Below are 72,089 nucleotides of genomic sequence, written 5' to 3'. Positions count from 1 at the left end.
CAACTAGAACCCTTCTGATTTTTACACGAGATCAAACACAACGACCGGATAAAAGAGTAGCGGAGAGGACACCGATTGTAGTGCCAAGGGGAGAATACAAAGCTAGAGAGACTCTATCAGGAGGACCGAGAGTGGTTAAAATGGTTGCCAAAACTAGACGCATGAGACCATCTCAAGTGGCAAAATGTGTACCCAAACCGGGTGTTGATCAAATGATCAAAGAAGTGATGAGAAGGATGAACCAAGGTAATAGGCCGAACTCGAACACACGACAATAACCCACATAGAAATCTGACACTTATGGAGGAGACCATTTGATTCAATGGTGCAACATGCAGCCAAGACCAGGAGAAAATGTACAGTGTGTATTGAAGTGGTGTGCTATCGAGCAAAAATGGACAAACCATGAAACCCATGAATGTTTCTACAACAGAAACTATGTTAGGAACAGACCATATGGTCCACCTGGAGTGCAACATTTGCTACCACCTCCAAGATACTAAGTAGGACAAAACAACGCAATTCGGGGGCGGGAGGGGGGGGACCTCAACCTGTGTTGGGAAAATAGCCTCCTTTACCCCAGGAAAACAGAGCCATGATGAGAATTTCACAACTATAGAGGCACCTACGGATCAAAGGATGATCCTGATAGTTTTATATTTTGAAGATTTAAACAACACCTATGAGAAAGGGTTAGATGGTAGTGCTTTCGCTCTTGAAGGAGAAATCCCATGGATAGGTTCTAAGGGGATGACAGAACCATCATACATAACACAACCATTATTTCATCGATGAAAATATGCTCATGTTCATGGAAAATTTTTAAAAAACCATTATTTCATCGATGAAAATATGCTCATGTTCATGGAAAATCAGAACTACATACCTAGGGGATACCGTCCTAGAGCAGGCCAGACTATGGGGGACTCCACAAGCTTCCCCACCACCAGTAAGACCATTCTATGAATGTAGAGGTGATCATTGGGCAAGAATGTTGGGAGAAGAGGGGGAGATCGGTTGCTTAACTTATTCAACACATGCTCACAACATCACCATCAACCTGTGCACCTCTTTTCCCAATTTCCAAGCACACGCACACACACACCTAGATTATATCACACACACACACACACATACACACACACACACACACACACACAAAACATAGAATTGACATAGACAAGATTGTAAGAGTGTATAAGAGAATTTTAAGGGATAGAGACTAGATTAGAGAGTACACAACAAATAGAACATAGCATAAGAGAGTAGAGAAGAGAATCTGCAAGAGAAAAGCCTAAATCTAACCCCAAACTCCACTGCACCTCTCTTGTGGAGTTGGTATTTAATATATTATTTGTGAGTTTAAGGTGCCAAAAATTGAGGCCCCTCTTTTTACAGCCACTTCACTTTTGTAAATGAGTGAAGCTCATTAGTTCTTGCATGACCCATAAGAGGAGTTCCCACTATAATTATTTACAGAGCCATAGTGGCTTATTGAAATGAAATTCTAAAATATTGTGCAAATATAAAATGGCCAAGAGTGTGCCCAGTCTCATAACATCCCTCCCACCAGGGATAGCAACTGTCCTCAGTTGCTCAATAGAGAAATCAATTGGACCTGTGAGTGATGGAAACTGTGGATAAGGTCAGGGAAGTTGCAAAAAAACTTTTCAGGCATCCATTTGGCATCCTCTCTAGGGAGGCCCTTGAAAGTCAAAAGGTAACAGTTATAAACCATGCCAGTGCGTGAAGTGGTGGTCTCGTGATCAACTATTTTGACAGGGATGAGTTGCTCTTCTTGGTCTACAAGTGCTGTGTGTGATGGTGGAATTCCAGGTGGCAGATCATGCATGAAACAATCTATAAATTGTGAGAGGAATTCATCGTGTGTAGAGTTACGTGAAGTTTCAGTTTCAGCGGAAATTTGATTTACCAACACTAGATATGTTTTTCCCTGTTTTTGAATTGTTCTTTTGTCTTGAGTGTGAGAGAGGAGTGAAAATTTTTGATGTGCTAGTGTTGCTTGGATGGAGAAATTTTTATAATTATGTGTGAGAGACATAGTACGTGTTTTATAATTAATTAACGGGTCAAATTCATGACGAAATGGCATTCCCAAAATCATATCAAGACCATGCAATGGTGCTACTAGAAATATTCATGCTTGTGTATATTCACCAATGCAAACTTCAATAGTGACTTCGATTTTACAATTAAGATGTTGATTATTGAAAACAATTTTGATTTTGTGAGGTGATGAGATTTCAGAGAGAGATAGTTGTTGTGCCAAGCATGTAGAAATGAAATCATGACTATTACCATCATCTAAGAGAATGGTGACACTTTCACCCTTAACAGTGCCTTGCACTTCAAACAAAGTGCGAGGAGATATAAGAGTACCTGAAGATGGATTGTCATCATTATCATAATCAAGATCATATCCCTCACCGTAATTAGCTTCCACTTCATTGTCGTCGGGATTAGCATCTTTTATGAGGTTAAGAGTATCACCCTTGGGGCGGTTGTTGTTGAAGGGTTTTTGGTTTGGATTTTTGTTAACTCCATTGGAGTGGCCATTCGATTGACCATTTCTCTTAGCAAGACCATGTGGGCACTTATCTGCATAGTGACCATATTGAAAACATTTAAAACACTTCACCTTTTTGTTACCATTAGAATTTGGAGTTGGACGTTGGTTGAAAGAATTTTGGTTGCCTCATTGCTGCATGTTGTTGTTGTTGTTGGTTGTATGAGGTTGAGAAGTTGTAGGAGAATTTTTGAATCTGTGTCTCTTGAAAAAGGTATGGCTTTGATGTTTGTTTTTATCAAAGTTAGTAGAGAAAGGAGGTCTTTTGTTACGGTTAGTGTTAGCAGTTTGATCAGTGTGAGAGGGTTGTCCACCTTTCTTCTTTTCTGCATTGAGAGCCAAATTAATAGCCTTTGACAGAGAATCTGGTTCAAACAATATGCGGAATAAGAGAGTAAAATAAATAACAGAAATGTAATGTACTTAACTTAGAATTTGCGGTGGCGTCCACCAGTCCGGAATGGCGATGTGCTAGGAAATTTCCAAAAAAGTGAGCGGTCCGACGGTGCGTCTGCGAGTCGATCGTATTTAGTAGCGCCAAATCTTCCGTATCCCAAAAAAAAATGGTAATCGGGAAAATAATTTAGCTTTCACTGTAAATTCGGTTCATAGAGTCGGCTATCTTTGGTTAAAGTTCTGGAAACTATAATGACGAAGAGTGAACGACCAAAGGTTGTCAGAGATGATCGGCAAGAAATGGGCGGCCAATTTTTCCTTTGAACACAGCAAGAGAGATTTTTTTTGGAGATTGTGCGGCCAAGGGAGTCGGTGGCTTGATTTCTTTACTGGTTGGGTTGGTGGAGACCGACCAAGGGAGTTAGAGAAGGGGTGTATGGGTTCTTAATAATGGGGCGGGGGGGGGGGGGGGGGCAATTTGTCTTGAGTTAGGTGGGCGCCCCATAATTTTAACTAAAGCCACACCTTTTGCAAAAGGTGTGTAGCCATTGTATGGCGTGCAAAAAATGACCGACAGCGCGAGTAGAGAGGGGGAGATCGACAGGGCCGTGCAGAAGCAGATTCAGTCCTCGGGGTCGTAGAAGAAAAGCATCCTCATGCCAAGGTGCTCTGTCCCATGCCGGCCTTGCAAAGTTTCAGCAGAGTCGGAGGTGTTGTTCTCTTGCTTGCAAGAGGTGTTTCCCATGGTAGTCCTTAATTAACTGAGTATCTAGATGGTGTAGTTGATAATTTTAATGGCATATTTCTTCGCAACTTCAACTTGGAGTGCTGAACCAACTAAAATTCTTCTAGTGAGTTCAAAAGTCATCAGCTGCACCTCCGAACCAACTCAAAATTCAATTCTTCAAAGAAGGATCCTTGAAAGCTCTCACACAAGCCATCTTCTCAATCAAACCTTGAAATTTGTCCTCAACGGCTTGCTCAAGCTCAAGCCACTTCTTGATTTTCTCTTTATGTATGCTAGGTTTGCCCTTCAAAGTCTCTTTCAAGGTGTCCCAATGCCAAATTTCTTAGTTATTACTTCTCTAATATCTTGGAAACCTCTTGTTTCTCCGATTATCACCCTTCCACCATTGCAAGCAACAACTTTCAACAATTTTCTTTGAATCAAGTGCAGAACATACCGAGTTTTGATTGTCGATGAGTGGAAATAATTAGCCAATCTGCCAATTAGTCATCAGGTAAGCCTTGATATTACAACTCGATGCTACAATTTAGTAATTTGCTCCTTAAAATTGGAAATCCGGTGCCGATTTTCCTCGAAGCTAAAGCTCTCATACCACTATTGGGAGAAGAGGGGGAGATCGGTTGCTTAACTTATTCAACACATGCTCACAACATCACCATCAACCTATCCACCTCTTTTCCCAATTTCCAAGCACACACACACACACACCTAGACTATAACACACACACTCACAAAACATAGAATTGACATAGACAAGCTTGTAAGAGTGTGTAAGAGAATTGTAAGGGATAGAGACTAGATTAGAGAGTACACAGCAAGTGAAACATAGCCTATGAGAGTAGAAAAGAGAATCTGCAAGAGAAAGGACTAAATCTATCTCCAAACTCCACGGCACCTCTCTTGTGGAGTTGGTATTTATTATATTATTTGTGAGTTTAAGGTGCCAAAAATTGAGGGCCCTCTTTTTACAACTCACTTCACTTTTGTAAATGAGTGACGCTCATTAGTTCTTACATGAGCCATAAGGGGAGTTCAAACTACAATTATTTACAGAACCATAGTGCCTTATTGAAATGAAATTATAAAATACTATGCGAATATAAAATGGCCAAGAGTAATTGCCGGCGCCTCTTCATCAACTCCCCGCATTCCACTCTACAAAATCATCATCATTAACTCAATTACAAAATAAATAGACAGCACCTAATTAACCATTACACCAACTATCCCAATTGCAACTAACCACTGCAACAGGAGGGTGCCCACTCTTGTAACAAAGACGTTGTCCACACAAAGGAGAGCGCATCAAAATCTTTGTGTACTGTGAGGGATGTACAAATGACCATCTAATTCCACATTGTCCAAAAAATCCTGATAACAAGGGAAAAGCTACCATAAACAAAATCAAAGATGTATCAAGCTCAAGTGGATGAGAAACAAAACCAATGGTTCCAATAAATGATGTAACAAGAGCACAAGCCCTGTAAGCTACAAGGAATATGCCTATGAGAGACAAAAACACCCCACCCAATCAAACTGACATAGAGAGTTTGTCAATTAGGACCCCCATAGAATCTTGGAAATGAAAAACGGACAAGATGAAAGCCAAGATGATAAAGAAAAATTGGCATTAAAAACCAAATTGCAATAAACCAAAGAACAATTGAGATTAGAACAGGACCATAAGGAAAAAACTGTTGTAGCAAAACCTTCAAATATACCATCAAGAGGTTTGGTCTTAGTGGACAAAGTCTTCGAGTCTTTAGATGAAATTTTGAAGGCTTATAAGGATAGGCTAAAGCCCAATCAAACCCAAGAGCATAGATGGTTAGCTTATCCTCATCCAGGGTATGAGAAGAGAGGCTACAAATGTGCAAGGAGCTCATCCAAGAAGCCCAAGCTCTTCTGGAACCACATGTCCCGGATGCTCCAAAAACTGAGGTGTTCATCCGCAAAAGAATCCAAGAAATGGAGAACCGAGGCTTTGAAAACACAGACCAAAAAGAGCACAAAATTGAGGCACCTTTAGATACGAGGGAAGTAGCCAATACCATAGACGGGGTGGGCTCACAAGAAGTGATGCCAATTCCGGAAGTAGAAGAACCATGGCCACAAGATTTGTGGGAGGATATCAAAAACAAAAAGGATGCAAGTGCAACTCTTGAGTCAGCCCCTATCCTTGAGATCAATCTAGACCATGAGTTCTACCTCAGTGATATCCGATCACTATACTGTGATGGAGGAATAGAGATATTGGAAGACAGTGATCCTCAAACTTTAAAAACTTTACCTTCGTTCATTGGTGGCGACCATGAAACCATACCAAAAATTAAGAAAGTACCATCTCAATGGAAATGTGATCCTAAGATGATGGACACTAAGACTCTTCATGAGTTGATGTCATCTCCTATCCATTGTACGCTACCTCTATCCAATTTACTGCAGATTAGCTCTCATCTTTGGGAAGAAATAGAAAAAAAATTGGAAAAAATAGGATTGATGGTTCTGCAACAGATCATTCCTTTAAAAACATCAGACAATCAAACACCCACCCGAACAAACTAAAGCAGAACATGTGTCATTAAATAAAGTAGGAGACTACTGTGAGGGAGAGAAGGAAACACTACCTTACCTGTGGAATACAAAGGAGTAAAGACAATTGCGATATTAGATAGTGGGGATGGAATTTCCATAGCAACGAAAGGGATGTGGGAAAAATAAGGAAAGCCTGCTCTAAGGAAAACCCGAATGAAACTGCAATTAGTGGATGGATACATGGAGAGATCGATCGGCATATTAGAAAAAATCATTGTATCCTCTTGTGGAATTGCGTATGAACACACCTTTGCTATAATGAATTTTGACAAGAGCAGCAATTTTGATATCATATTGGGTAGACCATTCATGTGTCAACTCAAAATGGTACAGGACTTGGGCTATGACTATATCTACTTAAGACACAAGGAGGTCACTACGAAGATCAATGTCAAAGATCATAGTTATAGGGATGTTGAGCGAACCCTTGAGGAAGAGTTAAACTCCAAAATTGAACAAGAAGGGGAGACATCTGCATGGCTACAAAGAAAAGTGCATATTTGGATGTGCGGAGCTTCGGAGTGTGGAAGTATGAGAAAAGAAGATTTCTTTCTCGACCAACTAGTAAGGGATGAGGCATATGTACTAGAGCCTTTTCTGGAAGAGATGCTTAAACCATTTGGGTGGCAGCAAATAATGGCCACCCTTGATGTGTGTGTGAATGAGGTGACACTAACCAAATTCTATGATGAGGAAGGATATGATATAATTCCATTCTAGATGACGAGCGTTCTCTTGAATTTGGAATCGAGATTAGAAGAACTCAACATGGATGGAATTACAGAGTGCAGACGCATAGTGGATGAGTCTCTATAAGAAACCTTAGCAAAAATGATGAGGAAGTATTCCAAGACTCCCAAGACAGTCCTTTGGAGGAAGACATGGAGGACGAGCGCTCTAGTATCTCCAATAAGGACATTGAACTGAAGGATCAACAAGCTATTTTTTTACGATTTTCCCAACCAAAGACCACAAAGACAATGGAGATACCATGAAAGACGTGTGAACAAACAAAATCAAAGGAGAAAAGAACCCATACCCCTCTTAAAAAACAAAACACAATGTGTAAGTCTAGTTGAAGCAATTGATTTCCTTAAGGACAAGATCTTGAGAAGGTTCATGTAACCTATCTCAACAGAAAGAAAGAATTCAAAAGAGAGAAGCAAACCAAAATTAGAACTTGAGAACGCCTTTAAAAAATCAACGAAATTGTCAAAAATAGAGTGCAAGTAAAGATACAAAGAATTGAAACGAACTTTGGAAGAAGTGTGGACAACGGAGCTAGAGATTGAGGAAGAATCTGACAATGATAGGTTTGATGCACCTTCCCACTACAAAAGATACACTATCCAAGATAGAAAATTTGTAGTTCAAAAGCTAAAACAAAACCCCAATGAACCTGGAACCTCATACGATGGGTCAAAAAAGGCCAAGTGTATAGATCTAGCAAAACCAAGAGAGGAACCAAAGTCAGCATACATTGTCACTCTCACAGAAGAAGAAGAGCAGCTATTGATAGCGACGCTCCAACAATATAAAGATGTGTTTGCATGGTCGTACAAGGATCTTAAGGGAATAGATCCAGAAATTTGTCAACACACAATGCCCCTTAAGAGTGATGCCAAACCTTACATACAACGTTGGAGAGGGGGACCATCCCATGATCTTCCTAGCTGCTCCATCCCTTTGCCATGCTTGTATTTTCCTGCACTAATATGTCCATGCCACCTTCTAGAGCCGACACACTTTGGTTGCACCAACGTCCCTACACATACAATGAGACATTTGTCAGAAAGATTAAGGAAGAGATAGATAAACTTAAGGAAGTGGAGTTTTATCTATGAGATTGAACACATCGATTGAATGTCTCCAATTGTGATAGTGCCCAAGAAAAATGATAAATTACGAGTCTGTGTAAATCTCAAACACGTAAATGTTGGTACCATCAGAGACAACTATCCCCTACCGATAACAGATCATGTGATCGAGAGAGTTGCAGGGAAAGAAGCTTATAGTTTTTTAGATGGGTTCTTAGGCTACAACCAGTTGACCATAAAACTAGATGTTATGGAATTAGCCTTTTAACTTGAAAGGGAACGGAAAGTGAATAACATATTGAGCATTTCCTTGAGCATTCCTTTGTGTGTAGATGTAGATTGAAAAAGAAAGTGCTTGGATGGAGAGAGCAACACTAACACATTACTTCATTAACATGGCATGATCAATATAATACTTGTAAGAGAGAGTGAGAGTTTAGATAAATTGACACCATTAGAGGACCGGATTAGTTGGAGCCGGTCCCCCCTCCAATAGGCATTTGTATTATAGATTCTTCCATGATGAAAGACTTGTTTACAATACAATGGATTGTGTTCCTTGAGACCTTCTTGATGAGGTGAAGATGGCAAGCTTCACTCACCAAGTATAACAACAATAAACATGATTAGCATGAACTTGGAAAATGCCCAACCTCAATCCCAAGACCTCAAACACCATGAAAGGTGAGGAGAGCTGGCAGGGATTGAGGAAGAAGAGAGAAGTAGAAGTAGCTCTACGAGAAAGCAATAACCCCTTGCACATATTCACTAATAGCTCTTGTAGCATGGTGATAATGGAGATTAGAGAGATTGATAAGCAAGCATAAGCATTCTCTTGTGTGAATTTGCATCCATAGCCAAGGCTTGTGGTAGTAGGCACTCAACTTCTTAAGCTTGGAGAAGGAGATGGAGTTCTTGCTTCACAAGAGTGTGTGACGGGAAGAATGAGAGTGAGAGAGCTCGTGGGATGCTCAAATGAGAGAGAGAGAGAGAGAGAGAGAGAGAGAGAGAGAGATAGCTAGGTCGACCCCCTTTCCAAGGCTTCTCATGAGGCTCATTGGGCCATGTATCCCTCTAGCCGATGAGAGCTTGGCTCCCTTTGGGGCAAGATGTGTAGTCTCTTGACAAGTGTCCTTATTTCCCTCTTGTGAGGTTAAGCTAGCACCCCCCTTGCTTAAGCACATCCCTTGACTCCTTGAGAAATGTGCCTCTACACTTGACATGTGGCCCCTTTCCTTTCATAAGAGTATGGGTCCTTGGTGAGATGCATACTTACTACACACATCCCTCCTTTGTAGGGCTCGCCCCCCTCTTTGTAGCAAGATATTTGATCTTGGTAAGCATGCAGGGCCCTTGCTTAAGCACAGCCCTAGCTTAAGCAAGTTGCCCCCTTGCCTGCTTGGACCTTAATTGACTAAAGAGTAAAAATTAAAGACTATCTCTTAAGGCTTTTAACACTTACCTTTGGAGGCTTTAACGAAGACAACCCTAAGGTCCTTTGCTCCATTGGTTAACCTTGCTCTTTAATAGACCACTGATCAAGAGCTAGAAGCAATACCATCACATATCTTCATCGAGAAGTTCCATGCGACTGATGGAATGATAGTCAAGACCACCATATTCCCCAAGGAATTATGGACGATACACCAAAAAGCTAAAGTACTAGAAGGGGCCAGATGCTTACATTTGGATAGCTTCTTCATATTACCACCATGGGGAACAAATTTTTGAAGATTCCATGAATTGATCAGCCCCATTCAATACAATGGAGAAACAACACTAACAGACAAAGCTGGGGCTACAGTCACACTAAAGATCACCCCGAAAATCATAAATAAAACTCTTTACTTGTAGCAAGGAACCCACAACCTATTGTGCAAAACCAAGGCAATAGATAGTGACAAGGCCTTCCTGATGCAAAGGGGCCACAAGTTGACCTATCAAGATCTAATCTACTCCGAGACGGAGCTGCCTTTGCAATTAATATCCCAACACTTCCTACATCCTTGAAAATTTTGTGGAAGCAAACATCAAGGGGAGTGATAAAAGCAAAACATACATCAATGATGGACTAGTGCTAATCAGAATTTCCTATCAAGCATTAGATATGATTGATGAACTACCACTTTTAGAAACACAATTGGAATTAATTCATAAACCTAAAAGAGTGATGAAGCCGGTAGTGGGACCATCTATAGTACAACCCTCAAAGAGAAAACAAATTGGACAAAGCTCAAAAAAACCTAAGTTTGACTGTGAAGAGACCGAATTAGATGTGCCGCCTGGTGAGATGAATTTTAAATGAAAGGACATAGATACTCCCTCAAATTATCAATCTTTTGAGGAGGAAGAGGAGGAGGAATATACACACAAATGAACATGACTAAAGGTACGGTCCCAATAGGACTACCAAAACAATACCCATTACACAAACACAAAGATCTATGGAAGAGACTCAAGCCCAAAGAGAAAACTCCATCAGTAGATAAATGGGGAAAAGAGAAACCTTGGAACTAAAGTAGACAATGAAAGAGAAGATCAGGAGAACCGGCCACTATAACACTGGAAGGCTAAAGCTCTTAAAAAGCTCAAACATCACAAAAGAAAGGAAGCATCAAAAACTCTAAATATTGCCAGCGACATACGGCAACAAATTCAAAACGAGCTCAAATGCAAGGCGGAACAAATGGAAAGAGAAGAAGCCAATCGTCAACGCATTGATGATCTTGAATCATTTGAAGAGTCTATTAAAGTAGAGGGGGCATAAAAAGTTGACATGGCAGGAGGAAATACAAAGGAAGAAGTTGGCATAGAGAATTTTGAAATTCACACAAAATATACACCATCAACAATAGATGCAACCGCACCTCCTCCTACTCAAGAATTAGCTAACCAAGAAGCTAAGAATGAACAAGAAGAGCACACAATGGATGTGCCCAAGCAAACAAAAGATAAAGTGTTGCCAACAATAAATGCAACTCAAAAGGAGAAAACTGAAGATCTCAAGATCAAATGAACTCCAACTGATCTTGAAGACAACATGATAGAGGTAAGATAGCAGAAGAAAAAAACACAACAAAAGTTGGCACCTCTGACCAACCTCAAGAAACACAAAAAAGGCCCAGGTCACCTTGCTCACAGGCAGTGGTAGATGAAGGAACACAATTGATCAAGTCCTTTGACATTGACGCACATTTGGAACAAATCAAGTTACAGTTTCAATGTCAAAGAGCACTCTACAACCTACACGACTTACAGCTGGAGGATACCAAGAGAGAAGCCGCTAAAACAATAAAGGAGAGTCTAGAATTGCAACAAAAGATCAAAGGATTGCAAACAGTGCAAACTCAACTCTAGTTGGAAATGCAGAAAACAAGAAAATGCTGCTTATTACTACAAGGAAGTTCAGGCTTTCAATGAGATAGAGTTAACCAGAGAAAAAAAAAAAAGCCAAGCTTGGAGAATCATATGCAGTTGTAAGCAAAACACTAACACATCTTCTAGCCATGCAAGAGACACCAACACCGACAAATACGTCAGCACCACCACCTTCATTGACATGATAGCTAAATGATCTAAATGTTTCCCTAGCTCAAGAGAAATATGACAGGCAAATCCTAATAGCAGGGCATAGAGAAATATAGAAAGCAAAAGATGAAGAGATTGAACAGCTCCAAGCACAACTAGCCAAAGCAAAGGACACGCTAGCTGCTCAAGGAGTAGCACATCAGGCGGCATTACAATAGAAAGATATGGCCCTTAAGGCCATGCAAGCCTAGCCAGTTCCTGTAGAAGTCTCTCAAACAACAAGACAAGGACAGATAGTGTAGGATTTTCCAGATACCAAGATGCCCAACACTAGCACAGAAACAACATTGCCCGACTTTGGAGATCCAGTTGATATGCAAGTTCCAAAAACTACCAGAGAAGAAATTCAATGGTGGATCTCTAAAGTGCATGATCCTTCACACAAAAAGTCTTACCATACATCGAGCAAAATTTACCGAGCGAATGGCAAAACCGAGCAAGACCCACATAAAAGAATGCAATTCAACACTATTTTCATACAAAATATCCTGATTGCAGCACATTGAATGCCTGATTTAATTAGATAAGTTCTGTTCGAACTCTACCATATGAGTTGACAATAGATCACTCTAAATGAAGTATGTAAATCCTACTAGCCCAAACATAGGCATACCACTTACTACCACTCCCTCTTCTTGATTTTTCATAGAGCCGCAACAATCAAACATCACATACATTCCCTACGACCCTCCTCCAAGGCTACTAGGGTCATAGTATTGGCCCCTGCTATGTACTATAGCGTTTTGAAAAATTAATATTTAAGATATTATCACTAGCTTAAAATCTAAATTTCAAGAAGAAAACTAGCTTTAAAAATGGATGAAATTAAAATTACACTCTTTTTCTTGAGAACTAAAAGTAGTTACACTAGATGGTTGTGTGCCAACCCAATGAGGCTTCTCTCTCTCTCTCTCTCTCTCTCTCTCTCTCTCTCTCTCTCTCTCTCTCCCCAAGGCATCACAAAAACGCTTACCTTTAGTGTATTATTTAGAAATCTATTTCAAATTTCAAGCTTGTCTTGACAAAAGAACGTAAAGTACAACAAAGTGGTTATCCATCATTTTTCACAAAGTGGACAACATGAAGACAAAGGAGACATTGTATACATTGTGTAGACATGCCTATGTACATGACAATGAAAGAGATGTTGTAAGAACATGAAAATGAAAGAGAAATACACTCAAAAAACAAAGTCACTCTATTGTGGAGAAATCCTGGTATACATGAGAGATAGACATGAGTAGGAACCAAATAATATATGTGAGACTTACTTGGAGATAGAGATGCTAATAAAACATTACTAAACCCCACTCTAGATCATTAGTCAAAACCACATTATATTATTGTTCAAAGTTACATACAAATTATTAACTTGAAGCATACTCATCATCTATGAAGAGATGCCTTCTTCGAGGCCTATCTTTTGGACGACCATAGTAACGTGGGTCCAATGTCATGCATCTCGCCTCCACCTCGATGTATTCAGGTAATGCACTTCAACAAAACAAAATACACACAAAATTTTATTTCAGCAAAACAACCATGGCCCATAAATTCATATGCAAAAAAACCTACAAGTGGTAATACAAATGTTTATCCATGAATCATACAATGTGTTTGAAAGACAACAAAAACATAATCAATCATAAATGTCTGCTAACATAACCCAAACAAAACAAAAACACTTTGAATGTCTTGTGGTAAGTCGAGAATGGGAATCTCACAAATAATCAAAACTTAAAAGGGTTCCCACCCACAGGTTGGTCTCCGTCGTCCACCACATCTATCGATGTGGTCGCGTCCTCTCTCCCTCGCTTCTTTGGTCAAAGCAAGGGCTGCAAATAAGCAAAAACAAGTGCCTCATCAAAATCCAGAGATGCACATGCACGACCAAAGGCCAAGAAACCTGTCAAAATAGGAGCCGCAGTCCCACATCCAAACTCAAGGCATAACCCCCTAGGATGACACAACAACTCAATAAAACATGCCACAAAGGTATGGCTCTTCTGTATAGACCCTCTCCATGGCGACCCGTTGTCCATAAGGGTTTGACCTGAATCCGAAAAATAGTGTCGCAGAGTGCTATCCATGGCACTCATCCCTAGTGCATGAAACAAATAAGAACTCTCTGCAATGTAAAGTGGTGGGGGTGGTCCGTGTCTGTGGACCAAGTACATGATAGAAGTGTTGCATTACAAGAAAACAAAAAGTAAATTTTAAAAATTGCACATTCATGCTTGCTTACCATGAAATTATAAATAGAGAGATCACCTCATGTCGCTCGTTGGATGACTCTACATATCCATAAGGTGCATGATGCAAAACTACCATATGTCGATAAATGATCAACTGAGATGCTCTGCAAAATCTCTCAACCCAAAATATTGTGTCTCATACAAAGAAAAAAGACATCAATGATTAAATTTGAACATATTAATGACAATATCAATATCTAGGACCAATTTTTTCACATGCAAGAGGCGCCATCACAAGAAGCCACCCCGAGCCTGCCAAGGTACTATGTCTCAAATGAATAGCTGATCATGCGTGATCCTCTGTACATGTATCCCATGAAGGTTGAGGTGCTGGTGAGTGTACAAAGCCTCCAAAAGGCAAGTCAACAAAGATAAAGTCAGTAGCCCATGACACTAATCTACCACTCCTCAGATATGTAATCTCTGTAGATCGAGCTCTAATTATATGCTCCTGCACAGAAATCCATGATCTAGACTGCACACCACTATGAAAATCCCTAGCAATCACAACATAGTCACCAAGCAAAGCAACACACCTAGTATCACTGCAACCAAATTGCACAATAAGCTGAAGAGGCAATGGTTTATAGACAGACTGTAGTGCACGTTGCAATCTCTGTGTTCCCCCACTCTCTACTGGAACAAACACATATTCTATATAAATATGAGTAATATTATTGATCTATAACAATAAGACTCCAACAAAAAAACAATATTATACCCAAGACAGACGGCAAATCATCAATCACATGGTCTGTAGTAGTAGTTGCATTTTGATCCTTATCCAAAAAATTTGTTGCTTAAATATAGAAAAAAACGTCAAAATAGTTAAAAATTATAAAATTATCAAAGTCCAGGATACATAGAAAGTGATAATGACCTCAACTTACAAGTCCGAGCACGTGAACAAGATGGTAGAGGATGAGAGGATGGATCCGCAACATTTGTGGTTTTGGGTGGTGGAAGATCTATGGATGCGGCTCCTCTAAACTATACATTATGCAATTTTCTCTCTCTAGCAAGGGCATGGCCTCGATCCACCAAGGCAATGCTCAAGCTCCCATTGTGAGATTTGATGCAGGATCGGTGGATACATGCATCCCTCACCACTCTCAATGTGAGTCCAAGAACGTGCAAGCACAATTATCGCAGCAAGAGGTGAGCAAAGTATCTACAAAAGCCAACAAATAATTTTTGTAAACTCAAACAAGAATCCATACGCAACATTAGTAGAAGCAAATATTATTATACAAATATAGTCAACCCATTATCTACCTTTAAACTAGTCGCTGAGAAGCCATGCAATAATAGTCAATCCTCTTTAAAGCTTGCAACTCTACGTCCTTTGTTTTGTTTTCCAAAGCCACCTCTAGAGGGAATAAAAATTTCCTTCCCTCAACCACAATCTTGGTGTAGTACATATCCATGGTGCACGAGGGAGGAATATCAATCCCTCCAAACACATCCACATAGTCCACAAGAAGCTTCTTAGATTTATCTAAGATCCTTTGCAAAGCTCCCTCTCGTTTTAGCCACCTTTCACACCAAGCACACAGAAATAATCAAACGAATAACTCAAACATTTACAAGTTCTTTGATAAACCATTTTCATTAAGATACTCACCCTTGAAACTTGTGGTCTCCTTTCACCGTGCAATAAGCAGCATGAGTGATCTTGCTTGCCTTTAGTAAGGACACCCCCATAAGTTTTTATTTTCTATGGAATCATCATGTAGAGAAATCAAGTTAAGTTTTGTTGGGGTATAGGCGTCTGTGCCTTGCCCGGCTGCCCAGAGTCTGGGCGCCCACTGACTTGTATACCTTATACATAGCATAAGTGTATAGGGGGCTGCTCACTCTTTGGAGTCTCCCCACGCACATCGTGTTGTGTGTCTCCTTCTCTCTTGCTCACTCTCCGTCTGTGGTGCTCCCCGATCCCCTTCAATTGGTATCAGAGCGTAGGTGAGGAGGGAGCGTGTGTGTGCACAGTCACGACGACAGTGGAGAGCCAGTTTCATTCCCAAAATCGCATCCGCGCGCGTGCGCACTTTCAAGAGTGCAAACAGAGTTTCGACTTCGGCATCGGCAAATTCAGCTTTTCGAGAGCGTTTCCATCAGGTGTCCTGAAATTCTACCCCCCTTTCGAAGTCATTCGAGCCCTCAGAAACCCCATTTGAGCTACGGTTGAGGAGCTGCATTTTCAGTCCTCTTTTGGCAGTTTATGCTGCATTTTTGGGTCGAAACGGAGGTTTTTTGGCATAGCTTTCACACCCGGACTCGGATACATGTGATCCAGGAGTCTACCTTGGGGTTTTGGCACGCTCCGGACGCGCTCGTCATATCAGAATTTTAAAATTCTAAACGCTGAATTTTCTGCAGCAGCAGTTGTTTATTGTGTGTCGAGGATTCCACACATGGTTTGCTCTCAGATGTGAGTGATATTTGTTGCAAGTTTCCTCACAGGTGGGAGGATACGATGTATGCCTTATGTGGTTTGATGCTCAGGGAGACTAATGTGATTGCATTTTGAGCTCGGCAATGTATGCCTCGAGCATGTTTTTTGGCAGTCACAGGTAGAGAAGATATTTGTGTACTAGATTTGCAGGTGTTTGCAATGATGTATGCAAAGTGTGGAGATTTGGTGCATGCATTTGGAGTACAGTTTGATGCGCTTTGGTTGCTCATGGTTTTGAGCGTGCAGTCAGTTTGGTTACTGGTTTTGTGGCCGTTTTACTGACGAAACTCTGGCGAAATTTTCCCAGGAGTTTTATGCGTATCATTTATGCGATCTAGGTAGAGATTGCGGGTTGCACTTAGCATTTGCGTGCGGTGTTCTCTGCAGGTGGGATATTTGTGCGTGTGTATGCATCGATACCGCACAATGTGGACTTAGTGATTAGCTCACAGATGTATGCTTTATGACGGCGTGTGTGCAAGTGATCTTCAAACCGAACAAGTCATAACTTCTTGGAGAAGTTTTGGGCTGATTCTTTATGCGCTACGGTTGGTAGTGTGGTGCTGAATTACGGACTGTTTTTGGCCATGCAAGAGGGCTGAGAATTTTGTAATTTTGGGCTGAATTTCAGGGCTGATTCGGTGAAGATTATGCACAAGGTTATGGTCGTCATGAATGCGTCTTGTAAGTAGTGCGCTTGATTGCAGTGTGATACTAGAGCAGGCGAGGCTTGTATTGACATTGCGGGAGCTCTATTTTGGAGTGTGTCTCACAGGTTTTACATTGTGTTTCTGGTCATATTGGTAGACAGTTTCCAGGTGTTGTTGGTGAGGTGGTTTTGCTATCTAGCTTGCTACTTGTGCTCATGGCAGAGACAGGTGATCGATCAGATTGTGACCTCTCACAGATGCGCGTGTTTGATGGGTCAGACTTTGCGGCATGGAGAGAGTGTATGCTTGACGCATTGACACAGCGAGGGTTGCATGGACCATTGAGTGGTGATGCAGGTAGACCTTCAAACATGTATGACGATCAGTGGCAGGAGCTAGAGGAGATGGCACTATCTACACTCTCTTTGCACCTTGCAGAATCTGTATATGCTCTTGTTATGTATGAGACTACTACGATAGCACTTTGGCGCAGATTACATGATATGTATGATAGATCTGAGTCATCACGGACTTGTGTGAGACATGTACATTCACGAGCACGCCGACAAGTGACATGTTGGTATTGTGGTCATTCTGGACACGTTAGACGGCGTTGTTTTCGTCATATGCGACATCGTAGGAGACATGACAGTCTCAGAGATGTATGTAGTGATGCCATGGACTCAGTTGCTTTGACAATTGAGACAGATGTAGTGTCGGAGTATACTAGTGACGGGGATGTCACTTTTACCTCGAGCTATGCACGAGATGCTATACATGTGGATAGTGCACTCCCTTCGCAGTGGTTGCTAGATGCAGATGCTATGTTTCATGTCACGCCGCATCGTGAATGGTTTTGTAGCTATTCTAGCGGGATGCTTGGCAGTGTACGTTTGACCGATGGATCGGTGCATGCGATAGCAGGTGCAGGAGATGTGAGACTGTCATTATCGAGTGGTGCATCTTACTTGTTACGACATGTGCGCTATGTACCAGATTTGACGGTGAGTTTGATCTCGATTGGTCAGCTTAGAGATTGTGGATGTAAGATTTCGCTACGAGAGCGAGATTTTGTGATGCATTTGGGTTCGCTAGTGATTGCGAGAGGTGCCAGGAGTGGTACAGGTTACCCATTGCATGTGGATCACGTGAGAGACGTTGTTGTCTCTGTGATCATGCAGCCAGGTAGACAGTGAGAGAGCAGGCGAGGATCTTTTGCTTGTGGGTTGCAGGATGCTTTGCATGGAGTGCAGAGCAGTGACCTTGTTGCGCAGGTTGCGTCTACGGATGCACAGGTAGAGCGGGACAGTACTAGTGAGTCACAACAAGATGAGTCATCAGAGGTGATGACAGAGATGACTCACATGGATGCTGAGATGTCGGCTATTGTGGAGTCATTTCTTGATATGCTTATGCCAGAGCTTGATGCAGATTCAGGACACATGGATACTCTTGGTACACATGTGATATGTGGTGGGCACGAGGAGTCACTCCAGAGCTCGGAGTCAGAGTGCCATGGTCTCTATGATAGGGGACAGGATTGCCATGAGTTGAGTTCTGAGTTGGAGGTGGCAGAGGTTGCCAGGGTTGCATCAACGTTCGGTGTCCTCATGTATGAGATGCTGATCTCGAAGCCCGACATAGCAGTTGTAGTGGGAGAATTTGCAGTTGGGGTTGTCAGTCGTTTGCTGACTGATGATGGCATAGTGCACGAGGGAGATATGCAGGTATTGTGTACATACTTGCAGTATGTGTGCTTACGTCTGGTGGTGTATGGACTTACACCGGAGCTCCACAGACGGATGCACACGATCACAACCAGCCAGTGGACATAGGTTGAGAGTGGTTTTCTCTCACCTTTTGTAGTCTTTAGACTAGGTTCTCTTGCTTAAAGTCACAGTCGCCTTTAAGTGGGAGGTTGTTGGGGTATAGGCGTTTGTGCCTTGCCCGGCTGCCCAGAGTCTGGGCGCCCACTGACTTGTATACCTTATACATAGCATAAGTGTATAGGGGGCTGCTCACTCTTTGGAGTCTCTCCACGCACATCGTGTTGTGTGTCTCCTTCTCTCTCGCTCACTCTCCGTCTGTGGTGCTCCCCGATCGCCTTCAAGTTTCTCTAGAGTGGCCCAACTATCTTCCCCCCATTGAAGGCTCATCACATGATCAAACCAATCCTTCCCTAACCATGGGTCAACAGTGTTGAGAATATACCAAACAAGAACATTAATAAATTAAAATCCTTTCTTTACTATATATCAAAGAAAACACCAAAAGATGGTTTTATACCTTCCCTACAGGATCAAAATATTTATAATAAAGATCATTCATGATCTTAGTCTCTTCTTTTTTCAAGTCCTCTTTAGAAAGCAATGATTTCTTGCTCTTTAGCTTTGTTTGTAGTTCTTTTGACATTTGAACCTTCAAAATAAACTAATACTTTTCAAAACAAAAAGCTTCAAATAAAACATACAAAAAAGAGATCCAATGTCAAGCACACTTACAAAAAAAAAAAAAAGCCTAGCTAGATATCTTCGTGTAACAGGATGCCATGGCTCCTCTTCCTTTGTGGTTCTCTTGCGCAAACTGTCGATCAATTTTTGGTCATTCTCTGGTAATGCATGAAGGTAATTGTTTGTGGGTCGCCGCAACGGACGTCCATAGCATAGCTCTCAAGCATCAACATAAAATTATCTATACAGGGGAAGCGACTCGGATGAGGCATGGAAACTCACTAGGGTGTCAATCCTAATGAAGTGAACTCGAAGAGATGCAACTACTAACTCTACAAGCAAATCGATCGCACTAAAGCCAAGTAATTTGCCTATGTCCTTCTACACAGCTCTACAGGCATCACGCCCGTTCACCATGCAAATCATATCGGAATCGCACGAAACTTGAAGGGAAGCTACAGGGGACTATCAGGAACATATCCTATTACTGTCACAGCATTCTGGAGAGGTACAACAATCGCGATCGTTCATCCCACAGTACGCAAAAACAGTAAACGAATGATCTTAAAGGGTCGTTTTTAGGTCCCTAAAGCCTCTCCTAGGGTCAAAACAACATAAAATACGCATATAAACACTCAAAACAGCGATTTAAGGCCTAAACGGACGCGTTTGAAACCTTCACCGAATCTTGAATGCTTACACTTGAATGAAAGAGCAGAGTAAGAGGAACACAATGCAAGAAACAATACTGAATTTGGGTTACCGTAGCCACAGAAGCGATGATTACAAGTTGGAGCAAAGAGGTAGCTCTCTGTACGTAACGCAGTAGTCCCTTATCTTCAAAAAATAATCTCCCCTTTCCCACTAACCTTAGTGTATTATATACCTAGGGCTTTCTAAAGTGGCTGGCGGCCAACTTCTCATGGACCTTTACATACATCATTGGAAAAATTACATCTTTGACTCAGACTTGACATAGGCGATTGTCATTAGACTTTTTACAGGGTTTGATGTATTAAACATCGGAAAAATAATGTGACCACATCAAAACTTTGGCCGGCTGACCCAACGGGCACCTTGGCTAGGTGGGCACTTGTATGTTGTTATCACCTCCAAACAGTAATCCTCATGATCCGAAGAGCAAATGTTTGAACAATTTGCCAACTCATCTTGTAGATGAGATGAAACTAAAGCATGGGTGTTCATATTGATGACAATATTAGTAAGTTAATTAACCTTCAATCATGTAAAGTTTATCTGCTACAAACAAGAATATAGTCTCACTCACAAATTCATGCGTTGCAAGCTCATCATTAATGCTATTTTGGAAACCTTTGTAGGGTCTATGATCGTACACAAGACCCTTCAATGTTTCCCCTTGCTATTGGAAACATTTCTCTACCTACTGCTTGCCATGCTACTATTCTGTGATTGCCTTCCCACACGTAGAACATTCTACCAAGCAGTGACTCTAGTTGTGGCTGCAATGCTAACTCCTCTTCATACTCCTTATTTATGTCTTTTAAAAGTGGATCCCATGTGTCAACAATATCATCCATTTTCAAAAATAAATGAGACTCCAAAAAATCATTAAACAATCTAAAGCAAAAGTAATATTTTCAATCCACAAAATTACTTTGAAAAAACAATGATTACATGTCACCAATGTCTGTTCCTTGTGACATGTTTGCAGTGAAACTATAAAGGCACCTTTTTCCTTTATGTAACCTTCTATAGCAAAAGCAACTTTCAAACCAGAAACATTTGATCTAAGGCCACCCCGGGGGATTCACTGTGTTTTTCCATACGGTACCACGTGAGTGTACAAAAGGGGGGGTTTTGGATTTTGTACATAATCGTATACAATAGGGGTAGCCCGTCATTATTTCATACTCATACCATACACATAAAGGAGGGAGGGAGGGAGGGAGGGCAGGGGAGGGGAGGGGGGTTACATTGAGGTACATTCAACTACTTGAGCCACCTTAAATACATTAGTAAGCCTCTCTCTCTCTCTCTCTCTCTCTCTCTCTCTCTCTCTCTCTCTCTCTCTCTCTGCATCGATGAATACTTTCACGACATGGTGAAAGTAAGGGCAAACTTGAAATTCTTTCGTTTTTTTGGTCAAAATGAGAAGCTTTGTCGGTAATTCCTAAAACTTATGTAGATTTCCTCATTTTCTTAAATCAAGCTCAAACACTCTAATTTGTCAAAATTCCCAAAGTACCCATGTATCTATTTTGGTCGGATTGATCAAGCTTTTCTAATCTTTATTCCTTTTTTACAATTGAGATGCATTTTTTGAGTGGTTAGTATCTAATTTGTCATATATTACCTCACAAAACAGGCGATTATGTCCAAAAATAATGAAGCGATTCATCTCCAAAGCCTACATAACCAATTCCTATTCTAGATTTAGCATCTTGTATTGATAGACAATCACTCTCTTATGAAAAGCAAAATACTTTTTATCTTTAGAGAAATCTAATCTCACGACCAGGGGTATTTTGGGAATTTTTGGAAAATTTAAAGGGCATTTTGGGAATTGATGACAAAATATTGGGGGTATTTAGGGAATTTTTAAAATTTGAGGGTGTATTTTGGGTATTAAAACTAGAATTTGAGTTGGTTACGTTTTCTCGCTCAAGACTCAAACTCCAGAGCCTCCCACTCATCTCACTTTCCCCTGCTCTCGAGTCTCTGTTGTTTACTGTTGTTTGGAGGTGATAACAACATACAAGTGCCCACCTAGCCAAGGTGCCCGTTGGGTCAGCCGACCAAAGTTTTGATGTGGTCACATTATTTTTCCGATGTTTAATACATCAAACCCTGTAAAAGCCTAATGTCAATCGTCTATGTCAAGTCTAAGTCAAAGATGTAATTTTTCCAATGATGTATGTAAACGTCCATGAGAAGTTGGCCGCCGGCCACTTTAGAAAGCCCTAGGTATATAATACACTAAGGTTAGTGTGAAGGGGGGATTATTTTTTGAAGATAAGTGACTATTACGTTACGCACAGAGAGCTGCCTCTTTGCTCAAACTTGTAATCATCGCTTCTGTGGCTACGGTAATCCAAATTTAGTTTTGTTTCTTGCATTGTGTTCCTCTTACTCTGGTCTTTCATTCAAGTGTAAGCATTCAAGATCGGTGAAGGTTTCAAACGCATCCGTTTAGGCCTTAAATCGATGTTTTGAGTGTTTATATGCGTATTTGATGTTGTTTTGACCCTAGGAGAGGCTTTAGGGACCCAAAAACGACCCTTTAGGATCATCCGTTTACTGTTTTTGCGTACTGTGGAACGAACGATCGCGATATTTGTACCTCTCCCGAATGTTGTGACAGTGATAGGATATGTTCCTGATAGTCCCCTGTAGCTTCCCTTCAAGTTTCGTGCGATTCCGATATGATTTGCATGGTGAACGGACGTGATGACTGTAGAGCTGTGTAGAAGGACATAAACATCCTAATGAGTTTCCATGCCTCATCTGAGTCGCTTCCCCTGTATCGATAATTTTATGTTGATGCTTGAGAGCTATTCTATGGACGTCCGTCGTAAACATTGGCGCCATTGCCGGGGAATGAATCTTAGGTGATGAGTGACCGAGTGCGTATTCAGAGTTTTCTTATTGTTCCAAAAGATAATTTCCATTCCATTTACATTTCAGTGAAGCATCTAAACCAGGGTTTAGTGCTTAGTGGAGTCTAGGGTCGGTGGACTGGCTAGAGATATAGGGAGTTGTGAGTGAGGTTGCTTTAAGCATGTTTGCTCTTCAAATTTCTTTGTATTGATTGAGTACTGATCCATCATCCATTTTTTATCCGATTTGTTTTGTTTGATTCATTTTCTTATGTTCTTTCATTTCTGTACTTAGGAGTAGGATATGTAAATCACATTCCAGTCAGATTTGGGACAAAAGATAGAGTCAAAAACACCAGAAAACCATAACTTTGGCAAAAGGGCCATAAGACTCTGAAATTAGAAAATCTGACCAAACAGAGCTGAAAGTGATTCAAATCACAAAGTGGTAGCACCAAACACTGGGAAATACTTGTCATAGAGAGCCAGTAAAATTTCATCAGAATTGGCCCAGCTACTACGATCGCGATCGGTGTACCTCTGTGCCATAATTGTACAAGATTTGACATGTGCCTTCCTGATAAGATTCTAAACAAGTTTGTCTATAGCAACCACACCCAAAAACATCAAAAATCAAGGAAATTAGGCCACTTGGATAAAAGTAGCTTGACAGACCCAGAAACTGTAATATCTTGACTTTTGGTGATCCAAATGCAAAAAGACTTGGGGGATAGCCTTAAAACATCAGTGTCTACAAGCATGCCAAATTTAACCTAATTTGGGCTCCAAACTACGATCGCGATCGGTGTACCTAAGTGCCAGATTTTGACCAGATTTCATCTGTGGGATCCTCAAGTGTATACAAACATAAAAGTCTAAAGTACCTAGAGCCCAAAAACTCAAAATACGTGTCAAACCATCTGAATACAGATCCAAGTCAAAAACTGCTAAACTGGCATAGAAATTGACTTTCAGTAGACCAAAACACATCAAAACTGGGAAGAAACCATGCAGAGGGATAGCATGTGCATAGGACAAGCCTAGGTATCTCCATATCCCAAATCAAACATCAAAATTAATCAAACCAGATAAAATTGGAAAATCAAGCACTTCAGACCAAGAAACTGTAAATTCTTGACTTTTTTGAGTCCAAAAACAAAAGTGTCTGGCAGGTAGTCTTAAAATAGCCTAGTGAACAAGCTGGTGAAGTTTCATCCAATTTGGGCTCCAAACTACGATCGCGATCGGTGTACCTTAGTGCCAAATTTTGACCAGACTTTACCCACACATACACCTAGGTTATATAAGATACCAGGAGTTTTCAAAATTTTAAAAAAAGTGACCAAAATAGCCAAAAATAGCAGACAGTCAGAAAACCACTGCAGCAGACCAAGATCTGGTAAAAACTTGACTTTTTCTTGTCCAAATTCAAAAAGATTTGGGGAGTAGATTGTACACATCATTGTCTACCATATCCACAAGTTTCATCCAATTTGGGCTCCAAAGTACGATCGCGATCGTATACCATAGTGTCATTTTGAGTTGAGACTTGGTGAGTAGGTAGCTGATAACTAGACAAACAACTTTCTCAAAAGAACCAGGGTCAAAAAACCAAAAGACAATTGTCAAATAGAGCAAACATTGATCATTGATCCTTCAGACCAAAATTTAGAGAAAATTCAAGTTTTTGTGATCCAAATGCAAAGTGGGTTTGGGAATAGACTAATCATACCTATGTCTATCAACTCCTAAAATTTCATGCAAAAAGGAGATGGAACTACGATCGCGATCGGTGTACCCCAGTGACATTTTGGATTGAAAATTTATGAGTAGGTAGCTGACATCTAGTGCAACATATTTTCCAAAAGGAGCAAGGTCAAAAAAGCAAAAGAAAGAGGTCAAAAGTCCCAGTTACACAATCAAGCCAATAACCACAAAACCACCTGGGATTTGGGTTTTCATTGATCAAAACATCTCCAAATTCAAAAATACAAAGACACTTGGTATCAAGACATCAAGGGCTAGCTACTGTGCAAAAATCTTCCAAATCTGTGACATGGGGTCAACGATCGCGATCGGTGTACCTCTACATAGTGTGGGTATCTGACTTCATAAGTTTGTAGACCTACTTGAGTACATCCCAAATCTCAAGTTTGAGTGAAAAATACCCTCTCGAAGCCAAGATACAAGCACAAAATCTCTTTGTGTCTTGATCTTGAAACTGTTTTGAGTGTTGTTTCAGGAGCAGTTCACCAAAATTGCTCTAACTTTTGATAGACAACTCCAAATTGAGTCAGGTATAGCTAGAAAGAAAGCTTGTTTTAGAGTTGAATTTTTCTAGGTTTCCTAAATCCAAACTTTTAGGGTACCCCATAACCAATTTTCAGAGACCAAGAAAGTCACAAATTCTTGACTTTTTAGAGACTTGACCAGGGGCAAAAAGGGATTGTGTGCACTAAGCCAAAGTGTTCTTATCAAGGACCATCTTGAGGGTATTGAGTGAGGCTTAAACATGACAACTCATCCATCATTAGGGTTTCCCACTCAACTCAGAGCTATGCCACCTACACAAACAGCCAAAAATACTGCAACACCTATAACAAGAGGGTTGAGACGAGACCATGAGGCTTATCAATCATATCAAGCCAAACCTCAAGGCATGGCTCATGGATATTTGTCAAGTGATCATGTAGCTCACTAGAAGCCAAACCAATCACCTAAAATGCAGGAGTTTGAAAGAGAAAAAGTGGAAATTGCTGGAGACTTAGAGGAGAAGCATCCTCTAATCAACAAACCCAATGTGAGGTTCATCAAAACCAATGAAGCCACGAGAGTTCTAACGGATTACACTTATGATGGCCTTTATAGGTTACCTATTGGGGATCAAAACAAATTCTATAGATGTTTAAATTCCATCATTGAAGAGTTGACAGACTACAAGAACCTCTATGTCTTCACATACACAAATGACCAGGGAGTGCAAGTTCTAATGGTAGATAAGTATGGACGAGAGTACAAACTTATCAACCCAATTGAGCTAGAAAGATATACATACATGGGTACTCCAATCTCTGCTTACTACTTTCAACCGAGTGTAAGCGTACCAGGGTTTTTTGAGACTGATTTGCAAGAAGCTAACATTGAAACTATGGAATCAAATGGACCTCAAACATCCAAAATAGCTATTTACGGGAGTGTAGCTCCTACCTCATTGAGTGGAATCAAGAGACCACCAATTAGACTTACAAATCCATCAACATTTCCAAAACATGTCTCAAAGGGGATTCCACCAAGATTTGCTCTAAGACGAGAAGAAGGAACGAGGGATGCCTTTGTGAGAGACCCCAACACGCTAAGATACATGGTTGAACTAGAACCAATGAGACCATATCAATTGGCCAAATGTGTCAAGAATAAGTATGACGGATTAAGGGATCCATACGTACATGCATACTTGTTCAAACAAGCATTAAGAGCCGAACAAGTATTTTATTTTCATACACAGTATGAGGGATTTGGCTTAACCTTGGAAGGGATAGCATTGCATTGGTTCCAACCGTTGGACAAAAATGCCTTCTCAAACGTTGAACAACTGTTGCAAGAATTTGTTGTGGAGTTCTCTATAAGGGGAATCAAGCATAACACAGTGTCCCAAATCTATGCATTCAAGCAACAAGAAGATGAGAGAGTGAAGGAAGCATCGCTACGCTTCAAACAATATATAGAGAGATGTCCGGAACGCGAGTTACCACAGGATGAAAGATTATCAATTCTCTTCATAGAGGGTTTGAAAAATGAAACTCTCAAGAAAGATTTGCACTTAAAAGGATGTACTCCCTTTGAACAAGTCACGATAGAAGCGTTATACCTAGTTGACAATTGTAAAGCCTATGGCGAGGAAATTGGTGATACAAAGATCACTATGGATAATGCTCCTTTAGCATCTAGTGAAACCAACACAAGGCAAGTGGTTATGTCTCAATCAATGACCGACCTAGATGAGCTAGCAGTGCAAGTAGCACAACGAATAAAATGATGTGCCATTGAGCAAAAATGGACCAATCATGAGATGAGTGAGTGCTACTATAATCAAACCTACACGAGGGGGATACTATTTGGACATCAAATAGAAAAAAAAAACACCATTACCAAATCATCCCTTATTTAAAAATAGGGTTGTATCAAGGGCTTTACAAAGAGCTGAGGTATCACAACCTAGGCTAGGGAAAGAACCTATGAGAAAACTCTATTCATTGAATGAGGACACTCTGATGTTCATATCCAATCAAGATCATAGACCAGAGACCATTCTGGCTAAGCAAGAACAACCATCAATTGTGCCACCAGTGACTCAACAAGATGAACCATGCTACAAGTGTGGAGGTAATCATTGGGCCAAGAATTGTTCTCTTGTAGAGATAATTGGATATTGTTTGGAGTGTGCCATTACACATGTTGTTCCTAATTGTCCAAAACACCCAAACAAATAGGGGAAAACAACAATGAATGTTGTGGGAGTGTTACCTTCTCCAAGTGGATCAGAGGCAGAACCCAAAATTCCTGTGAAGGTAGTGACTAGAGCCCAAGGAAAAGAAAATGCTGAGGACCAAGCTAATGAGGAGAAATATCAACAACCCAAACAAGGGGAGACAACTAGTGTGTCAGTGAGGACTAGGACAAAATCTTGGAAAGCCAAAAGAGACAGAATTAAAGCAAAAACAATTACAAATCAAACTGCACTACAAATAGAATTACAAGAGACAAAGGAGCAGTTAAAACAAGAACGGGAAAACAAAACGGTGGTGAGCGATAAGAAACCAAGGAAGGCATCTTCCAGAGGATCTGTGTTGGTAGACAAAGTCCTAGAGCCATTAGATGCTGCACTGGAAGCATATGAGGCTAGATTGAAACCCAACCAAACCCTAGAGCAACGAGGGATGAAATATCCATGCTGAGGTAGAGACTGAGAGGTTGAAAATGTGTAAGGAATTGGTAAAAACTGCATAGGCAATGATGGAGCCTGAAGCACCGATTTCACCTCCAGAAACAAAACCAAAAAGTGTTGGATTTGAAATGCCTAAGGCAAAGGTTGTCGAAACATTAACTCAAAGAAACATTGAGCTAGAATCACAAAAGGATGTGCAAGCAAAGACTGCAACACAAGAAACCAACAACCTAGAAATTCAACTAGATGATCAAGTAGTGGCCAACACCACTAATGATGCAAGGTCAAGATCACAATTTATGGCACCTATCCCAGAGATATATAAGACATGGTCAAATGAATTGTGGGAAGCAATTAGAAGTGCAAAATATGGAAGTGCAACTTTTCAATCTGCACCCATAACTGAGGTCAATACAGGGCATGAAGTCTATCAGGGAGACATTCAATCTCTAAATGGAGATGTAGGGATGGAAGTTTCAATTGAAAGCAAACCAGAGTCCATGAAGACCTTACCCTCATACATAGAAGAACATGAGGCAGACTTAGAGACTAGAGTGGTGCCATCTCAGAGGAAAGCCATATCCAAGATGATGGATACAAAGAGTATGCAAGAGTTGATGTCAGATCCAATCCAGTGCACCATTACTCTATCTGAACTGCTTAACATTAGACCACATGTATGGGATGAAGTAACAATTTGGGGATGATGGGATTAAAGATACCTCTTCAAGATCTACCCTCAAATGAACAATCAAACAAAACTCAACAAGAAAGTGCAAACGCTAAACTTTGTGCCAATAAACAAGGTGGGGGAATATTCGAAGGAGAAGAAGGAAACACCACCTTACCTGTGGAATACAAAGGAGTTAAAACATTGGCTATACTTGATAGTAGGGCTGGAGTAGCCATAGCCACAAAAGAAATTTGGGAAAAATGGGGTAGACCAGCGCTTAGGAAAACTAGAATGAAGCTGCAACTTGCAGATGGATACACGGAAAAACCTATGGGTATCCTAGAGCAAATTATTGTGACTTCTTGTGGAATTGAATATGAACATGCATTTGCAATAGTAGATTTTGGAAAAGGAAACACTTTTGATATCATTTTAGGAAGACCTTTCATGCGTCAACTTAAGATGGTTCAAGATTGGGGCTATGACTATATCTACTTGAGACATAAAAAGATCACCACAAAAATAAGCATAAAAGACCATAGCTATAGAGATGTGAATAGAACTCCTATAGAAGAAATTGACTCTACTATAGTCAATGGAAAAGAGATACCTGTGTGGCTACAAACCAAACAAGAACTTTGGATGTGTGGTGCTTCGAAGTGTGGAAGCTTAGTGAAGGAGGATTGCATCCTAGAAAGATCAATGGACGATGAAGCTTACATACTGGAACCCTTTCCAGAGCAATTATTTGAGCCATTTGGATGGACTCAAATATTGGCAACCTTGGATGTGTGTGTAAATGAGCTAACTCCAACCAAGTTTTGTAATGAAGAAGGCTACGACCTAGTTTCATGTTTTATGTTGAAAGTGCTGAGAAATGCTAATGAGATTTGTGAGAATGAAAATAGAGGGACAAATAGCCATGTCATGGAGGATTCTGCACAAACACAAACTAGGAGAGCAATACAACCATGTGGAGATGTCATCATTCACATACTGGAAGAGTCAACAATATCTACTCCAAAGAAACTAACTCCAAATGATGCACAGTTGAAGGTACAGGAAGAATCAGATGTGCAAAGCTTCACGTCAACAGATGTTCTACAAACTCAAGGTCAAAGGAAGAATTAGGAAGAATCCAAAGATGAAAAATATTCCACATTGATCAAATTCAATTTATGCGAACAAACAGGGCTCAAGGTTACATTTTCAGCCGCAATAGATCCTTACGCTACCAAGAATATGACATATAATGTCATATGGCACTTGGATAATGATGGGAAAGCCGACAATTAAAGAAGTGGAGGAAAGAGTATACACCAGTGCCAAAACACCAATCCCAAGCTTTGGCACGGAGGAAATACTCAAGTTGAGTCATGGGGAGTTCAAAGACAACTTCAACATAGTTGACTCACATCACATCAAAGAAAGTCTAGTCCTAACAAAGAGTTGGAAGAATATCTTCTTCGGGCAACAAAAAAAAGCATCAACAACAACAACAAAGACGGTCCAAGAGACATCAACAAAAAATACACAACCATCTGTAGCATAAAAAGCTAAGGCCAAACTAAACATTGAAGAAGATCATCCTCGCAAGTCAGTTTTACCTTTGACAAGCCCACGTCAAAGCTCAAGCGAAGCCTCTACGTCAAGAGCCACTCCATCAACAATGCAATGGAAACCAAAGCAAAAAGTCTATCAACCAAAGTTTCCATCATAAAAAAGCATCCGAAAGAAGCCGAAGAATTTCAACCAAGTGTTGGTATCCAAAGAGCACATCCAAGTCAAAGACCCAGTTTGGATACATAAAACACGGGTTCAACCACAACAACAAAAGGTGATAGGGTGGGTAGCATCAAATGAGTCAATCATTGCTCAAGGCTACTTCGAAGGAAACATTAATATTTGGGCCAAAAAGCCTAAAGTGACAGCCTGGATGTAAGAAAGAAGTTCTGCAATGAGCGAGCTAAGCAATGAACGAAATAAAAACAACTCAAGCAGAAGAAAGAACAACAAAAACAACTCAAGCAGAAGAAAGAACAACAAAAAAGGACAGAAGAAAAGACCTTCCAAGAAAGCAACACAACAAGTATGGGTACCAAAGTCAAACTTCAACGAAGCTACCCAACACAAACAGATGCAGCAGCAGATGGTTCCCATCAAGCTACTTGAAGCACAAGGATTCTATGAAGGTAACACCCAAATATGGTTACCCAAAGTAGTTGCTGAACCTAGAGCCACTAAGACCAACCAAGTAGCAAAGGACCCCACACAAAGACAATCAACAACAACAAGGAGCCAATGGAGACTAAGCACAACCATGGGAGAAACAACCTCAAAATGGATCCCTCATCTTCTACGAATAAGGCAAGGCTTTTACAATGGTAATAGCCAAGTATGGATACAAAAGCCTAGTGTCCATCAAGTCAAGGGAGCAACTCATGAAGCAAGAACAAAGTGGGTCCAAAAACCACTGTTGAAAACTCAGGCTCCTCACAAAGAAGAAAACGTAAAGGTACAACAATGCGGCCTCCTTACGGAACATCCCATGCAACAAAAGAAACTAGAGGAGTCAAAGTATGCCAACTTACTCGACAAGATGGTGGCATCCAAAGACCAAAGCAATGATAGAGGCCTTAATCTCAAGAACTTATGGCATTGGGTTTCAGGCCATGAACGGGTAAGTCCAAGTCGCCATTAAAAATACATGGCATAAAAGTCAAGAGTCGGGCAGCTGAGCCACAAAATGAGCAAGGCATTAGTCCCAAAGCTTCAAGTAATATTATCTGTGGTCTAAGAGTCTTAGCTATTCTATATACTGCTCAAGGTGGAGGAGTTGAGCATATTTATGTTGTGTCACTCATGTTGGTATAGGTGAGCATAAAAGTCCAAGTCTATGTATTTTAAGTTTGGTAAAGTAAAGAAGAGAGTCCAAAAGACACTTACACACTATGCATAGTGTGTAATGAGTGGAGAAGCTTCAACATCAAAAACCCTTCTTGGAAATGTGGAAGCTATTGAGATGTCCTTGGATATCACATGTGCTACATTTGTTTCTTGAAGCACCCAACAACTCATTTTTCACACCGCATGATTTTCTTGAAAGAACTCTTGTGTGCATATAGAGTGTCCCATAATTGGCGCTTGCATTACGCACTCTTACTTTATTTCGCCTAAGCACTCACCTTGCATGAACAGGTACTCAACTTCCAAGTGTTCAACCCCAATAAGAGCGTATACCAAAGGCATTTTTTCCCACTGGGTTTTTCCCTTTGGTCATTCAGGTTCTACACCCTAATTTAGAAACACCCATCACTACTCTATTGTATAAATTCCTTCCATCAAATGAAACCAATAAAGAATTTGTGACACGATCTTCAAAGAGATAAAGTGGGGCCACATTGTTCTCAACTACGCTTCGACAAGAGCAGCTCTTATCTTCAAAGATACCAACAAAGCTCTATTGACAAAGTGGCAAAGAAAATCAAATTGGAGATGCCAGTGCACACACGTCAAAGTCTCAAACATTTTGAGATACGAGCTCCAATAAAAATTCAACTCCAACAGGAGGCAAAGTATCCAAAGAATCAGGTATCATCGACCAACTGCACAAATGGAAAGGTAAAGCAGGATGTGCAACAACATGCACAAATGCCTCGTCCACAACATCCAAATCACAAAGAACACATGTTCGTCAATCAAAGGCAAATGGGCACACCATTTGAACAAGCAAAACATGCCAGATATAACTCAATCAAAGAAGGGGGGAGTCTCATCAACAAGAAGACCAGACTACAAATAGTCATGTCAAGGGACGACACTAGCTAGAAAGGGGGGAGTGTTTGGAGCTGATAACAACATACAAGTGCCCACCGAGCCAAGGCGCCCGCTTGGTCAGCCGACCAAATTTTTGATGTGGTCACATTATTTTTCTGATGTTTAATATATCAAACCCTGTAAAAGCCTAATGTCAATCGTCTATGTCAAGTCTAAGTCAAAGATGTAATTTTTCCAATGATGTATGTAAAGGTCCATGAGAAGTTGGCCGCCGGCCACTTTAGAAAGCCCTAGGTATATAATACAATAAGGTTAGTGTGAAGGGGGGATTATTTTTTGAAGATAAGTGACTATTACGTTACGCACAAAGAGCTGCCTCTTTGCTCAAACTTGTAATCATCGCTTCTGTGGCTACGGTAATGCAAATTCAGTTTTGTTTCTTGCATTGTGTTCCTCTTACTCTGCTCTTTCATTCAAGTGTAAGCATTCAAGATCGGTGAAGGTTTCAAAAGCATCCGGTTAGGCCTTAAATCGTTGTTTTGAGTGTTTATATGCGTATTTTATGTTGTTTTGACCCTAGGAGAGGCTTTAGGGACCCAAAAACGACCCTTTAGGATCATCCGTTTACTGTTTTTGCGTATTTTGGGACGAACGATCGTGATCTTTGTACCTCTCCAGAATGCTGTGACAGAGATAAGATATGTTCCTGATAGTCCCTTGTAGCTTCTCTTCAAGTTTCGTACGATTCCGATATGATTTGCATGGTGAACGGGCATGATGACTGTAGAGCTGTGTAGAAGGACACAGGCAATTTACTTGGCTTTGGTGCAATTGATTTGCTTGTAGAGTTAATAGTTGCATCTCTTCGAGTTTACTTCATTAGGGTTGACATCCTAATGAGTTTCCATGCCTCATCTGAGTCGCTTACCCTGTATCGATAATTTTATGTTGATGCTTGAGAGCTATGCTATGGACGTCCGTCGCGGCGACCCACAAACAACTGTGTCCAGACTCCATACTGGAGGTCGCCGACCTGAGAGAGCTGCGCTTGAAGGGATCTAATAGAAGTTGCCCTTCAGGAAGATAATTTATCTGATCCATCATTAGAAGGGTTGGCCATCGAATTGCCCTTCAAAATCTGATGTCAAAATGAATTATAGAATTGGGGATATTTTGGGAATTTTTGAAATTTGAGGGGTATTTTGCTTATGAGATTCAACCTTTGAAGTTTGAAGTATGGGAGCTAGGTTTGTCCAAACTCCATGACCATGTGAGGTAACAAGTTTGAACGCATACAAGTTAGGCTGGTTACACATCAATGGGCAAGCGCTGGCCCGAGTTTGGGGATGGGCGGGTGTACTTTACACACCAACCAACCCAGCTTTTTTTCTAATAAAAATTAAATAGCCCACCAGCTTTTCAGCAAAGGTCACGCAGCCTATTGGTTGTGTCAACTGACTGAGGACGTCACGACAAAGGATCCACCCCCGCCCAATGATGGACACGGGGTTTTGGCCGACCTTGTTTTTGGGTATTGGCTTTTTGGCTCAACCAATCAACGTTCACCGGTTGGAATCCATGCGAGTGCGCCCGTTGTTGTCCATGCACTGTGTAACCACCCTTAGAACCCCTAAAGACTAAAGGGCCAACAATATCATTTTCCCAAGTTGTGAGTTCTCACTGCTCAACTAAGTTTTCGCCCTTCCTCAGTGCTCCCAACTCCGGAGCCCTATGTGCATCTCTTTTGCATGCTCAGTTCTCTAAGCTCTTCTCTATGGAGACGACCTGCTGGCGTTGAGTCACTAACGTGCTTCGTCCGGTGTTGAGCCAGTTGTGCTACACCCTACCATGAGAGCTCCCTCAGGACCTGCTACTCGGTGCTGTGTCTTGGAAGTTGGATGCTTGGAGCTTGATACGCGTGCTACAGCCAAAGAATTAAGAGTTCAATTTTCAAGCTCTGTCCGTCGCAGCCCGCCAACCTGCCAGTGAAAAAAGAATTGTGAGTATTTAAATAGACCCAGACTCCATAATACTCCATTGCTCTTAAAGCCATGCCTTGCCGTTTAGTTTTCGTTCAGATGTATCCTCTAAAGAACCTTGCTTGTTTGTTGTTATGATCTAGTGGGAGTGAAGTTTGTTGCCATTGCTGAGATCCTTTTGCTGGGTAAAAATGAGTAGAGTTTGTTTTCGATTCCACCCAAAAAACAAGCAGCATCTCCACACCATTCTCTGTTTGGCATGTTAAAGTTTGCCTTAAAGAACAAGGAGAAAGGTGTAGAATATTTTGAATTCAAGTTTTTAATTTATAATGCATCTCTTCATAGGAAAATTTCACGATTTTCTTTTTGGCTTTTTGTTTTCAAAAGAGAAATTTTGTTTTATATTAGGACAACAATTAAGTTATAATGAAATCCATGCATGCTCCAACCGAGCCTTGGCATCCAACCATAGACCATACATTGGCTAGCAAAGGGAACCACCCTGAGACCATAAGCAACAACAAAAAGCCAAGACTGTCTTGACTCTTGGGGTTTCCACCAAGGATAAAGCCCTTATGAGCCATATTGTTAAGGGTAAGGATAACAAGACCAGCACCAACTGGCTTAAGCAGAAAAACATTCTAGTTTGTTAATAGTCCCTTCATTTAGGAGGAGGACTTGCACACAAGGAATATTCTCTTTAAACTAGGATATGTGAGTATTGACTATCACAACACTTGGAATACACTTGCAAATAGAGAATATTCGCTTTAAACTCACATATGTGAGTATTGACTATGAATTTTTACCTTCAGTTCTTCTAGCTATCCATAGAGCTTTTTTTTCTATGTAGTTACCAATTTTATAGTCTCAATTTCCCACATGGTCATATGGCTTGACTGGGTGTGTTATCTTGAGCTACAGTTTCTTGCCAAGACACTTCTAGCATAGCTTGGGTCTGTGTGTCATACATACATAGTGTCTTTATTTGTATATAATTACAAATATAGTCTCAATTTGTCACATGGTCATATGGCTTGACAGGGTGTGCCATCTTGAGCTATCAATTTTTACCTTCAGTTCTTTTACCTTTCAAAGTGATATATGGGTCACATTAGGTTAACGTAGGACACTTGAGTTCTTCTAGCTATCCATAAAGCTTTCTTTTCTATACAAATTCTATAGTCTCAATTTCCCACATGGTCATATGGCTTGACCAGGTGTGTTATCTTGAGCTATAGCTTCTTGCCAAGACATGTCTAGCATACCTTGGGCCTATGTGTCACACATACACAATGTCTTTATTTTGTATATAATTACAAATATAGACACATCTAGCATACCTTGGGTCTATGTGTCACACATACATAATGTCTTTATTTTCTGTATAATTACAAATATAGTCTCAATTTGTCACATGGTCATATGGCTTGACCTGGGGTGTGCCATCTTGAGCTATCGATTTTTACCTTCAGTTCTTCTGGCTATCCATATGCTTGACTGGGTCTCTTGAGCTATCCATTCTTACCAATTGTGTAGTTGTGCCTCTTTTTACGATAAAAACATTAAAATTTCTAAGACTATTAGCTTTTTTCCCATGTAGTTACAAATTCTATAGTCTCAATTTCCCACATGGTCATATGGCTTGATTGGGTGTTTTATCTTGAGCTATAGTTTCTTGCCAAGACACGTGTAGCATACCTTGGGTCTATGTGTCACACATACACAATGTCTTTATTTTGTATATAATTACAAATATAGTCTCAATTTGTCACATGGTCATATGGCTTGACCAGGGTGCCATCTTGAGCTATCGATTTTCACCTTCAGTTCTTCTAGCTTTCAAAGTGAAATATGGTATACCAATGTGTCACATTAGATTAATGTGGGAGCCTTGATGTGATAGTTTGAAATAGAATCAAAAATATCTATATATATGTAGTTTGACTTGAATGCTTCTTCTTTTTTATAGGATATCTATATAGTCATTATGGTAGAGGGTAAGAAGAAGGCACTTCTTCAGTCTCTAAGGTCAACTCTCTGCAAGGTGATTAGTGAATTATCAAAGAAGCAAGTGCAAATAATCGTTGAAAATGAGAGGCTCATAGACAAAATGCTTGAAAAAGCAATTGTAAGTGCGGTCTCCAAGGAAACCTTTCTTATAAGCAAAGACAAAGCTCGCAAATCTACTTATAGTATCATTGATAACATGAAAAACTGTGCCCATGATTTATATAAATCTCTTCCCGAAGGTGTTCAGTTGATAAAGCTCAATACTTGGGATTTGGCTTGAAGTGCAGAAAGAGAGAAGAGTAAGCATGCCAAAGATATAGATACACAATATGTGTTATCTAAAAAGCTACAAAGGGAGCAAGTCAACCATGCCCAAGAAAAGACGGTGTCAGAGATAGAATGCCATGGACATCCAATTGAAAACTCTCTACAAAGGTCTGTGAGAAACTCGGAGTGTACTTTGACACTTGGCATACCACATGATACTATCACCTATTTACAGAACTTGGGTGCCAGCTCCTTTGGTACATGCTTCCAAGTAAGAATTGATGGTATTTCGTATCTTTTAAGTGAAAATACATATGCAGCGAAGAAGTATCGAGGAATGCTTGGACAGAAATTGAAGTCCTTCAAGGATGAGGTCAGCTTTGATCTTCGACACAGGGGATTGTGCGTAGTAATGCACATATATGCAATGAGCCTTTGATAGCCATTTTTCTTTACTTCAATGGAGGAAGCATTGGGAAAATGATGCACAGTCTACCTTTTGAGAAAGGTACCTTTAGTCAAATTGTGAAGAAAGAAGAGAAAGATGGCACAAATTCAAGTAAAGGTAAGGTAACTAAGCTAAATCAAGGAAAATTAACTCGATTCATGGCCTTTGAGAACAATCTACCAAATATCATAGTTGCCTTAGCACACACAATGGCCTATACCCATCAATTGGGCATTGTGTGTGCATTGTGACCTGCATCCTTTCAATGTTATATTGGATTTTACTAGGGATTCAGATCTTTGAGTCGCCATCATTGATTGGGGATTCGCCATGAGGCCTGCATCAAAGAGGTGACAGTCACTCAATTGTCGTCAAAGCAAAGCCCATAAGCCTAAACTAAATTGCTCCAGAGCTATTGAAGGACACACATAATGACCATGTGTATACCAGAGAGGTTGATGTCTACGCATTAGCATGGCTTATTGATCAAATGGTCAAGTTTTGTAGGGAGTTGTCTATGGAATACAATACCAATTGTTTAGCATCTCGTTTAGCAAGTGAAGCATACCATATTCAAGAGATTGTAAAAGCTAAGTATCTTCTACAAGAAAAGAATAGAAAATCATTTGAACAATTGTATGCAGACTTAACCCACATGCACTTGGATGGGAATAAATTTCAACGGTCATTGGTAAAAATGATACTAGCCTTTTATTCAATTAAACTCTTTTGCCTTGTAGCACAATGTTAGCCATCAAAAGTGTAACTTTCTTTTGGACTAGATGTTGGTCATCAAAGATGTATTTCTTTTGTCAGTGTTGGGCACATTTCTGACACCCTGTTTTTTGTAAATTTTTACATATGTCATGATGCCCGATGTCAAAAGTGTGTGTGGGCTTTCTTTTTGTGGGGTTTTTGCAAGCACATGTACATGCACTGCAAGTCGCTAGTCTAGTGACAGGTGTCGGGCTACTGTAAGTGCCCGTGAGTGAGCTTTTTGAAGTGAGACTTGTATATAACTTAAACTCATGTATAAACTTAAAAAAGTTCAGCCAAAGTTCAGAATTTTGCACGTTTGAGCTTGTTCTAACTTCTTAATGCCTTTGGATGCAATTTTTTGCCCTCGACTAGCTCTCTCTACACCTAGTCTTCCTGCTACAGCATCCAGTTCGCGTTGATTTTGCACATAGTTGTGAATGGGTTCAATTTGAAGGATTTTGGCACTTTTGTTGCACAGTTTGTAGAGATTTTTTGAAGACTGAAATCATGTCTTTTGGAGTTGGGGTTTTGGAGTTATGGTCTGTTCTCTACAGCCTATAGTGTATGGCACGCAAAACTATGTAGGTTGAGTTGTGGAAACTCATACGTCTTGTAGGTGATGTATGATTTGAAGAAGAAATTTTAAAGTGGTTATTGATGAAGTGGAAAGCTTTGTTTTCAAGAGCATTGGTAGCTGACATCCGTAATTTCGTGCCTAAACAGGTTTCTTCCTTCTTTGTGACATAGTCTCTTGGGTAGGTGACGGCCAGTAAATTCCAAAGGGGACTACTCTTGTTGGACTTGTGGTGTTTCAAAGGGGTTTCTCAAAGCTTGTTTTGTTCTTATAGTGCTCTTTCAACACTCTTGGGTGATATCTCTATAGAGGTGTTCCAGTTTGTTTGTTTCCCAACAATGTTTTGGTGCCCGCCACCGAGGAATCACTTCAAGTTACCTTCAGTTTACAGGTTTTGGAAGACCTGGCGTTTAGTTTTCCAGAGTTTAGTGGGAAATCAAATGAAAGTTCCAAAGGTTTCATTGAGAGAATGGAGTTTGCTTGCCTTCTTGCTGACAAGCAAGACCCAGCGTTGGTGCTAAGAATCTTCTACTTTTGTTTCAAGAGAGATGCTAGGGAATGGTTGGAAGGCTACTAAAAGGAGCTACAATCAGCCCAACCTCCTCAAGTTATGACTTATGAAATGCTAAGGCATGCTTTTCTTACACACTTTCAACAGGTGGAAGACCCACAAAATGTATGGCAGTCTATTCAAGGCTTAGTACAGGGTGAAGGCCAAACCACAGAAGACTTTGTGAAGGCATTCAATGTGTTATGGGAAAAGTGGTGTACATCTTTGGGGGCTGAAATTCCTCTAGCAATGTTGAAAAAGGATAGGTTTCTTGCAAGTTTGAGGAGTAACCTACGCTTGGAGGTAGAGCTTAAGCAGCCAAGGACAATTGAGGAGGCAATTAAAATTGCAAAGAATAAAGAGTGGAAAGTAGAGCGTCTTCATCAACTTGGAATCAATGTCGAACCAAAGGTTGAAGTGAAAGCGGTAGAGCAACCAAGGGTCCTCATTAGGGAGCCAGGTTATGATCAACAAGCTTCTCATGATGTGAATGCTTTTTGCAAGGAGATGCAAGAGGTTGTAAGTCTCATGAAGAATCTTAGTGTGCATATGATGGGAGGTGGAAGAGGTCAAAGATATGGATATGGACGTGGGTATGGAATCAATGAGGGGTATACAAGTGGTAGAGGAAGAGGCATGGCTGGAAGAGGGGATATGTTTCAATGTTACAATTATGGTGAATGGGGTCATAAAAGCCCTCAATGTGACAAGCCAAAGAGAATGGGTGGTGACATGTTTCCTCTTCCTCCAAAAATTCCTTCTCGAGCTCAAGATTATGGTATTCAGATTAAAGGGGAAGCGGGGCCAAGCAGTTTGACAGCTAAGAGAAGGGGGGGAAAAAAAGTGGTAAGCATAATCCGTTTGGAGAAGAAAGAGGATGATTTGGGAGCTATGTTCGTGCCTGTAGGTAAGAGGGTTACAAGGAATCATGACATAAGTGATGCAAGTCCCAGCCATTAAAGAGTGAAACAGGTTGAAACAGGTACAGGTGAAGAGAAGAAGAAGAGAAAACCCAAGAAACATTACAATGCATCTGTGAACCCTCACGGCTCACGGACACCCTATCACCTACGACGGACGTTGTATTATTTACTTGGTAGAGTTAGATACCAGGCTTGTCGGTCCAATAGGAAAAGGGTAAGAGTGATCACCAATGAGAGGGGCACTCTAACTGGAACATTTAACGGATTAATTGGCTAAACATGGGCGCCCAAGTGTGAATGGGGCGAGCTCATATAAAAGTCAACTAAACCTAAAATTCACTCATTCTCTCATTTGTGCAATTGAAGAGTGCTCTTGCTCCATCTCCATCTTCTTCTTCTTCATCTCCTTGTGTGTGTGTGTGTGTGTATGTGTGTGTATGCGTTAGAGAGAGAGAGAGAGAGTGTGTGTGCAATCGAGCATTGCGTCAGCACGACGGCGGTGAAGCGGTTGAGTGCGGCGTAGCAGCGTCTCCTTCTTCTTCGTGGCGAGGAATCCTCCATGACAACAAGTGTAGAGCGGTGAGTGACACACCATCGCCATCTTTGAGCTTACTAGTTTAGGCTAGTTGCGTGCTTGGAGCCATTTGTGGCTCGCACACAGTGTATTGGCAAGTTCCTTGCATTGACACGTGCGACATACGCGCACATTTTTGGCACCTTTGCCGGGGAATGCCATACACTAAGCTTGAATGGCACTCTCTGCTTCTTTTGTGGTGCAATTTCAATTGTAGGAAAGGTACGGAAGGAGGGTGTGTGTGTTAAGAAGAAGGATTTTGTGTTGCTACTGTGTATTTTTTTGTTAATGGAGTTTTCAAAGGTACTGTGTTTTTTCTCTGTGTAAGGTGTTAGTATTAAGGTTGTTAGTTCTGTGTAATACAAAGTACAGTAAGTAGGAAGTAGATATGTGAGATCTAATGAAGTGTGTTAGTGTGTAACAGTAGGTGTATTAGTTGTAATTAGGTAGGTAGAGTGTGTGCGTGCTCGCGCACACGCTGCGGCGACCTTATCCCCCAAAAAAAAAAGGTAGGACCGGGATCGGAAATATCTCCTAGACCCAAGCCCAAGCTCACGCTCAGGATTAGGCATCTATCGCCCTTTAAAATTACGAAATTTAGCTTCACACGTATCTAAAATCGACTTTTTTGAGGACCAACGGAGCTTCAGGTGACCGAATGTTGTGTTGTAAAGCACACCGCGACCCTCTGAGTGATACGCTTGTTTTAAGCTATCACACATTTTAATCAAAAAAACCAATCATTAAAAAACATTAAAAAAAAACAAGTGAAAACAGACGCCTAAAAAAAGTAAGCGGTTAACCTTCGAGGTTATTCGCCGATGCTTGTAGGGTGCCAAAGGCACATGCATCTGCGCTCTGGTCGTGTGCTAGAGACGTAGCAACTAGAGAGAATTTTGACTTACGCGAGTTCTCCATATCCACCTACTTTAGGTTCCGGGCCCTCGGTGGGGACCCAAGGTAGTAGAAACCAAGACCTGAACATAGCGGCTAGTGACTCTTCCTCTAACTACGACGTCATGGAGGGTTTCCCAATGCCTAATCATGATAGCTCAAGCCAAGACATGCATGCCATGGGTCCACGGTCCGGACCGAGCGTGCTTAGCCTCTTGAAGGAAACCTTTAATAGAGCCACTTGCTCCGAACATGGAGCTAATGATGTAAATGAGGGGGGTGGGGAAGTAAATTCTCCATTCATGACCTACGTAGAGCCTATGCTCTTAGAGAATGTGCACGTGAATACTTCATTCACTACACCTCCTGACTCTTCAGAGTTATTTCCCTCCGAGGTCATATTACCTGATGGTAGAAGCCTTGCCGAAGTGCAAGAGGTTGAGCGTTATATCCTTGCGGCTAGGGAAAAGGAAGTCGAGAGCTTACGCAAGGTGGAGCAACGAAGAGAGTTAAAATCAAAAGGTTCTATGTCAATATCTTTGCTAGGAGAGCAATCGAGTGCTCCTAACTTAGCAGCCGCTAAGGGCCAACCCCTAGAAAGCAACATTGCATCTAGCTCAAAGGACACCCCTAGCACCTCAATCCTAGATGGAACGTTCTTAAATGAGAACTGGGAGTACAAACTACAAACGGAAACTCTAACCGAACTATACACAGGTCACACCTATCACGTGGGTTGGTTAGATGTCCTACAATCCACAATGGGTGCTACTAGTGTGGAGGATCAACAACAAAGAGTTTGTGAGGTCATCCATAGGGTCATTGAGTTAGAGAGACAGAACAAGGGGATCAACCTGCCTTCAACAGGTCTCATGAGATTCTTGGATACAGGGAAGGCTAAACAACTGACCTTATCGCAAATGGAGACTCCCTCGGTAAGTCCGATGAATCCTCCATATGTTGTTTCTCCAGGGGTCTCAGTGCAATCTGAGCCCACAAGTGATAGCTTCACCTTTCCAAGCCTAGCTCATCTTTCCCTTGATGACACCACGGCTACCATGCCTACCCCAATGATGGGCATGCCAAGAAACATGCCATGGACCTCATTTGTTAGTAAAGCACCACTACATGGTAGCTCAAATGCCTGCAACAATACCTACAAGTGTGTACCAATCATATACACCCATGGATCCTTGTACTCATGTAGTCCTACTCCTCCCATTGTTTCAACAACCTATGCTCCACAACCACAACACCCAAGTTCTTATTTCCATGGGACTATACCGGCTAGCATTAGCATGTCACATTCGACGATTGCTATGCCTAGGGCCACACATATGAACTTTGGGCCGCCACATGGCACAACATTGTACCAAACGTGGAACCCAAGGGCTTCATATGCGCCAAGCCCAATGCCAATACCTACTCCACATGTAGTCTCTGGAGAACACAATGACCTACATAAGAGCAACGCTTTAAGCCTTGTTGGAATTAGGGTTTTAGAGAAACGCACACAGCTTGGAGAAGACAAAGGAAGCTCAAGGCACACAATAGAGAGTGTATTACTGAGTGTGCAATGGAAAGATCAATAGCCCTAGAGTGATGGACGTTTATACAATGCTCGGGGAAAAAAACCTCCTAAAGAGGGAAAAAATGCCCCCGCGGTCCTAGTGTGTTCACACACATCACTACCACATGTATATGGTAACAAATCCTCCCTGGAGTGATGCGGTGAACGAGAGCTGGCACATGAGTAAAGAGAAGTGCCATGCCCTGAGGACATGATTAGTCCACAAAGGGGAGTAAGCCCAAAGCTTTGCGGAAAGCTTCAAGCTTCTCACAAGACAATGCCTTTGTGAAAAGATCTGCAAGGTTGTCCTACGTTGGCACATAAGCCAAGCTGATCTCTACTGCTGAGAGCCTCTCCCTGACATAGTGGTAATGCACCTCAATGTGTTTTGTGCGAGCATGAAAAACTGGGTTCCTCGCAACTGCCAATGCGCTCTGACTGTCAGTGTAGATAGTGTTAGCAGTGTCCTGTCCAACACCCAAATCAGCCATAAGGCGTATGAGCCATACACACTCAACCGTAGCTGTGAAGACTGTCCTGTATTTAGCCTCACAACTCGAAGTGGCCACAGTAGGTTGCTTCTTGCTCAACCATGATATACATGAATTGCCAAGCATGAAACAAAAACCACTTGTGGACACTCGCGTGTCAAAACAACCAGCCCAATCTGAGTCCTTAAAAGCATGTAAGTCTGGCGGCAATGATCCCCCCTTGGGATAAAACAAGCCAAGATGTAAAGCCCCACTAAGGTAGCGGAAAATCCTCTTGACAGCCTGCCAATGCTTAGACACTGGGCTATGCATAAATCTGCTGACCTGTGAGACTGCAAAGTGAATATCCGGCCTCGTGTTGCATACATAAATGAGGCAACCAACAGCAGTTTGATAAAGAGTGACATCAACAGGATCGCCAGCATCATGTAGACTCAACTTCAAATCTGTTTCCATGGGAGTGGCAATAGGCTTGCAATCCTCAAGTCCAAAATTACATAGCAATGTCTCTATGGAACTTTTCTGACACAAGGCAATACCACCATCACACTGCTTAAACTGTATACCCAAGTAATGATGCAACAGTCCCAAATCTTTCATCTTGAAAGTAGCATTCAAATCAGCCTTAAATTCAGCAATATGTCTCTCATTTGGTCCAGTGATCAACAAATCATCAACATAAAGAACCACAATGAGAAGTACATCAACCTCATGCTTTACATACAATGTGCTTTCTGTTGGACTTTTACGAAAGCCTTGTTTGACCAAATGAGTGTCAGCTTTCTCATACCAAGCACGAGGAGACTGCTTCAACCCATACAAAGCCTTGTTACATGTGCACACTTTGTCCTCTTGTCCTTTTATGTCGACCTGCGAACGCTCGCCAAGGCTGGGGATTGGTATAGAACCCTAAGGGTGGAAGAAAAGACGATTTACCCTACTCTTAGGAGACTGTTCTTGAAAGAATACATACGAGAGGGAGTGCTTTGTGTAGCCTCTCAGCTCCAGAAAGCCCAACGAGAGGAAGAGAGTCGGTGAGAGACTTTATTAGTCGATTGAAGCATTTGAATTCTCGTTGTAATCCAAATGAGCGCTTCAATAATAATCAATTGCTTAATAGATTCATTAAGCGATTACAACATGAGGATATCTACAATGGCCTAGTCATTAGAGGTATCACCACTTGGGAAGCAGTCACCACCAATGCAACCCAATTGGAGGATAATTTAATGATTCAAGGAGAAAGAGTGTCTGTTGAGCCTAAATCTATTAGCTCGCAAGCATCTAGGCATCGGCCAATGACCCTAAAGCTTATTGCTAAGGAGCCAAAGATATATGAGATGACTTTAGCAGATCTCACCAAGGCTATTCAAGAGAGTCTTAGAGACAATCGTGCTCCGCAAAACAATCATATGTATCCAAGAAGGGAGCAACAATGGTGCTCAGTATGCTATGGACCGCATAGTACCAATGAATGCCCTACTTTTAGAGTAAAATTCAATGGGAATTGCAATGCCTGTTGGGAGGTATGGTCATCAAGCTAAGGATTGCGTAGTATTTAAGCGCGCGATGGCCAATAGACCAACCTTAGCATGGACAGACACACCTCGAGTGCTTGCATTGATGCCGGCCCCACCTCTTGAACAAACATTACAACACATGGTCCCTAGGGCCCAAAATGTTGTTCAAACAATACCCTTACCACCTCCAGTGCTAGGACCGCAACCATCACATCCAAGAATCACTTCTATGAATCAAGTGGGTTGTGAGCCATCTATTGCTTGTTTGGAAGGTTGTGAGGAAGATATGGACCCTAATATTGCCTATGGGATGGATGTGCTTGAAGAAAGTCCACAATACTACACGGAGGACTATTGGGGACAAGTCAAACCTGTCTATCAAGTAGCTGCTCTTGCTGCAAGAGGCCAAAATATCAATTACACTGCTAAGAGACACCTCTTCAATGCTATGAGTGTGGAGGTCCACATCATGTAGCCGAGTGTCCTATTAGGCTACAAAAGAACACCACACTAATGCAAAACAATCAAGCAAGAACGTCTACAATGCCGATACTCATGTGTAATTGATGTGGCATAGATCATTTGATTGCCCAACGCCCAAATAATCCAAATGCACCGAAGATCACGCCATTAAACTTGATTGAAGTTACCAAGGGGCCATCACAAAGTACACCTGTGGTACCAGTAAACATACTCACACGATCAATGCTCCAAAAAGAAAATTATATTCTTGAGGAAAGAGACACAGCATCAATTGCCCAATCTCAAAAAAAGAAGAAAACACGAAGAAAGAGATCGCAAAAAGCAACGAAGTCAGACCCCAGTTCAAAGACCAACATAGGGACTGGTGAAGACCCCGTACATATGAAGAAAGAGATCGCAAAAAGCAGCGAAGTCAGACCCCAGTTCAAAGACCAACATAGGGACTGGTGACGACCCCGTAAATATGAACGACGCTGAAGAGGATTCTGATTCAGGTGAAACCATGGAGACCAAAACGACCACTAAGATAGAAACCAACAACAAAGACCTTCATGAGCCACAATGGCCAGGATCCAAGAAGAAAGTTCCCTACACAACAACAACCTCACCAAGTCCATAGACCCTTAGCTATACCTAGTGTCTCCAAGAAGAAAGTGACTTAAAGTCATGGGAAAGTGGACGTACTTACTTCTTGATGGAAAGAATGTTTACAGAGGGACTACCTGATCCTATCAAAAAAATGGAGATCCCATCTTCCCCACGTCAAGGGACTAAAGTCCAAAAGGTGCCGTTAAACATTGTCAAATTGATGGATTTCATGTCTTCAGAAGTTAGAACCACCATCATGTCCAAACTATATAAAGACTTTGAGCTAGTCTCAGCTCTTCGAGCCTTCCTCAGTGGAGAACTAAAGTTTGGGCTGCCACAATTTGCCCAGATGAATGGAGGTGGGGAGATGCCAATAGAGGAGGAACACTTAGATCCACAACCCAACCTAGATGAGAACCTTGTTATAGAAATACCTGTTAACAAGTTGGGACAATATTTTGAGGGTGATGAATCCAATGCGACCATACCAATCACTACTAAGGGATTAACTGTGAAGGGAATCCTTGTTAGCATTGTGACTAAAAATTGCTGGGAAACTATGGGAAGACCTCACCTTGCGACCACAACCATAGTAGTGAAGATGGCCAATGGGTCTATTGTTAAACCTATTGGGATGCTAGAAGATCTCAAGATCAAGGTCTTTGGACATAAAATATGGATTACCTTCACTGTTATGGATTTCTCCAAACACGCTATGGCATCGGAGATGATCTTAGGACGTCCTTTCATGAGGGAAGAAAAAATGGTGCATGACTGGTCTAAAAACCATGTCTACTTGCAGTTCCAAGATTCTGTCATTCGAGTGGATCTTGTGATGGGTCGAGCACATCCTCTAGGAAACAGGTTTATAATTGATCATAGATCTGACACCACAGTTCACTCGGCCCCATTGCAGTATTGTTAGACGTGTAAAGCGGACACTGATGTTGGGGAAGATTCTCCTTATATGGATGTACTACCTGGGATGACTGAGTCGGACAATGTGGATTGGGTCCACCTAGCAAAAATTATAGACACTTGGGAAAATAGGGGGACGACCTGGGTAACACCTGAGGGGGATGAAATGCACGTACCCTTAAATATTCTACAAGCAATGCATATAGCTTCTGACAAGACTCATCCTAATAAAAAGAAGAAAATATACAAGTGGGTCCCTAAAGCTTCTTTAGTGACCATAGCTAGTGCTAAAAAACAGAAGCCTTGTAAGAAACGTCCCACTCGCTCCAAGAAACATAAGAAAACATGGCAGTGGATTCCTAAACGACTATTGGAAGCCCAAGGATACTATCAAGGAAATGATCAAATCTCGGTGCCAAAACGTAGATTGTGTTCTTACCTGTCACCTGACCCATGTGAGCCCAATCTTGTAGCTCCAAAACGAATTGACGATTGTGGAAAGAAAAAAATCACAGAATACTATACACCCACTTTAGAGCTAGTTTGGGTACCGAAGAAAGAACGATTTGTTCCGCCTAGCTCAAGAAGGGGGGAGTCTCGTGAAGCTTCTAGCTCCTCATGTAATGCACCCATAGAGGTAAAAGCTTCTCCACAGCCTCCACCTACAATAGTGGAACTCCATGAAGCTACAAAGGAATCCACACCTCCCAGTGTTCAAGAATCACCTGATGAACCACTTCAAGTTCGATCCTCGGAGAGCACCTTACCACCCTTGCAACTCGAAGAGGCACCTAAGGTAATAGAAAACTACTGGCAAAAATCCTCACCTATTACCAACTGGAACAATTGGTTCCAAAGGGTGACGAGCACATTTCAAACGGTATGATCTACCCAAGGAAGGGGGAAGTTTTTGCTGACTGTCATCATTCACTCACTCCCCTCTGAACCTTCTTTCCATGACCTCTCAATCTCCCAATCTTAGGGAATGTATATATAAAGCCTTATACTCACAAAAAACAAAAATTATAAAGAGCAAGAGCAATTAGCAAACGAGTATGCACAATAAAAGTCAAAACTTTGACCCAGACCCACACATTCACATCCAGTACACTGAAACAAAAACCTATGTCATAAAACACCTTTGATCCTCATCAGTCGAGTGATGGAGGGTAGGTAGAATTAGTACGATAGGAGTGTTTCTGTTTTAGATTTGATTGATTAGCAAAGTTCTTTTTTCCCACTAATGTGCCTCCTAGAGGTATTCTTGTGTTTCATAGTGTGTACAGGAACGTGTTGCTGGTGTTAGGATTTGGACCTTCATGGAATCTTTCTCTCATCCACTTTTCAAATCAAGCACGATCATCAACACAAACAGGTGTTTCTTGTCCATTAGCATTGCCCCTTATCTTTTTTGCATCCATGTTTGTCTGCTTTAATTGTGATTGGTAGCATAATATCCAGCACATCTGCTTAGCATCGAATATTTAATTCAATGTAATTTTTTGTCATAATCACTTGTCTAGGTTTAAAAATCAAGCAGTCCGACTAAGCTAGTTTGACCAAGCTAGGTGTTATAGATTTTCTCTTAATACCATGGGAAATGCTTTCCTAATAATCAATGGTTACTTTAGGTTCTTAATCCGATTTATGCAGCATTGTGTGAAATGTACTAGGGCTTTCTAGTGGGCTTAGTCCCTATTGACCTTTAGCTTAAGTATTATAAAGGGAGTTTACTAGTGTGATGAGCCTGGGGAGAGTAACAGTGTTATACGACTCCCCAAAGTTACAAAATTAAAATGTTGAACACGAACAAACAAAAAATCAAAGTGCCATAATATAAAATCTTAAGTTGGAAGAGAAATCTCAGCTTGATTTGGTACTTCACTCACATGTGTCGCCTATGGTACTAGAGCCCTAGAGGTTCCCAGTGTGGGCGTTTTTCCTTGAAAAGCAAAAAACCCAAGGGATACAAAATAAGCACACATCAAAATTGAATCACTGTGAAAAGTCTTTGGGAGGTCAAAGAAAAAGTAATCAGTCAGGCGATGATTTCATGAGAAATTTCTTTTATCGTAGCTTAACTACAAGGTCTTCTAGTATAGCCTCTAGTCAGACCTCCTACATGAAATACTTGGCTCTCGCAATTAAACAACTTAATTGACCGGAGAAAATTGAGAAGCTTACCCATGGTATTAATAGTTGATCTTTAGTGCCTTTTGATCGTCGTTAAATTAGCGACCCCAGACTTGTTTAATTTTTTACCTTTACAATTGTTTATGCGTTTGATTATATTACAATTTGATGTTTATTGCTGACAAATGGTTTAAAATTCGGTTACCAATCAATTTGTCTGCCTAAAACTCGATATGCTTTTTAATTACTTATGAGAATGCAATTAGTGCCAATGTTGTTTGATTTTGCAGTGACTGAAGAAGGCTAAGGACATTCATCTCAAATGCTCTTCCACCTCGACGAACGAGGTGCAACTCAATAGCTTCCAAGGACAGAATCTACATCAGGAAGGGGGGCATGTTAACCCTCATGGCTCACGGACACCCTATCACCTACGACGGATGTTGTATTATTTACTTGGTAGAGTCAGGTACCGGGCTTGTCGGTCCAATAGGAAAAGAGTAAGAGATATCGCCAATGAGAGGCGCACTCTAACTGGATCATTCAAGGGATTAGTTGGCTAAGCATAGGTGCCCAAGTGTGAATGGGGCGAGCTCATATAAAAGTCAACTAAACCTAAAATTCACTCATTCTCTCATTTGTGCAATTGAAGAGTGCTCTTGCTCCATCTCCATCTTCTTCTTCTTCATCTCCTTGTGTGTGTGTGTGTGTATGCATTAGAGAGAGAGAGAGAGTGCAATCGAGCATTGCGACGACGGCACGGCGGGGTGAAGCGGTTGAGCGTGGCGTACCGGCGTCTCCTTCTTCTTCGCGACGAGGAATCCTCCATGACAGCAAGCGTAGAGCGATGAGTGACACACCATCGCCATCTTTGAGCTTACTATTTTAGGCTAGTTGCATGCTCGGAGCCATTTGTGGCTCGCACACAGTGTATCGGCAAGTTCCTTGCATTGACACGTGCGACATACGCACACAGCGTCCGACTTTTCTTTGGGAGAAGGACAACTAAATTATAGCTTAAGGACTGATTTGGTGGATAGAAAGACTGACGTTACCTTTGGGACAACTCATGGAGATGTGTCCTAAGTTAAAGAGGCAGTGGAAGCATGTAGTCAACCCCATGAAGAAGGAGCCTACAAAGGGGTCAATGAGAGTCTTGTCTTTGAATGAGCTACCTGATATATGCCCTACCATGGATGCATGGCATAAGAGGAAGTTCATTGGAGAGGCTTATATTGATGGAGGTGCACAGGTATGTGTTATTACTCAAGCTTGTGTATCAAAGTTGGGACTCAACATGGTGAAGAATTCAGGTTTTTGCATAAAGCTTACCAACCAATCAAGGGTGAGGTGCTTGGGAGTTATAAGGACTTGGAGGTGGATGTATTTAATGTTAAAGTGCTGGTCAATTGCCATGTTATGACCGCGGATATTGGTGCTTTCCCTCTCATCCTTGGAAGACCATGGTTACAGGCAACCAAAGCTGTACAGGATTCGGGACATGGTACCATCACTCTCTACAAAAGAAGGGGTGATAAGAAGAGGTTTGATATGTCTAGCAAGCAATCTTCGGATGCTTATTTTGATGAGAAAAGTGATGAAGAAGAGTACTTAAGTGAAGAAGAAGACAATGGCAATGATGACAGGAAGTGGAAGATAGCAGCGATAGCGATCTAGATGTTTCCTCCTTGTTTCTTGAAGAAGAGCATGATGAGAAACAAAGATTTCTTGGCCTTATGGAGAATGAGGATATCTCTGGTCTTTATGAGAAAATTGAAGAGTTGATGCAACCCAAAGTTCAACCTAATGTCAAACAGGAGTTGATTCAAGGTATGTTGTCTCCCTACTTGACTGGTCATGAGAAGGGTGAGTACCTACATTATGATACAACAATCTCCCCATTTATTCATCATTTCTTATGAGGAAACTAGAGGCTTTAAGGGAGAGTAAATTCACATTACAATCAAGGAAGGAGCTCAGTCTGTACGCCAAAAGCTAAGGAGAATGGGACATGTACAACTTAATGCTTTAAAGGAAGAAGTAGACAAGCTTCTTGAAGCAGTTTTCATATGTCCTGTGAGTACTGCATAATGGGTGAGTCATGTTGTTGTCACACCCAGAAGGATGGAAAGTGGAGGATATGTATTGATTTTAAGCCTTTAAATGCAGCTATGAAGAGGGATTCATACCCTCTTCCTTTCATAGATGACATACTTGATTCTATTGCAGGGCACGAGAGGTATAGTGTATGTGATGGATTCTGTGGATATTTTCAGCTAACCTTGGCTTTAGAAGATCAAAATAAGACCACATTTATCACACCATGGGGATGCTTTTGTTATTGTGTGCTTCCTTTTGGTGCTATGAATGGTTGTGCGTGGTATCAAAAGCGCGTCAATAAGGTGTTCTCTCCCTTTCTTGTTGGCAAGTTTGTGAAGGATCTTACTGATGACTTTTGTGTTTATAGCTCTAGAAAGGATCATTGTGTAAATCTTGGAATGGCATTGAAGCAATATGATGAAAGTGAGGTCAACTCAGCCCAAAGAAGTGTCATCTTGCTCAACCAAGAGTGAAGTTTTTGGGGCATATGATCTCAGAGAATGGGATTGAAGTAGATCCTGACAAAGTGAGGGCTTTGGTGCTCCTGCCATCACCTAAAGATACAGAGAAACTTCCTACTTTCATTCTGGCAAGGTTCATTCCTTTGTCCTCTCAACTTCTTTATCCTCTACAACAAATAGCAAGGTTGGATCCTCTACAATGGAAAAATGAATGTGAAGAGGTGTTTCAAGGTATCAAGGAGATTCTTGGTTCTCTTCCTACTATGCAAGATCCTAATTGGTATAAGGAGTTTTATGTGAATCCATCTATAGGTGAGGATGTTATTGGAGCTATGTTTCTTCAATGAGGTAACAATTCCCACTATATGAAGCTATCTATTGTGCTAGCAAGGTGAAGCTAGAGGTGGAAAGAGGCTATACTGAGGTGGAAGCTCATCATGGTGAGTGTGCTTTATGCATGTAGAAGGTTTAGGCACTACCTTCTTCCTAAACCATTCACATTCCTCACTAGCTACACTCTTCTATCTCAATTGGTGAATAGCCCTACTTTATCAAAGAGGCTCATGAGGTGGATTGTGGAGCTACAAGAATTCCAATTCTCTTTGCTTGTTGAGGAGAGTACAAGGGCTACATTGGCTGATTTGATTACTTATAAGGAAATCCCTCTTCTTCTTAAGGAGAACGCGGTGTAGAAGCAACACATGGAAGCTCTTGACATAGACAATGCCTATCTATTGTTTTTTGATGACTCTTACAGGAAAGCTCATGGTGAAGCTTCCAAAGGTGTTGTTATTTATGATACTCAAGGTGCTTTGGCAACTAAAAGGAGTTTGAATCTTACAGCACAAAGCGACAATGAAGCTGAGTATGCTACTTTGGAAAAAGGTCCCAACCTTTGCCTTAAGCTTGGCATCCTTCGTGTGAGGGTAAGAGGTGAGGCTCTTTTGGTGGTTAAGCAAGTACTTGGGGTGTGCAAAGTAAGAATCCAAGGCTGAAAAATATGTGTTTTCAAGTGAAGAATGTGCTTAAGCATTTTGAAGCTTGGAGTTTAAGGCATGTGGACAGGTATCAAAATGAAGAAGCACATGGTGCAACGCAAGCCTCAATTGGGCAATTGTATGTGATAAGGGCTGATTTTCCTCTTTATTTGGGAAGGGAAGCTTTAGAGAGGGAGGAAGAGTTCCTGCAAACAAGTATGCTTCCATCAGAGTTGGAGAAGTCAAAAAAATATTCTTTCCTATGCCGTGCCAAAAGGTATGTGCTGCTTGGTGATGCCTTATATATGAAGGGGGTTGATCTTGTGATGAGAAAAGTTATTTGGAAAGAGGAAATTTACAAAATTTTAGAGGAGAATCATGAGGGTTCTTGTGGGTCACTTTGCTTCAAAGATCACTTTGCATAAAGTCTTGCAGGAGGGGTAGGTGTGGCCAAGCATTCAACGTGATGTTCACCATTGGTGCAAGTCTTGTAAAGAGTGTTAAAGCATGGCAAATAGGGTTCTCAAATCAAAATTAGAGGCACCATTGTGTCTTATGATGTGTTTGAGAAGTGGGGTATTGATGCAATAGGTCCTCTACCTACGACAGCTAGAGGCAAATGTTACATACTTTCTACTATTGACTATCTATCCAGGTGGGCCAAAGCCAAATCTGTTAAGCACATCACAAGTAAATATGTTTCATTATTTATATATGAATATATTTGTTGCAAATTTGACATGCCATTGGAGTTACTTTCTGACAAGGGTCCAGGTTTCATGGGAGAGCTGGTGGATTATCTATGTGAGAAGCTTCATGTTCATCGCAGGTTTACTACTCCATATTATCCCCAATGCAATGGCATGAATGAAAGGTTTAATGGAGAGCATAAGGATGCTTACAAATATGACAAGAAACAATGTAAAGACTTGGGATTTAGAGCTACCTTGTGCTCTATGGGCTTACAGGACTGCTATCAAATCAGGTACTGGTTTCACTCCCTTCCATCTAGTTTTTGGCAAAGAGACTTTACTTCCTATTGAAGTGGAGATACTAGCTTTGAAGGTGAGGCTAAAGCTTGAAGAAGAGCCCAATGATGCATTCAAGGATTATCTTCTATATTTGCAATGTGTACAACTGGATAGGTTGCTAGCTTTTGAGCATTATGACCAGGTCTTGAAGAACAATCAAGCAAAGGCAAATGAGCAGGTGAAGGACAAGGACATCAAGAAGGGTAACATGGTTCTTCGTTATTACAATAGTAATCTTGATAGCACTTTTCAAAAGAAATTTCAAATCAAGTGGCAAGGTCCTTTCTTGGTCTTAAACAGGTTTCCAAATAGCACATATCAGCTTGCTGACTTGGATGGTACCCCACATAAAGCATGTGTGAATGGCTACAGGTTGAAGAAGTATATTGCAAGGTTGATGACTGTAACTGAGGATGAGCCTTCTTTTGAATAATTTTTTGATCATGTGGCTAAGGATGAAGATGAAGTGAAAACTCCCTCATGTGGTTTACAGGATCTCTTTTGTGATGCTGATCATGAATGATCTAGCAGGCTGGGCTGTGGCAAACAATGTTGGGCGCATTTTTGACACCCCGTTTTTTGTAAATTTGTACATACCAACATGACTCCCGATGTCAAAAGCATGTGTGGGCTTTCTTTTTGTGGGATTTTTAGCTTGCTTTAGCAAGAACATGTACATGCACTGCAAGTCGCTAGTCTAGTGACAGCTGTCGGGCTCTTGTAAGTGCCCATGAGTGAGTTTTTTGAAGTGAGACTTGTATATTATAACCTAAAGTCATGTACAAACTAAAAAACTTTCAGCCAAAGTTCAGAATTTTTCAGGTTTGAGCTCGTTCTGGCTTCTTGATGCCTTTGGATGCAGTTTTTTGCCCTTGACTAGCTCTCGGTACACCTAGTCTTCCTGCTACATCATCCTGTTCGCGTTGATTTTGCACATAGTTGTGCATGGGTATGATTTGAAGGATTTCAGCACTTTTGTTGCAGAGTTTGCAAAGATTTTTTGAATTTTGAAATCGTGTCTTTTGGAGTTGGGATTTTGGAGTTATGGTCTGTTCTCTGCAGCCTACATTGTATGGCAGCTTTGGGGTAAACTATGTAGGTTGAGTTGTGGAAACCCATACCTCTTGTAGGTGATGTATGCTTTGAAGGGGGACTTTTGAAGTGGTTTTTGATGAAGGGAAAAGCTTTGTTTTCAAAATCATTGGTAGGAAACATCCGTAATTTCGTGCCTAAACAGGTTTCTTCCTTCTTTGTGACATAGTCTCTTGGGTGGGTGACGGCTAGTAAATTCCCAAGGGGACTACTCTTGTTGGACTTGTGGTGTTTCAAACGGGTTTCCCAAAGCTTGTGGTGTTCTTGTAGTGCTCTTTCAATGATCTTGGGTGACATCGCTATAGAGGTGTTCCAGTTTGTTTGTTTCCCAACATCGTTAATTACACTAAATCTTTGTCGATTCTTTTTCAAGGCAAGCTCAAAATCTAGCTAAGATTTTGCAAGAGCATTGGCTTAGTGATAGTCTCTAGAAATTTGAAAAACACCCTCTATTGGAGCTTGTAAACTTTTTGCTTTATATGCTTAAAAGTGTTTTATATGCTCGAGTCTCAGAGAGTTTTATATGCTTCAATCTTTTGTTTTGGGTCATACTCAAAATTTTGAGTTGTAGTACTGTATTAACTCAATAACAAATGTACATTAAGTCTTAAGCTGGGTGTGGGATACCGTAGGTTTTCTTTTAAAGACTCAAAGATTCCTTTCTTTTCAAGTTTTTTTGAAGTAGCAGAGATGGACATTGTGAGTGCGATATAGTTACAAATTATGTAGTTGTTTGCAAGTATTCTTGTTTATGAATAGGGCTTGTCTTTATAGATAAGCAGACTCGGGTATGGCCATCAAAGAGATTGTGATTAACCTCAATGAAGGGACCGGGCAAACAAACACACTTGGTTTTGTTTATTGGGAGAGAGGGAGCTACATTTAGGGAGCTTAGAGAAGAGATTGACTCTGGTGCTTTAGCATCAGATGACTATAGATTTCTGGGAAGCTCATGCATGTTATCAATAAGTGAAAAACAAGAGGAGATATGGAAGGTGAGTAGTGATAGGTGACAATAGAGTACAAAATTGGTGTTGCATCCCCTGCAAAGCACCCTAGGGTAGATTCTAGCGGTGCATCCAATGAGGTGGATGGGAGATCCTCAACGTATCAGGCAGCAACAAGTGAGACATGTCCCTTTAGTTCTTCTGTCAATGCTTCTGTGGAAGAGAGAGAAGGAGAAGTTCGTATGAAGAGCATTCTTGCTACATGCTCCCAAGTCAAGAAGTGGGAACAAGATGTGAAGACTGCCAAAGAGAAGTTGCGATTCAAAGGGCACTCTGATAGGTTTACTCTAATGTCAAAGGATAAAGATGGGAGGGCTCTGTTTCAAATCTGGTGCAAAGAATGTGAGATCGCATATGGGCAGAGAGGTCCAGATACCATATAAAATTTTATGAATTCACACTTAAAGACCATAAATCACATGCGGTCCATGGGGCTCCATGAAGAAAAAGGTTCAGACTCCCACATTGCAAGCCTAGAGGATCATATTATTGCTAGAAACAAAGAGAAGGTGGTTGAGGTAATGGAGGAGGTCAATGCATTTGCAGAAGAAAGGAAATTAGAATTTGAATTGGTGCTTGAGACAATTGATGACTATAAGTCTACCTCTAAAGTCTTTATAAAGTGCAATGTTGATGGAAAATGGATCCCCCTATTTCCAAAGACAGGGTCTATCAAACAATGCATGATAGAGCACACAAAGTCAAAGGTGCATATTGAGGCTAGTGCTCCAAGTTTGCACAAAGGGACAAAGAAGGTTGGTCCTCCAAGTAAGTTCTCGGTACCTAATGAGCATGAGAAGGAGTTGACTGGATTTTTCAAACCAATCTCAGGTAAATTGCATTATTGACACTTTTATTAGTCTCGTAGATCTTTTGTTGACAAGCTTGATGAATGTGTGTTGTCCTTGCTAGTATGTTCCAAGAAGTCATCGAGTGCACCAGAAAGAAATGAAGGTGAAGGTATGCCATTCTAAGTACCTCTTTGTCTTTTCCTTGTACCACTTCTGAAGCATTTTTTGATTAAAAAAAACTTTTGTTGTTCTTTGTTTTCCCTTTTTTTCCAAATAGAAGAAAAGATATATTCAACACTATGTTGGAGATTTTGGCAAAATCATTCACATTTGGAGGAAACACAATTGACCTAAAACCATTTTTAGATGATAGTAGATGGGGGGCAAATTGGTTTTTTGAACCAAACACCATAGCAATGTTATATAAGGATCAATGCATCATCGACATATCTAGAACTTTTCGTCACAAAAATTGTAGCAGAGTAAGCATACTGGGAATGCCATTTGATGGGCTAATGTGTTCAAATTGCACCTCCATTCCCAAGGAATGAGATTTTTGGATGAGAATCTATTGCCAATCCCAGGCAACACATAGTCGAGGGCTTAGAGATATAGGTTTCGGCAAAAGACTTGATTACATGACTAACTCAAAGATTCTTAGCATAGCACAATCTAGGTGTATCCTAGTTCGAAGACTTCAGAAGCAAATGTGGTTCACAAAAACCAAAGTTATAGCATTAAGTGTAAGAGTCAGGAACCTTCATGATACTGTCTCCGAAGCCTTGGGAAGAGGAGATGTAAAGAAGTTTTGTATGGATATAATCAATGCGCACAACCTCGGTTTGTTTGAGGAAAAGCAAGCATTTTGGAGATTTCTCATGGATATCTCGCAAAACATTGGAAGAGATCCCCGAGGCAAGAGATACTCTGACACAACAAAGAGTCTCTTTGAGGGTGTTAAATTGTGGGGAGGTACAAGAATGCACAACTTTCTCTCTTTGAACCTTGGGGGACCTCATATTTCAACCACCATGAGGGCAACAAGACAGTCCATGTGTTATAAAACAGGAGTCAGGGGGAATAAATTTCAACATGTGGCTGAGGTTTACAAGCATCAAATGGGTAGAAACAACATCCCGAGGGGCAGTGTTCCTGTTATTATTACCAAAGATGAGATTGTTATAAAGAGGATGGTTAGATGAAGTGCAAGGGATGATGAACTTGTCGGCTTTTGTGGAACGAAACAAGAACACAATTGTGTACCAGATTTTGTGGTGGTCGTTGGTTCTAGTGAAGTCGGGTACAACAACGTTGTTGAGGTGTTCCATGCTAATATTATTGCTCATTATGCACAGGTTCTTATTGCAAATTCACTTATTCATTGTCTACCAAAGCTCGTCTTGGTGGTCCAGCTGACATGTAATTGATTTAATTCAAATTTCATCAAAGCGCAATGGGATACAGTAGCATTGCTTTAGAATTGGCATCTTAAAAACATTGTAGGTCCTTTGATTGGTCATGCTTCTGATGGGGATGCTCGAAGAAGGAAACTCATGAGAGATGACTACACTTCTCAAGTGGGTATTCGATTCTCCATTCCTTAGAAGGGGTGGCCATTAACAGCGAGCATGGATTATGATGCAAGTATCTTGGGATTGCATGACTCGGACTTCATCCATAATGGGAAAAAGTTGGTTAACCCTTTAGATAATGCTTCTTGAAGACTTGTCCTTGGCAAGGATATCGCTACATTGAATCATGTTGCTCTTGTATATCAACATTTTAAGGTTGATGAGCATGGATGGCAAGAGGGTGATGTGGAGAGAAAGGATAGGCAAAACTGGAGATCAGCCCAAAGATTGGCAGGACATAAGGTGCAAGCACGTCTGAAGGATTTGCTCATTGGAAGTCAATTTTAGCAAGAAAGAACACTTGGAACAGAAATGAATCTTTCAATAGTAGTTTCATTTATTAATATTTTTTTGTCTCCAACTCTCTCATTATTTGAGAGAGTGAAAGCTTCCGGCAAGGTTTCCTTCTTTTTCAAGTACTCAGTGTTTAGACAAGGTGTCATTCTTTATGTTTTCCATTAAAAGAAGGCAATAGTTATTCATTTTTTAAGAAATATCTAACGTTGTTTCCTCAGGATGTGGCGCACTTGGATCATGAAGCAAGCGATATACACTCTCAAGGAGAATTTCATAAGCAAAGAAACATTCCTTGATATTCGGCTCTCTTGCCACTTTGTAGTTCTTCTAATCAAGCTATTCAAAGAAAAGTATGCACATCTAGAAGTTCCTTTGTCTGCAACGAGGTGAGACACTTGAAATTTTCTTTTTAGCAAAGTTCGTTGTATGGTTGGAAATGAGAGGAGTTATGATGGAGTTGATTTGTTAAGCAGTGTTGGTATGCTAAACAAGATTGCCGAGATTCAATCAAGCTCCATGCTTGTTTTTCCAGTAGCACACTCTAAGCAAAAAAGCATATAAATTGTAATGAATCATGCACCTGGTGTTCCATTTGCCAATCTTGGTGACTACATGTCCCTATCTTGTGATGAGGACATAGTACGAGCTTTAAGAGAGGGCTTTTGTGAAGCGAAGGATGTGTGCGGTTCCATGACACATGTCAAGCGAGAGATCTTGAAGATATAATGGTTTCCAATGCAGATGACCAAATTTTGGATTATGAAGTTGTTGATGACGTTCCTCTTGAGATAGAGGAAGGTGCAAATGAGTTGAGAACATGTGACAAACATGACGTGATAGTCGCAGAATGTGAGTTACGCCATGTGTTTGATGAGATAGTTGATGAAGAGGAGAAAGTTCAGAGCCAGTTTTGTTCTTTTGTTGAGATAGATGGCAAGAAAATGTGTAAGAGTACTCTTGTGAGTTAGCTAAATGGAAATCCAACTCTGTCTAAGGACAAACTAACAAGGGTGAAAAGTGGGATTTATTCTTCAATGGATAGAAAGATCAGGTTTCAAACAGGAACTTCTCTTGTAGTAGGCTCAGATTGTGTTGTTTTATTTGAGGGTTTGTCTTCTAAAGATGACACAAGGTGCAAGAGGAAAGGAAAGATCCGTAGCACTAGCGAAGGTGCAGATAAAGGTACATGGTATCTGGGAAGATTTGTGTGTATGAGAAGAAAAGTGGGAGATGTTATGAAAGAGACCAGGGGTCCTATTGATTTTCTTGACCAACGTGCAAATGTAGAGATACATCTTGCATGGTATCAAAAAGCTAAGGGTGCAAGGAGCTATACAACAATCTTGTGGACGATCAATGTGTATCCTTTGAGTCTATAATTTCACTTGCAAACTTGACGTATGATTTGGAGACTAAGAATACCAGCTTGATGCTAAGGACTACAAGGTCTTTAATGAGAATGTGAAAGGTAATTGACTTCATGTGCAAATTAGGTTCAAGCAGGTGCAAGAGAAAAGTTCATGGGATTGGTTTGTACAGTAAAGAGCTACATTTACTTGCTATTCTAAGTGTAACTATTTTGAATCTTACAGGTTGATACTTATGCTAGATGCAAGTGGCAAAGATGAGGGATGACTACGCTTTGAAAATATTGACTTAGAATTGTGCTCAAGACCTAGATATGAGTACTTGCATAAAAAGATGATGTGCTCTATGAAAGATGTTTGTCTGACATGGCATGTGGACCAATGAAATGTTGATTACGAGGTGCCCACTTGGTTTAGGAAACTCTCTTCAAACATTTCATTTTGATGTTTTGATTTATGTATTTTATGTACACGACAACCATATGACATGGACATGCCATTTTGTTGATTGTGTAGTATGAGAAGCATGACATACTAGCACTTGGAATGTAGAGGGTTCTTAAGTTGATTTGGTAGGCTACTTTTATGTTTTCATTTTGTGTTTCATCTGTACATGATCGCCTATCGATGTGGACATGGCCTTTTGGTAATCGTGTGATTAAACTATGTGTTGGAGGTTTCCTATGTACTATGATATGCAAGTCATACCACCACTTTGAAGTTAGATTACTTTGACTCTATTGAAAATGTGTTTGATTTAATGTGTAAGATAATCCTTAAGTCCCACGTGGGAGCCCAACAGAAGGTGGACAATTGTTTTGGAAAAAAAAATTATGTGATGAAAATCCCATGTGGGAACCCAAGAAAAGGGTGTACTGATTTTTTTGTGAGAGAGGTCTCCATACAAAGGAGACTCTAGCAGAATTTCTAAGATTTCTATTTTATGTACAAACTCAAAATTAAATACAGATGGTGCTTTTTTAAAAGCTGCATTTTGCTTAAGCATAGACATGCATTCATATCACATATAGTTGTTTTTATTCAAAAAGATTAATCTTTTAATGGGTTGTTTTGTAATGTGTTTTGATTTGATAAGTGAAGTTTTTCATGGTTGTTTAAGAGTATGCATTATTTGTTACTTTGAGAACAATCCATTTCATGTGTGTGCCTTAAATCCCATGTGGGAAGCCTACTAAGTAGGTATGTTTTGAGATTGAGATTTGTATCAATTTACAAGGCAAATGCTATTCATTTTTTGACAAATTACATTGAATCCATTGGTTTATTTTAGTTCAGTATTCAATATATTTGTTTCTTTTCATGATAATTTGTTATCTCAAATGAAGTAGTGAGCCATGACATTCCGTACGAAATCCGTATGAGGGGGGATGTCTCATTGCAAGAATGTCTATATCTTTTCGTATGTAGGGGATGGGTTAGCATGTAAGATACCGTACATAGGGAGGTTTCTCTAATTTTGATGCACGCAGGTGACATCCTTCCATTAATAATAGTGAATCCCTCGGGAAGGCCACGTACATGAGCATAAGGAATGAGTCTACACAAAGGAATTAGAGGGCACTCAAAACAACTAAAAACCCTTGTGGTTTTGAGAATTTCCTCTCCTCTATCCATATGCAAATGACTTATCATCCACATCATCAGCTATAGATAACCCAACTTCAAGGGCAATATGAAAAGGAACCATTTCCAGAGTTGCCTCTTGTCTAGCTATTTAAGCATCAACTTCATTCATTTACCCTAAGCCAATGTCGAAACTCTCGCTCTCATTGCCAATATGATCATTGTCATCAAAGTCCTTTGTGACTACCATAGAACTCACTAGATCACTACAAATAGGATCAAAAGGCATAGCCTCTTTCCACTTTCGACGAGAACATCTCCCCATTGTAAGACTACAAACAAATTTTTGAACAAGAATTAAATAACCCTTTTTATCATAGGTCTCAAAATAGCATTTACCCAATCCATCACAATAGACTTTTATTTGTTTAGGTTAAAACCAAGAACAAGAGTATATTCTTTCTTAACATAGCAGATTTTGAAATAAGGTCACACAAGCATATGAACCATGTCATTATAAAATCCATAACACCTCAAAATGAGGCACACTTTGTTCGATTCATAGCATTCAATTTGTTTGTTACATTCATTTTATCTAGTACCACACCGAGCATACTACATCCTTTCTAAAGCCCAATTTTTCAAATTGCTCACATTTAAGGTTATGAGCTGGACGTGAGCAACAATATCCAGTTGTAAATAACCAATAATATATCTTACATTTACAAAAACATCGTCGCAAATTCTTATCATTACAAAAAAATCATGTAAAAAAAAAGACCCCTGACCTGCTGTTGAAGTTGGACAACTGTCGAAACTATTTTGCGCCAGCACGGAACACTTCCGACAGCTGTCCAACTCCAAGAGAAGGGCAGGGGCCTTTTTTTATTACAGATTAAATTGAGCTTAAAGCTCTCATACTCAATAATGAAGTTCTCATACACGATAACACTAATCTTGAAGCTCTCTCGCTTTTCTAGTATCAAGGATTCCGAAAAAACACAACAACTTCATAGAAAATTCGTCAAAAAAAACAATCAAAACGCTGCACCAGCTTATGGACAATCCATTAACAAAATCTTTTGCAATGGATTGCCCATAAGCTGGTGCAGTCGGCGCGGACTGGTTGTGGCAGCATTCCAAAATCTTTTGCGATGGATTGCGCATAAGCTAGTGCAGAAATTTGAAGCTATTCAAACTTGGCTAACCTAGAAGTGGGACAATGGCATGGTGGCATTTTGGTGTCGCAGTATGCCAATGAAGGGAAGAAGCAACACAAGGCGTCAACAATTAAAGAATAATCCAAGCGGTCCACACCAGTTCCTCATTTACTGTAAATAAAATATTCTTGTTATTACTCTTTGTAATCTTAATGTAGAGCAAGATTTTAATGAGAACATTAAATTTTCAACAAAAATGTACCCTCTTGCTGCTCCTCAACCAACGCAAATCAACTTGAAAAAAAAACCTGGTTCGATGCTTCAACCAGTCCGTGCCAGACTGGTTGCAACACCGAACTAGGTTTTTTTTTCAAGTTGATTTGTGTTGGTTGAAGAGCAGCAAGAGGGCGGGGTGTATACCTTTGTGGAGCAAACAATCGGCATCGAATAACCTTGCAGTGAGTTCTTAAGGCTGAACAACTGATAGCCAATAATCAAGCAGTTGCTAGTTCCTCATTTACTGCAACTGAAAAAACACAAATCAACTTCTTAATGCAGTGCAAGAAACCCTTTGTTGCAACCAGGCAAATCAACTTCTTAATGCAGTGCAAGAAACCCTTTGTTGCAACCAGGCAAATCAACTTCTTAATGCAGCACAAGAAACCATATGCTACAACCGGTGCAATCTGCAATCTTAATGTAGTGCAAGATATTGCAGCAATACATTAAACTTTTAAAAAAAACTATATCCTCTTGCTGCTTCTCAACCTAGCACAAATCACCTTGACAAAAAAACCTAGCTCGATGCTGCAATCAGTCCGCATCGGCGCAAACTGGTTGCAGCATCGAACCAAATTTTTTTGTCAAGGTGATTTGTGCAGGTTGAAAATCAGTAAGAGGGCAATGTGTATACCTTCATGGAGAAAAAACCCGATAGCATGGTACCATTCATGGGGTGAATAACTAAGCAGGGAACTCTTAAGACAACCTGCGCAGTTTTTAATGTAACGCAGAAGAGTCGAGAAAAGAGGCAAGAGTAGAGGCAGGCTCTAGGTTGATTTTTAGATTAGGTTTCACACAAGGGTGGATGGCTCAAAGGAGGTTAAAAATAACCCGGGTTCTCTTTAATTTACTCTAATAAACTACTTTGGACCTTTTAAAATCCCAATTAAATCCTTTTTTGAAAAAGGGATGATTGACAAGTTTTATGGTTATTACTCTCAATGTGAATATTTTAAGCTTGAATTATTTTCACGTGTTAGGAAATTGTATTTTTCTACCCCTGATCTTGAGACCCATTTTGTGGCTACCAGTAACGACTTCAAGACTCTAACAACAACTCGTTTTCCAAAGATGATCTTCAAATAGAAATCATTATAGAATATTTTTTGTGCTCATGACAAAAGCAAACGTCGCCACCAATATTTATGACATTTTAAGATATTAGAAGAAACGTTATTTAAAATAATACTTTTTATTCTGGACAGTATCATCCTTTCTATATTCTCGTTATATCCTGTCTATTGGCTCTATTTAATACCCTTCTGTTAGCAATGATCATAAACATTACAATCTACGGAACCCAGAGAGGTCAAAAGCTTGTTCTTTTATCGGACAGTCGGTTTCAAGAGATCAAGGTTGACACGGTTAAACAACATTTTGATATTCAAAATGTATATTTTTCTCTGTTTCCCCTAACATTGTTTAGAGATAATGGTCATCTTGATCGCACAGAGAACAATGTTGGTGAACAAATTTACTCCCTTGACCACGAAGTTTATCAGTTTTACAAGATTCTTGTCACCTCTTGTTTATTGCCTAATGATGCCGGCTCAAAAGTTTCACCGATAGTGATCAATGAAAAAACAGACGAATTGAGGCATCCATGTGCAAGTGTCATTGACTTCATTAGAACCCTACCACTGCAAACTAAGCTTGTTGTGGCCTTGAGTCATGTTCAAAAATTTGTGCAAGTGTCTGAGCTTCCATGTCAATATGATGGGTATATCGCTTTTGAGTTGCCTCCACAAGGTGACAGCTCAAGTATGAATGGTATGGAACAATGTTTTGATGGACATTCCTCGGTGGAGTATGTGACTTACAGCAGTGATTTGTTCAAAGGTGTCGTGTGCTTTAGCAGATGTTGTGGCCATTTGTGGTGTGTCAATCTTGATTGTAGTTATCATTTGAGAACAAAGACTCCAAATGAGAGTCAGTGGAAGGGATGATTATCACAGGCACCACAAATGGGATTAATTGGAGCAAAATTTGGAAACCTTGTGTGTGTCCATTGTCATCAGATGCCAGAATGTGTAAATTTTTGTGTTGCAGTCATTTATTATTGCATCCCAATTGAAAAACAATTTGTTAGTAGATGTCTAATTCATCTTGGTTATCACAAGCATCTTGTGGCTGAGGGAAAAAGTAGAGCTTCTGACAAAGTTATTTCCCAAGTTTTGCTTGCACGGGCAGCTTTAAATCCTTTCACTACAACCAAACGGTTGGAGAGAGTAACATCATAAGAGATAGTTATGGATGGGCTCATGGGCCTAAGTTCCTTTCAGAATACTCCCTTAGGCGAAGATGAATTTGCCATGTTCCTTGACACAGTGACTCCACTCTCTAATAAGCTCGTGTGCAACAGAGTTTGGAAACGACCAAAAAAGCCAAGGGTATCACTTCAATGGGATTTGAGTCCATATTGAAATTAAAGAGTGATTGCCGATACCCATACTTACACAGTATTCTATTTCCACACCAGTTTTTAGGAGCACAGAAACAACCTCATGTTTTCAAAATGTCTACAATGGGTCATGGTAGTGGGGTGGACTTGGTGAATCGTATGTGTCGTTCTTGAGGTAACTTGCAAGATATGTGGGTGAACTTTGATCATGTTCATAATGTGGATGGATGGCCCACTATGTTAGCGCATGTAAATGATCCTTACATTTGAGAACTTTTAACTTTTGCAATATGTGAATTTACAGCTGAAAATAAATATGCACAGATTGAGTTTGGGAGAATGCAAGGTGGTGATGGATCTTGGATTTGAGAAACCCGAGTTTAGAGGTTCCATGGCATATGAAGCTAATGCAAATTGGATTGTTGTTCGTACGGTTTACTTTGGCGGTGCAACTAAGAAAATGCATGAAAAAGAAAGATCATGCATGTTCCATTGGGAGCAAAGTATGGTTAGGCATACTTCAAAGTGTGTACGTCCCTCTTATCAAGAAGAGAACAAACTTAAATGCCAAAAGTGGATGCATGCCTGCCATCATTAGAAACATGGTTGTCTTGGTGGGATGTAGGAGTGCCTCATTGGGGTGATAGATTTGTTTGCCAAGATGCAATAAGTGCTTTTGTGCCAAGAACCAATCTCGCTGAGGCAAAGCATGCCAGCATGCGTGCAGCTATTGGATACAAGTCTAGTATTGGTTTATATGAAGCAACCCGTGCAGATATGGCTCTAGCTGTGTTGCAGAGTGTTAGGTACAATGCATACCTTAAAGGGAGTAACACATGCACTCCCCATGCATTGGACCAGTAGTGGCAGATTTGACTGCAAGGTTTATGAGTCACCAAGCTGTTGGGGGGTCGAGTAAGAAGCTCATAGACCTAGCTAATTCTTCTTTGAGGGAGATTCGCATGCCAAGTCCTGAGATGAACAAAGAATCAATGAGGAAAAGAGTGTTCGAAGATCTAGACCAATATTGGTGGACCCTGATGAAATACTAAAAGATGACAGTCATAGACCTGAGCATGTGACAATCACAATGACAAATGAGCTACCTAGGAGTAGACAGCAGAAGGATTCCACAACTGCCCTCATGTGGTTGGAGCAAAAAGTGTCTCGAACTATGTGTGCAATTAGGTGTATTTGAGCCTGGGAGAAAAATGACATGCTTTGGTGTTCTTGCATATCATACTACAAGATGTGGGAGGTTCATCAATGAAATTGCACCTTCTGTGAAACACGGAGTTCCTGCACCAAGCTTATGGGGAAGGCAGAAATATCCTATAAGAGGATCCAATCCTGGAGGCATTGTTGAGGGGTTTGTATGGTTTTGCAACAATAGTAACACTCATACGTGGAATGTGGATGACATGATTGTCGGTCCTCCAGGACTTGCACCACCTGGGACGTGGGTTGTGGCTGAGGGCACTAATCTACATCCATCTGAAGTTGAAATGTTATTGAACAATGGGTTCGTTCTTAAGGAAGCACATTCAAGTGCTGAGTGCAGTCACAATGTTAGAACATGTGGTAGCACACCGAGTTCATTTTGTCCAAACTTTAGGGATGGAAAACTTGTTAGATGGAGATCAAAACTTACAAGAGATTTTCAAGATAGGAATGCACAGGGAAGAACTATGGCTACCAAATTATTAAGAGAGGTAATTGTGGTCCTGAATGTATCACATGCGTTTCATGTTAGTACAACTAGTTCATTGGAGACAGGTGTTATGTATGCTCTCACACTTGCAGACTTCCCCCGATGCTCATGTGAGGATTTTTAGAGGCATGATAGCAAAAGTGTTGCATATGTGCCTTGCAAGCACATCTACTTTGTGTTTTTTAGAATCTTAGGTTTGGACTACATTGCCCATGAGTTTCTGCACTTACAAAAGTAGAGTTGTTTCAAGCTTTGGGAGGTTCTTGGATAGCATCATAGGTTATTGAGTTCATGTGTTGACTATTTTTGGAAAATGTATGTGCCAAATTTTTGGTGGACTATTTTGGAGAGGATCACCTAGAATTACACTATGTGTCGAGTATACAGTTTTATGAATGGTTTTAAAATCTAAATTTGTCTCCATCGGTTCACAGATTTGTGGTAAAAATAACTCGCACAACATAATTATTTTCTTTCACATTTGTTTCTCTTGTGTCTATCTACCCTCAAACTTGCTCGGAATGTGTCTTTGATTTTTTTTGCTCGGTGATTAGAAACCCCCCACAAAAAGAGTATTCGTAATACGAACTCAAGGTGTTAGAAATCAGCTACTCTTCTCAAGAATACACCTGATGAAGTTGTGAAGAATCTTGGGCATGAAATGATTGCACTTCCACTGATGAGATAGGAAGCTCTCTTATCGAAAAGAAAAATGCTACCTACCCTAGAGTCCAATCACAAAGGGGGTTACAGGAATGTTCCTTTAACTCCTACACAAATTCAAACCATCATTGATAACCAGCCCCTATGGAGGAAAAGAATGATTTGAAAAGCGCCCAATAGATGAAACATATTACAGAAATACCCCATAGCATCTCAAGATCGACCGAACCTATTGTCCCATCAACAAAAGGTGATCCTTGGATAGTTTCTATTCATGGTAGCACAAAAGACCAGTGGTGCTCAACAACCCTATACTAACAAAACCGTCCAGTAATTTCCCTCCCTCAGAGAAATATATGGTACACACTCTCAAAGGGGATGAGAGAGAAACACACACACACACACTCAAGGCTTCCCTTTACACATAGGACATAGTTGACACATATCAAGTTCCTAGCCCAGTTGCCCCCAAGGTGCATTCAAATCCTATTGGATGGCCATAGAGGTGGACCAATGAGAATTAGGCTAGAGTAAATTTAGTTTAATTCATTTAAAAACACTTGATAAAAGAACCAATAGAAATTAAGCTTTCTAGAAGACTATTGGACAGTCTACCAAGGGGTCCAATGAGCATTCAACAGCCCAATGGCTTTCTTGCCTGATTCCTATTGGCTAGAAGACTAAGAGGTCCGATGAGAGATTAATTGAATTATTTAAATACCGAAAGCTCTCAGGAAAGGGGAAAGGGAGACACATGTCACAAGGCTAGCAATTATGCTCTTAATTTCCTATTGGCATGAGCCAGCAAGAGGAAATAGCCAGAGGGGTTGACCAAGAGAGAGAGGGGGCTGATTTTTGCAGGGCATTATCACACACACACTCACACAAGATCATGTGTGAAGTAAGGAAGACTCTATCCTTATCAAGCTTTAATGGAAAGCTCATCATCTACTCCAAACTTGTGAGAAGGGAGGCCTACACCAACAACTCTTGGCTTTGTGATGCAAATCCAACCAAGAGCCAAGCTCCAATGCATGCTCATCTCCTCTACAATGCTAATTACTAAGCTATGCTAAGCTATTAAGAGTGATTATGTGAGGAGAAATGCGTTTTTCTCTGAAGAATACTTCTTCCTCTCGATCTACTCTCATACCCCGTTAGCTCTCACCATCTTTGAAGGTGTGTGAGGTCTTGGGCCTGAGACCGTGAGGGAATCAATGTTGTGTTTTCAAGTGTAAGCTTGGTGCTTGAAGCTTCCATCTTCATTGCACAGCAAGTTATTGAAGGAACACAAAGTATTGTATTGTAAAATGTCTCCCTTCATGGGGGAAACCTATAATACAAAATCTTTTGGAGGGGGGACCGCGGCTCCATGTAAATCGGGTCCTCAATTGTTGCTTAATTTCTCTCTCTTTTTGAAGTATTGTTCATGTCTATCTAACTAGGTGTTATGCTTTTGTTGCTCTCTCCATCCAAGCACTCTTGCTATGCTCATTAAGAATCTATTCTTAATGAAATTCTCACTATGTCTATGTTATTTTCTGCTACACACAAGTTACTAGACCATTAAATGTTACATTGGTATTAGAGCACAAGGTTTCTCTTTTCTTGCTCAAGAAGAGAGGTCCTCAAGCTGGCTATAAATGGTTGGTATTGTTAATTGCAATTGAGTAAGTAGAATAGGGATTTTTCAGCCTCGCAGTGTGCTTGCTTTGTGCATATAACGGGGCATCACCATCGAGAGGTATGGTATTAGTAATGGAGTCCTACGGGGATTGCCTACGGCTTAACCACTATTGAGCTATTAGAAGCTTGATAGGAGCCGCGGTGATGTTTTGGTGGTGAAACACCCTCTCTTCTATTCCTTGCAATTAATGATATTCGAACCACGGGTATAGGAGCTTGAGTGCTTTTCTAAAGGGTTAAGAGGAGTAGCAACTAGGGCTTGAAGTGCAAATTATACTTAAAAATTTTATACCTAAAATTTGTTAGAATGGTTGGCAATAGTAAAGAGAGTGAAATTAATGTTGATAGCTTTGATTTTGCTAATGGACAGGCTACTAATGATGCCCCTATGCTTGTTAATTACCTTGTTACAAGGCTTCAACAAGCCATGAGCAATCCATCCCTCCAAGGCGAAGTGCAATGACAGCTACGTACTCACGAGATTCTCCAAACTCCCACCAAGAAGAGAGAGTGCCTAGGAATCCTCTGTGTGAGACTTCCAAAAGAGGCCTCTCTCCGATAAGGAAAGAAGAAGAGGATCCGTATGAAGGGCTCAAAAATCTACTACTTGACGATGCATCTCCTTCCCAAAGGAAAACTCAAGTTTCAACAATAGAGACCTCACCAAAAGAGCAAGAAATAAGTGAGTCTCCTGCTACCTCGGCCCAGATGGCTCCACGAAGACGGCGGGCAAAACGCTCTCCAACGCCCCCCAAACGGAGAAGACCATCGCATACTTCTCTACACCATAATTCAAAGAGGGACGAGAGAAAACAAGAGAAGAAAAAGGCAAGAAAGAGGTCACCCTCTTCTCCATCTTCTTCATCCTCTTCCTCTTATGAAGAAAGTGATGGTGCAGACAAGGAAGACAAGGGAAGAAAAAGGCGAGAAAGAGGTCACCCTCTTCTCCATCCTCCTCAAACTCTTCCTCTTCTGAAGAAAGTGATGGTGCAACTCTTGAACCACCTAAAAGAAAAGGCAGTAGGAAATCATATGCCGCGTGGAAGAGGTCATCCAAGTTCAAAAAGTTCAAAGAGGGGGGAAAGGACATCTCTTTCCTTACCTAAGATGGCACCTTTGGTGCTACGGACAAAGTCTTGGCCTTCATCCAACAATTTGATGCGAGGTTTGGAGATGAGGGCTTCACGGAGTCCTCTAAGCTACATCATGTAGCTATGCATTTTCAAAAGTCCGCCAGGCAATGGTGGTCTTGCCTATGGGCAAACGGTGAATCTCCACAAACATGGAAAGCTTTAAGAGCCTCTGTCATGAAGCATTTTTTGGTTGCCGATGCCAAAGACAAAGTACTCACCGAATGGCAAAGTTTGAATCTCTCTCCCTACGAATTTATTCACAAATATGTAGACCAGTTTTGGGATTTACATCTCAAAGCCACTGTCTTCAAAAAGATGGATTTTGGAGACCAAAAACAACAATTTTGTGCGGGTTTAACTGAAGATATGATGGAGTATGTTAACTCCCAAAGGCCACCCACCATATCTGCGGTCATACACCATACCATAGTGGCTTCACAAATCAATTTCTGTAACATTTAATGGTCTAGTAACTTGTATTTAGCGGAAAATAGCATAGACATAGTGAGCATTTCATTAAAATAGTTTCCTAATGAGCATAGCAAGAGTGCTTGGATTGAGAGGGCAACAAAAAGCATAACACCTAGTTAGATAGGCATGAACAATACTTCAAAAAGAGAGAGAAAAATTAGGCTATTGCAACAGTTGAGGATCGGATTTACATGGAGCTGGCGGTCCCCCCTCCAAAAGGCTTTGTATTATAGGTTTCCCCCATCAAAGGAGACATTTTACAATACAATACTTTGTGTTCCTTCAATAACTTGCTGGTGCAATGAAGATGGAAGCTTCAAGCACCAAGCTCACACTTATTAAACACAACATCAATTCCCTCACGATCTCAGACCCAAGACCTCACACACCTTCGAAGATGGTGAGAGCTAGTGGGGTATGAGAGTAGATCAAGAGGAAGAAGGGGTATTCTTACGAGAAATAAGTATGTCTCCTCACATAATCACTCATAATAGCTTAGCATAGCTTAGTAATTAGCATGGTAGAGGAGATGAGCATGCATTGGATCTTGGCTCTTGGTTGGATTTGCATCAGAAAGCCAAGAGTTGTTGGTGTAGGCCTCCCTTCTCACAAGCTTGGAGTAGATGATTTTTCTTAAAGCTTGAGAAGGAGAGAGAATCTTCTTTACTTCATACATGAGCTTATGTGAGTGTGTAAGTGATAATGCCTTGCAAAAATCAGCCCCCTCTCTCTCTTGGTCGACCCCTCTTGCTAATTGCACTATTGGCATCCCATTGGCACCCGTAAAGCTTAGCCAATGACAATTAAGAAGCATAAGTGATAGCCTTGTGACATGTGTCCCCCTTTCCCCTTTTGTGAGAGCTTTAGGTATTTAAATAATGCAATTAAACTCTCATTGGACCCCTTAGTCTTCTAGCCAATAGGAATCATGCAAGCCATTGGGTTGTTGAATGCTCATTGGACCCCTTGGGAGACTGTCCAATAGTCTTCTAGAGAGCTTAACTTCTATTGGTTCTTTTATCAAGTGTTTTTAAAGGAATTAAACT

General features: G+C 40.7%; 1 long non-coding RNA gene across 6 annotated transcripts; it reads right to left on the bottom strand.

The window, feature by feature from the left end:
• Window positions 1-12,919: 12,919 nt before the first annotated feature.
• On the bottom strand, window positions 12,920-63,767 carry LOC147455560 (uncharacterized). Of its 6 annotated transcripts, none has more exons than XR_015188489.1 (6): window positions 63,610-63,767; window positions 63,117-63,222; window positions 62,745-62,867; window positions 14,003-14,090; window positions 13,456-13,566; window positions 12,920-13,225 (listed from the first exon to the last, which is right to left on the bottom strand). It is a non-coding gene; the product is annotated as an uncharacterized LOC147455560 (long non-coding RNA). The 6 variants fall into 6 exon arrangements; XR_015188490.1 differs by having other exon boundaries at window positions 13,489-13,566; XR_015188491.1 differs by lacking the exon at window positions 13,456-13,566.
• Between the last annotated feature and the right edge of the window lie 8,322 nt (window positions 63,768-72,089).

The sequence above is a fragment of the Adiantum capillus-veneris genome, chromosome 6 (genome assembly GCF_014529385.1).
Source record: "Adiantum capillus-veneris isolate H3 chromosome 6, ASM1452938v2, whole genome shotgun sequence".
NCBI classification, from domain to species: domain Eukaryota; kingdom Viridiplantae; phylum Streptophyta; class Polypodiopsida; order Polypodiales; family Pteridaceae; genus Adiantum; species Adiantum capillus-veneris.
This window is presented reverse-complemented; position numbering and strand designations above follow the sequence as displayed.